A 71,040-nucleotide genomic window follows, 5' to 3' on the forward strand; every position below is an offset into this window, starting at 1 on the left:
ATTAGATTCTGATTGAGCCAAGAGGGACCAGGAAGGCCAGTGACTGAGGTCAGAGAATCTCAGAGCATGGAGGGTGGGCTGGGTGTAGGGAGGGAACTGGCTTTCTCTCCTGGGTTTGCAAACCTCAGTCTGTCCCTCCATGGTTGTCAGTCAGTCAGTAAACCCACCACCCAGCCACCCAGACCCTCAGTGTCCCAGGCAGCCTGCCAGCCAGATAGGCTCTGGTGCTGACAGGTGGCCCATCCTGCTTCCAGGAGTGCAGAGAGCCAGCCCTAGGGCTCAGGTGGGTGCTGGATGGATGGATGTCCATCCCTCCACCTCCACCCCCTAGGTGGCAGGGATGTAGCTGGCTCCTGAAGTATCTGGTGGCTATGAGGGCATCTGGTTTCTAGCCCGTGGCTTTGCTCTCTCTAGTTGAGGGGAAGTCTGGAGAGTTTTCAGTGGTGCTTTTCCAGGAAGGGAGTTCATCATCCCAGCTTTGAGGAAAGGGCGGTCAGGGCCAAGGATATTATAGGTGCCACAAGGAACGTGCAGCAAAGCAGTGCACTCCTCCCATACGTCAGGAGGAATGCTGTGAGGACAAGGTCTGGTTTAGGTCATGAAACTTTTAATCCATGCATCTGGTGGTCTCAGTGTCCGCATACCCCAGACCCATGGGCAGGGGGCTGCCCAACCCCTCACCCCCCAGCAGGTCTTCTCCCTATTCTCTCTGCCTTTCCACATCACTCTTGTTTGTTGTTTGAGAGCCTCAAGGATCATCTGGCTGGTGCTTCTATTTCGGGCATCTCCAGGGCATCTCCAGCCTGGGTCTGGGAGTGAAGGGACCAGGATGAGGCCGCACATCACTGAATTCTGAAGACTTGCTGTGCCGCTGACTTGCTATGATGTCATCGTGGACAAGTGGGCTTACTTCTCTGAGGTTCCCTCTTCTTTGCCCTAAGATGGGCTGCGAAAGTACTTGGTTCCCCATGAGACTCTGTATGCATCATGTCCATTTCTAGAATTATCCTCCAGGAAGGCTGGGCTCTCTAGCTTCTGAGTATGGTGGCTTCTAAGGCCCAATCCTGGCTGAAGTCCTAAATTTGCCTCCTTTAGGGATCATCTGTTCCAATGCTCAGATCTTACAAATGTGGAAATGTGGGGCCCAGAAGAAGCAGAGGTCCTGCACGGAGTGAAGGATTCCAGTTCAGTCTCTTAAGGACCACAGGGCCCTGGGCCAGAAGTGATGCTGTCAAGTGCAGGTCCTCTGTCATCTCCAGGCCCCCTACTCTGTTTGGATCACCAAGATGCTCTCTACTGACCTCGGGCCTGGACATGCAGAGCCCTCCAGCTGCAGCGACCCATCACTCATCTGCATGCCAAATCCACCCAATATCCTGCCACCACCTGGCAGGGTATAAATTTTCCTCATTTATAGAACAGTGACTCATTTTCCTCAATTGTAAAACAGGACCACATCCACATCTACTCAGTACCACATGAAAATTAAATGTGATAAAGCATGCAAAGCACATAACACTGTTTCTCCCTCAATAAATCTTTCCCAGTAAATGTTTGGGATGGTGACTGCAATTGCTCAAAGCTATAATACAGCTCTTAAGAGGTGAAGCCAGGATCAGTCCCAGGCCTGATTTCAGAGTCTGTAACATTTGCAGGAGCCCATACTCCGCTCCACATGATTCTAGTGATTTGAGGAAATGTTTTCCCAGGCTGCTTCTAGCTCCACTCCAGGTTTAAAAATTCAGTTTTTCTTTCCCTCGTGTCTTCCACAGGTAGAGTTGCTCTCAGTTACTAAATGTCCAACACCTGTTTTCTTTGTGTCTTCCCAGACCCATAAGCATTTCCTCAAAGTAAATCACTGCCTCTGATTCATCAGCCTCACAGGAAATGGTGTCTTCTCCTGCGGAGACATCAGCCTTTGAAGGAATAAATTGCAGAGCCCTGACCTATTCAGCAACCATCTCTTAGATGGGTGTACAGGAAGACACTTGAGATCTACCCTTGTTGGTTGGCTCTTTCCTCCAACGGCATCTTGGATGGATGGCCATTTTTCACCTTTGCCTGGATTCCCCTTAACCTGGGAACTCCCCACTCATTCACACTTGAGCCTAAAAGAACAGTTCATTTTCTCCAGTGTGTCAGGAATACGACGAGTGGCTGGGGAAAAGAAATTCAAACCTTGTAAAACTCAAACTTTCTTGGGTGAAGAAACGCTAAGAAGGAAGTGGCCAGGTCCTTTTTTCCTCTCTAAGGCGTGCAGAGATCTGGCTGCCACATCTGTCACCCGTGGATCTCCAGAGGTGACTGACATGCCCCGCCCTGCCCGTGTTCTAATTTCTTCTTTCTATTTCAGCTCAGTCATGTTCTTTCCTGAAATTCTCACCACCTCGTCTGGCTGCTTTTCCAGGCCCCTGGCTTCAGCCTCTCCCTTCCCGTTCAATCATTATTGCATATGGTGTATGTTTTGTTGGAGGGAGTATTTCAAGTTAAGTTATAAAGGCAACTGCAAAAGTCAGAACCAGGGCTGTGACTCCTGGGGTGTGTGTGTGTTGATGACCTAGAAGGAAGCAGGGAGGCATTGTTTCTTACAGAGTCACAGTATCAGCTTGGGACAGATGGAGATACTGAGGCCCCGAGAGAGCCAGTGACTGCCTCATCCGTACTTGAATGAGCCACGAGAAACTGGTCTCTTGACTTCTGGATTCTGAAAGGGTTTTGGTTTTGAGACTGAAAGAGATAATGACATTTAACTAAAGGCAAAGATGCTGTTTGCTGTCAGTAGGGAGCTCAGAAACATAGCTCCCTTAGACATGGGTAATGGGGCACCTGCCCTGGCCTTGCACCTCATGGGTCTGTGCTTTAGAGCACCTTCCTCAAAATTGTCTGTGTTCCTTCCACTGCCTGGGGCTAGCTGGGCTGACAGTGCCTTTGGGATGGAGCACCTCCTGCCTGGCCTGAGACCCGCATGTACTTTGCAGGTCCTTTCTCTCTTTGCTGCTCTGTCCCATTTTCTATGCCCCCTCGCTGCTGGCATCCGGGGCAGTCACCCTAGCTGACTAGGGCCCTAGAGATGCTTCTGATGGACCAGATTTTGTTGTTGTTGTTTTTTAAAGATTTTTTTATTCATGAGATAGAGAGAGAGAGAGAGAGAGAGGCAGAGACACAGAGGGAGAAGCAGGCTCCCCACAGGAAGCCTGAATCAGGACTCCATCCTAGGATCCTGGGATCACAACCTGAGCCAAAGGCAGACGCTCAACCACTGAGCTACCCCAGGCATTCCAGCTGTTGTTCTTTTTATCTCTTATTGACATGTGCTCTTCCACAGGAGCCGTGCCTCAGGATGAGGAACAGACATTTCCTGTGCAAATGGATTGTGCCTCTCACTTCCCCCATGAGCCCCTGTAGGATTGGCTATCTGAGTTGTAGGGCCAAGGGCAAAATGAAAATTGGGCCCTTTGATCAAAAGCGGAGTAGGGGAGTGCCATTAAAAGTGTTAAAACACCCCTAACCAAACAAAAAACTCCCCACTTTTCCCTTTCTTCTGTGATTGGTCATGGCATTTTTATTTGCCTCATCATATTGTTCCCCTCAGGGATATACACAGGGAGAGATTGCGGGCCCTCATGGGCGCCCTGGGTCCCTGCTGCGCCTGTCCATGGGAAGGACCCACCAGCCACAAGGCCCCCTTCTTACTAGCTGCCCTGGTGGTAACCACAAAGAACAATCTTGGAAGCAGGAGTTGGAAGCCAGTATGAAGGAGCAGCATAATGGATGGTGCAGTCTCAGGGCAATGGTGCAACTGGCATCGAAGAGATGATGTTGGGGGCACTTGGGTGGCTCAGTTTGCCTTCGGCTCAGGGTCCTGGGATTGAGCCCCCAGTTGGGCTCTCCACTCAGCAAGGAGACTGCTTCTCTCTTTCCCTCTGTCCCTTCCCACCGTTTGTGTATTCTTTTTCAGATAAATTAAAATAATCTTAAAAAAAAAAAAAAAAGGAAATGATGTTGGAAATGCAGAGGGAAGGGGCTTGTATTGGCCAGGGCTCTGTGGAGGTGCAAAAACAATATAATATATGTGTATGTTAAATATATAATATTACATAGTATATACATGATTTACATGATACTATTATATGATTGATAGATGATAGATAGATAGATAGATGTAAGAAGAGAGAAAGAAAAAAAAAAGAAGAGAGAAAGAGAGAGAATGAGACATTCATATCAAGGAATTGGCTTATGCAATCCTGAGGCCTAGCAAGTATGAAACCCTCAGGGCAGGCTAGAAATTCAAGTAAGAGCTAATGTTGCAGTCTTGCACTTGAATTCTGCAGAACAGCAGGCTGCAAAGTCAGGCACGCTTTCTAGGTTTCATTCTCAAGGAACATTCTTTTATTCAGGAAACCTGTTTTTGATCTTAAGGCCTTCAACGGATTGGATGAGGCCCACTCATACTATGGAGGGGAATCTGCTGGGCTTGAAGTCTACTGATTCAAATGTTTAATCACATCTAAAAAATGCCTTCACAGCAACACCTGAACTGGTGTTTGACCAAACAACAGGGCAAATTAATCACCACAAAGGTCTACATTGTTTTAATACAGACAATATAAAGCCTTGGCACTCTGGATCATAACAGAATTGCATCCTTCCTTGTGCTGGGAGATCTGAAACTAGTCACATTTGACTATACGGAACACAAAGAGCTGGTTTCTGGACCTGTGGAGGGAGAAACAATGCCTGGAGACTGAGGGAACTTAACATGCTCTCCTTGGACAACAAGCAAACACCCCTTTCATTATTCCAAATCCTCTTGGATATATATAAAACAGTATTTTTTCTAAGATTTTGTTTTTATTTTTAAGTAATCTCTATGCCCAAGGTAGGGGCATGGCAAAAAAAAAAACAAAACAAACAAACAAACAAAAAAACACAATCGTCACACTCTGAATCTACTGAGCCAGCCAGGCACCCCTATAATGTTTTTTAGATCAATTTGTTTCTAGAGACAGAGGGCCCTCAAGAAATACTTGCCCAGATCCTTCCCCCAACAACGCATCCTAGAAGCAGCTCTGTCCTGAAGGCTCAATTGGGCATTTAGTGGGGCAGAGCAGGCCGGGTCTGGACCCGAGGTCTGGGGCTGTAGTGCCTCCCTGTGTGCCAGTGTACATGGTGCTGACTGTAATAAGAACCATGTCTGCCATTCTGAGAGGACAAGACACTGTGCCGAGTGCTTGCCAAATACCTTTCACTCACAGCAATGTAGGAGAAGCCAATGCTACCCGGGGAAACAGGCTTAGAGAGGTTGCATGACTTTCTTCCAGCCCAAGGAACTCTGACTCTGCTTGGGTTCTTAATGACCATGTAGTATTGACTCCATGTGTCTCCTTCACTGAAGCCTCAGGGCTTAGCCTCACACCTGGATGCAGGAAGAATTCATTAAACCATTTTTTGTGTGAAGACGTTTAACGAATGAGTGAATCTGTAGTATTTAGGAGAAGGCAACAGAGGGTGTGTGAAGCAGACTTAGTGAATCCATCTCAAGTTGAGATGGGGTCAGGAAGGGAAGAGTCTGACATCGAACAGGTTCTGGGGATCAGCATGGGAGGAACCAGCTTTAGTAAATCTCGGTCTGGTGCCATGTAACTAACTCATTATGCAGCTCAGGGCTTGTACCTGCCCCTGAAGACCTCAGTCCCTTACTGCAAGCTGGAGATTTGGTCTAGATCAGGAATCAGCAAACATTTTCTGTGAAGGACTGGAGAGTAAATATTTTAGGCTTTGCAGTAAGTTTAGGTGTCTGCCGTAACTACTCAACTCTGGCATTTGTAGTGGGGAAGTAGCCCCAGAATACATAAACAAATGAATGTATGGCTGTGTTCCAATAAAACTTTATTTAGAAAAAACAAACAGCTGTCTGGATTTGCTCTGGGGCTGTCGTTGGTTGACCCCTGGGCTAGATGACCTCTGAGACAGCTTTTAATCTTAACAGTCTGTGATTTAAAGACTTAGAACCAATGGTATGAAGGACAGAAATGATCACACCATGTCATCCTCCAATGGCACCCAGAGCAGACGTTGCTAATGGATCACAGGACTCCTTTCTTACAGGAAAGGAGTTGGCTTTTATAATCAATCACAGATGGAGAATTCCATCTGGAGCATTCTCCTCTGCACCCTTCAAGATGCAAATATTTAGAAAATTCCAGACACTCTCTTGAGAGTGGCGTTGAGGAAGGTAGGAAGTATCAGAGAATGGGAAATGTGACAGTTTCTCCCACTCTCTCTCTCTCTCTCTCTCTCTCTTTTTTTTTTAAGATTATTTATTTATTTATTCATGAGAGACACAGAGACAGAGAGACAGAGACACAGGCAGAGGGAGAAGCAGGATCCATGCACGGAGCCCGATGTGGGACTTGATCCCAGGACTCCAGGATCACGCCCTGGGCTGAAGGCAGATGCTCAACCGCTGAGCCACTCAGGCATCCCTAGTTTCTCCCACTCTCATCCCTTCGTGTGAGGGAAATCAAATTCTCCCTGAGGATGGAAGTGAGAGCCCAAATCCTGAACCTAAACCAGGGTGTCTGAGCTGACAGTGTTATTACCGGTGGGTGGAATTCAGACCTTCCAAATCTCTCTTGCCCTCCTGAGCTTGAGCTAGGAGTGGACACCTGGCACTTACCAGTTACCCAGTGCACTCTAATTTTCTTCTTTTTCTTTTCCCACCAAAATGTGAACCGTTGAGGGATTTCTGCACAGCCAGATCTGTTGTCAGTTGACTGTTGGAGAATACCTTACAAATTAGTTCCTGTGTAGCCATTGTTGCATGATAATGCTTGACTCTTTCACATCTATTTGAATTTCCACAAACCTTCACTTTGAGGAATGAATGAGGAAATCCCAAACATCTGGAAGTCACACGATATAAGGGGTTGGGCTGTGCAGTTAGACAAGTTTGGGCTGAATTTGTGGCATGATGATCACTTTCTTGATAATTAGAAACACTCTCTACAGATGGGGTAACACACAGAATAAGTTTAATATATGGCAGCCATATATATATAACTTATCTCAGGAGTTCTGTAGGGGATTTTGGGGGTAGGAAGCATCCCTCTAGTATCTCCAATTGCACACTATAACTACATATTGATTCTGGTGGCCAGGGAGCTCTTTGCACCTTTGTCTCAGATTCATTTCTTTTTTTTTTTTTCTTAAAGATTTTATTTATTCATTTGACACAGAGAGAGATCACAAGCAGGGGGAGCAGCAGGCAGAGGGAGAGGGAGAAGCAGGCTCCCCATTGAGCAAGGAGCCTGATGAGGGGTTCAATCCCAGGATTCTGGGATCATGAACTGAGCTGAAGGCAGATGCTTAACTGACTGAGCCACGCAGGTGCCCCTCAGATTCATTTCAAGTGTTCTCAATTGTAAGGGATATAATTCATTTGTTCTTTTTAAAATATTTTATTTATTTATTCATGAAAGATGTACAGAGAGAGCCAGAGCATGGGTAGAAGGAGAAGCAGGCTCCCTGCAGGGAGCCTAATGCAGGACTTAATTCCAGTACCCCAGGATTATGACCTGAGCCAAGGCAGACACTCAATCACTGAGCCACCCAGGTGCCCCTCATTTGTTCTTTTTCCAGCTCTTCTACACCCATAATCTCACAATTCTCAGAGGGGCTGATTTGTTAGTATCATCCCATTGCACAGTTGGGAAGACTGAGCTCCAAAGAGATTTGCTGTGGGTAGAGTTCTTCCTTCTGCACCCTTTTGTTTGATAAGTGTTTTTAAAATTTAACTCATTAAAAAAAATTTTAAGTAACCTCTACACCCATCATGGGGCTTGAAGTCATGACCCTGAAATTAGGAATCACATGCTTCACCAACTGACCCAGCCAGGCGCCCCTATTTGACAATTGTTTAGTGAGCGCTTTCCATGTATCAGGTATGGACCAGGCACTGGAGACAGAATGGTGTCAATATTTCAGGAAACAAATGTCTGTTGGTTGAAATGTCATCTGAACTTTTGAGAAGGAAATTGCATTGAGCAATCAGTAGAGAGTTTCACAATCCCTGAGAGTCCAGGAATGTGAGAATTAGTGGGGCCTTGCACAAAGTCTTAGCGGAGAGTTCACATCTGTGGCTTTAGCTCCAGATCTAAGTATATTCTTTGCAGCTGGCCTCTTCTTGCCCTCTTCTCCCACCAGGCTTATGGGCTTGGGGTCCCCACTACATTCATGGTTCACACTGACATGAAATGGCCACATGAGATGGCCTCCTTTTTTTAAAAATTTAAATTCAATTTAATTAACTTACAGTTTTAATTTCAGAGGTAGAATTTAGTGATTCATCAGTTGCATATAACACCCAGTGCTCATTACTTCAATTCAGTGCCCTCCTTAATGCCCATCACCCAGCTACCCCATCCTCCTGACCCATATCCCCTCTAGCAACCATGTTTGTTTCCTAGAGTTAAGAGTCTCTTATGATTTATCTCCTTCTCTGTTTTTGTCTTATTTTATTTTTCCTTCCCTTCCCCTATGTACATTTGTTTTGTTTCTTAAATTCCACATATGAGTGAAATCACATGGTATTTGTCTTTCTCTGACTGACTCAGTTCATTTAGCATACTACCCTCTAGTTCCATCCATGTCATTGCAAATGGCAATATTTAATTCTCTTTGATGGCTATACACACACACACACACACATATATATATAAAGAAGATAGATATATAGATAGATAGATCCATTGATGGACATCTGGGCTCTTTCCATAGTTTGGCTATTGCAGACATTAGTGCTATAAACATGGGTGTGTATATGCCCCTTCAAATCATTATGTTTGTATCCTTTGGGTAAATACCTATTGGTGCAATTGCTGGGTCATAGGGTAGCTCTATCTTTAATGAATCTCCATAGTATTTTCCAGAGTGGCTGCACCAGCTTGCATTCCCACCAACAGTGTAAAGTGTTCTCCTTTCTCTGCATCCTGGCCAACATGTGTTGTTTCCTGACTTTCTAATTTTAACCATTCTGATCGATGTGAAGTGTTATTCCATTGTGGTTTTGATTTGTACTTGCCTGGTGCTAAATGATGGTGAGCATTTGTGTGTGTGTGTGTCTGTTGGCCATTTGTATGTCTTCTTTAGAGAAATGTCTGCTCATGTCTTCTGCCCATTTCTTGACTGGATGTTTTATTTTTTAGGTGTTGAGTTGGTACTTTCTTTATAGATTTTGGTTACTAGCCCTTTACTGAGATGGCCTCCTTAACAGCCTGGTGACATCTTCCAAGCCACTCTCTTCCATTTCTTCCCTGGCAGTTACTGTTGGCCTCACGGTCTTGGCTAGGACAGAAAAGAACTGCTGTCTCTCTGGTATTAGCATTGCTGATCTCACCTAGCTTCCTGTGTGGTGCGATCACAGCTGGGAGGGGCCAAAGAAATTCTGTTGGGGCCACACCCCCTAGTAAAAATATAAATGATGAGGCTTGGCGTTGACCTTCCGAGCCACACGACGTCTCATCATGCAGTCCAGCAGCCTCTTCCCCCTCATGCTTCTTGTCCTGGGAACCCTGGTGCCTTGGACTGTGGAAGGTGTTGGAAATGGTAAGCTGAAGCCCCTCTGGCACAATCTTGGCTATAGGGCAGAGGTGATGGGGGCTCCTGGTGGTGTGGGGATGTCTCTTTCTAGATCTCTCAGTTTAGTTTCAAGAGACCTCCCTGAGGGTGGGTTCATGTCCAGCTAGGCTCCAAAATCTGTGTCGGCTTCTGAGGATTGGGATGGGCTCTTTTACTGGTGTCCAGTCATCCCGGGCCCCACTCCCTCTGTTCTCATCACCCCGCTCTCTTCATCTTGTCTGTCCCTCTGCAGACACCAGTCTCTGGCTCTGATTCCTTGTCTCTCTGTGCCAATCCTTCAGTTTCTGTGTCTCTGCCTCTGGCTCTAGCTCTCAAACTGTCCTGTTGGCTCTATTTACCTTTGTCTCTCCATCTCCCTCCCTCCCAGACTGCTTCTTTGCCTTTGCAGAGCTTTGTTTTCCCTGGGGCAGGAAATGTTGGCTGGGAGCCCTCTGCCCTTTGCCAAGGCCCAGGAACTTTTTCTGCCCTCATGTGTGGTTTAATCAAGCCTGTCGCTGTGGAGGTCAGGCAGGCATTTCCCTCTGGACTTTGTGGACAGTTGCATGAGTGAGGGTCTCTCCTGGAGCGTGGTGTTTTGTCCAGGAATCATGATGTCTACTTAGCACCTAGCTCCTTCCTCAATTCTTGACATTCTCCTCAACAGCGTGGAAAGCTGGAGTCTGCCCTTCTGTACCACCTGATCGGTGCCTTTCTGGATTTGAGAAATTTGAGTGCCGGAGTGACTGGCAGTGTCCGGGAAGGCAGATATGTTGCTCTCATGCTTGTGGAATCAAATGCTTGGATCCCGTTAACATCTTCGACTCAAGTGAGGAGGTGGAAGGGCTGGCAGGAGGGAGGGAGCCTGAGAATGCAGCACCTAAGGGGATAGGACTGGATGCTGGTCCTGCCAGGTCTCCTCCCTCCCAGGAATTGTTGAGTCAAATTTGGCAGCTGGTCAGGGAGTCACACTGCCCCAGAAAGGAATTTACTCACCTAGCTGGTGAAGCAGATAGTCTGTCAGGAGGTGGGTTTTTTGAACAATAATCATCTGATCATTCAGGTAAGCAGGCAGGTGGTAGGCATCCATCCAGTCAGCACCAGACAGCTGGTCACCTGTGTGGACAGGGGGCCTTATGTGAGAGGAGACCTGGATCCTCCATGAAGGGATACAGAGGCCCTGGGAAGGAAGAGGTGGTCATAGGAATGGAGAAGAGATGATTCTCCCTGAGTGGGCTGGGCTGGGTCTGGGTCCAGGAAGCAGGGGTGGTGCAGAAGGCACAAGGCCCCTTACCTGTCTCTCTACTCTCACCAGTTAGAAAGAAGCCTGGCAGGTGTCCGGTGGTCTATGGCCAGTGTCTGATGCTCAATCCCCCCAATCACTGTGAGACAGACCGCCAGTGCGTGTCTAACTTGAAGTGCTGTAAGGGCATGTGTGGGAGAGCCTGTGTGGACCCTGAATAAGGTAAGGAGCGGCCTGGACCAACCCAACTGTCTTTCGCCAGTCCTCTCTGTCCCAAGCCTGTGGCAGCCCTGGCATATAAGCTGGGGGACTCCTGATCCCTACCCCGAAACAGCCTCTGCCTGGCCCTCTCATACTTCAAGGGCACTGCTCCCCAGGCCCCAGGGCCAGGATTTCTATGGGATCACTCATGACTTTGATTCTATTCCAACCCCTCTGGGTGAAGGCCCTGGGCAAGTGGTCCTCTGAGTCTTGGTTTCCTTATCTGTAAAATGGACATACTGAAATTGAAAGTGCTTTGTAAAGCACCATGTGTGCTAAGTATTTATTATTAAGATCAACTTCAGCATGTTGTTTAGTGTCAGAGACCAAAAGATCAATGGACTTTGAGAGTAATCTAGCTCAATGCTGAGTTTAGAGTCCCACAGTAAAATTGAGACTTGAACTCTGTCTCCTGATACCAAGACTTTTCAACTATACCACCACCTTGCTATTTTCTCTGTCTTGAGGGTTACTTGGGGGAAGAAGAGGGAGATAATTTGGCTGGTCCCCATACTAAAGCCCTGATCTGATTTTCTCCCATAGCCTGATACCTGCCATTTGGAAGAGTCCCTGGATTTCTACTCTGTGGTCTGGAAATTCTGTTTTCTGCTCCCAGGCTTGGATCACCGTGGTGGCATTCCGTGGTGAAGGCTTGGTTTTACTACCAATATCTCCACTGGGGAAAGGCTTGGCACACTGTAGGCTTTCAGGAAATGCCTGTTGATGGATGAATAAATAAATGAGCACATTTCTTTTGTCCACATGCTTCTTGTAGTTTGTTGGATGGGAGGTGATGAGGGAATGTGTGAATATGAGGCCTCCTTCCTATACAGAGTGGAAGAAAGAGGCTTCAGGGGCAGACAGACATGAATCTACATCATGAGTCTGAAAACACTGGCTCTGCAATTTTGGACAAACGACTTTATCTCTTACATCTTAATTTCTTACATCTTAATTTCTTACATCTTAATTAATTTTAATCTCCAAAGTGGCAACAAAAATCACGTTCTCATTGTGTTGAGCATTGGAGTATGCCACATGTATGAAATGAATAGCAATGTTTCTAGGTCACAGCAGGCTCAAAAAATGGTGGATATTTGCCTTCTGTGGTGATTTTGAGCCTCCTACATTTCTTCTCTCTCCCTTGGGAGAGATTTCTTCTATCTTAAAGTAAATATTGAGCAGAACCACATGCACTGATTATCAATCCTGAGAGGGGACTCCAAACACTTCTTCCCACTGCATCTTGGTATTGGAGTTCCCAGGGAAAGCAAAGTGCGGTCAAGCACTGGATAAAACAATGTTTTACTTACATAGGAAAGAAAGAGCAAATTCAGCTTCCACCTCGGGTCTCCATTTCCCATGGCAGGCAGATCTCTCCCAGGAACTGATGCAGGGTGACTTACCTCCACACTAACCTCTGATGCCACAATAGGAGGCCCCTTTCTCTCCTCACTGAGGACAGACACAGCAGTGGGGTTGGCCAGGTGCTATATGGCATATGCACCTACACAGAACAGAAGGGCATACGCTGAAGCTTGAAACAGAGAAAGATACTCCCACACACAGCCATAAGGCTGTCCAGGCTTGTGAGCTCTTTATTTCTTGGTAAGTAAGTATTCCAGGTCCAAGGCCGCTCTTATGCAGTTGAGTGGGGAGTGCACGCATGAGGCTGCCTTTCCCCACAATGAGAGTATTGTCACGGTGGGTCGCGTTACAACATGCTGCTGGCTAGTAACCACACAAGGATAATGGGTGTTGTTTGTTTGTTTTGTTTTTCACACAAGGATAATGTTCTTGACTCCATGGAGCAGAAAGAGTAATAAGAACTGGACTCCCAGAACTCAGAGCAAGCAGGGAACCATGTTCCCCATTTCTCTGTGCTCTTTGGACTCCAAAGGAAGCAGAGAACTTAATTAGAAAGTGACATAGAAGGACAAAACACAACTGTAATTCAATAATTTCCTGGAAAATATCAATGATCTAAAAAAACATTCCACATTCTACATTCAGTCAATGTTCCAAGAGCAGCAACAGGATGTATTAACTTAACTGTTTAAGGGAAGAGGGAAAAGAGGGAGTGCCATTTTATTTATTTTGTGAGCGGGGTAGCCGTTCTCTGAGCTGCCTCCTGGATATCCTCATCTCTTGGGACTCCAGCCCTTGTGTGGCCCCTCCCATGGTTTTTCAAGATGGGTCTATGTGACCAAGAAACTATTGCAGAGTGAGAGGTAGTTATGTCCTGATGAGATGAGTTAAGGATGGCACCTTCCATCTGGGAAGCACGTCCCCTCTCTTGGATCTTCTGCTCTGGCAGGACTCAGTTGCCCTGTCAGGAGGACACTCAGCCATCTGTGGAGAGGCCATCAGGTGAAGAGACAAGGGTCTCCCAACAGCATGTGAGGAACTGAGCCCCACTGACAAACACGTGAGGGACCTTGGAGGCAGAGTTTCAGCCCCAGTCTAATCTTGAAAAGATTGCAGTCCCAGCACACAGCTTGATTATAACCTCATGACATACCATGACCAAGAACCATCCAGTGAAGCTACTCTTGGCTTCTTGACCCTCAAACTGGGAGAAGGTGCTAAATTTGGGGGACAATTTGTTAGGCAGCAATAGACACCTATTGCAATGTGAGGCTAGCAAAAATCTGCTCCTGCCACCAAATATGGGCAGTATAAGAAAAGATAATTATAAGGCAATGTCATTGTCTCTGAACAAGGTTGGGAACATCCTAAATAAACTGTTAAAATTAGAATTCATGAAGGTTTAAAAAGTTTTCATAGAAGTTCAACATGATTTTTTTCAAGACTTTATTTATGTATTTATGTATTTATTTAAGAGAGCGAGAACACAAGCAGGGGAAGGGCAGAGGGAAAGGGAGAAGCAGACTCCTTGTTGATCAAGGAGCCCAATGTGGGGCTCGATCTCAGGACCCCAGGATCATGACCTGAGCCAAGGCAGATGCTTAACTGACTGATCCACACAGGTGCCCCTCTTTCATTCCTTTATGATGAGGAATTGGCTTGCACAGTTATGGAGGCTAAGTCCCATAATTTTCTGTCTGTAAGTTGGAACTGTGGTGTAATGCAGTTCCTGTCTGAAGGCTTAAGAACTAGGAAAGCTGATGGTGTACATTCCAATCCAAAGGCAGGAGAAAATGAGGTGAGTTGTTCCAACTCAAACAATGAAGGAGGAAAAGAGATGTGGATTCCTTCTTCCTCCACCTTTTGTTTTATTTAAGCCCTCAGGGGATTGGATGAGGACTACCCACAGAGGGGAAAGGATTCTACTTTACTGATCCACAGATTCGAATGTTATTCTCATCTGGAAACATCCTCACAGACATACCCATGTATAATTTTTAATCTGGGCATTTTGTGATCAGTCAAGTTGCCACAAGAAATTACCCACCACAGGCCCAGGCCATGTCAGCTTGGCACCCTGATGCATCCACTTAAACCATACTTAACCTCCAAAGAAAGACAATAACAAAGTCAGAATTCTGCCAAACATGATACAGTTATTCTTCATACAACCAAAAACACATTAACTCTTTTGCAAAAGAAGAGGTAAAGTCCTTGAGTGATGTTTGATCTCCTCCTTGATATCCTGTAACTTAAATCCTGTAATGTAAAATTAAGAAATACTATGATATAAAGTCTCTACAGCTTATGTTACATGGTAAGGCAGTAAAAGAGACAGAAGAAGGAAAACACAAATGCATTCAGAGCAACATAAGGAGGAAATCTCATAAGAATTACAGTCCTCATTTCTGTAACTGGTCATGTGGTTGTAGCTGGTATTTATAATTACCCTCTCCCACTACCCATTCTATATTCCTTTGCTTTCAGCAAGCACCTCAGCTGGTTGTACTTCTTGGTCACCTGATAGGCTGACCCAAACCTTCATTCTTGAGGGGTTTGGGCCGTTAAGTTGCCTTGCTTGGATTGGGTTGTTGTGCTTTTCTAAAGACCTTACTCACAGAACATGACAATATTAAGAGGTGCCCTAAGAGATCTCCTGTATTCCAGGCATACTCTTCCTTACTTCCATTTCGTAGAGTTCTCCAACTTCCCCTTGGAAGTCAGGATCAGTCATCCTGGCCAACACTGTAACTCTCTTTTTTGCCTGTTGATTTAGAGGCATGAGGAGCCCAAAGTACCCAGCTGGTAGTCTTAACTTCCAATTCAGTGGAATCATTGTTGTGTCTCCTAGTAGAAACATTTCTTCCTCTGGAACTAACACCTCTAGGCCACCAGCACACAGAATCTTGAGAACAGGAAACAAAAGTTTTGCTAATGGGTCACTAGGGGTGATCATGAGTGATCATCACCACCTCCATTTCCACTTCTTGATTCCTGAACTCATGAATCCTGGCTATGGGAGAAGCAGCATTATATATTAGGAACTGATTCAGAGCATATATAGCCTTCTGGAGAACCTTGCCCCGGCCCTGCAAAGTGCTGCCACCTAGCTGGCACTACAACTGAGTCTTCAAAAGGTCATTCTACTGTTCTATGAAGCCAGCAGCTTTAGGGTGGAGAACACTGGTAAGACCAATGAATTCCATGAGCCTGCCATGGCTATTGCAACACTTCTTTTGCTATAAAGTGAGATCCTTGATCAGAAGCAGTGTTGTGTGGAATATCATGGTGGTGGAGAAAGCACTCTGTAAGTATGTGGATGGCAGAAGCATCACATGCAGGGAAGCCAAATCCATATCCAGAGTAAGTGTCTATTCCAGTAAGAACAAAATGCTACCCTTCCCATGATGAAAGTGGTCCAATGTAATCAACCTGCTGCCAGGTAGCAAATTGATCACACCGGAGAATGGCTGTATATCAAGAATCAGTGTTGGTCTCTGCTGCTGGCTAACCGGGCACTCAGCAGTGGCCATAGCCAGGTTGGCCTTGGTGAGTGGAGTCTATGTTACTGAGCCCATGCATAATCCCCATCCCTGCCCCACAGCCACTATTCCATGAGCCCCATAGGGCAATGACAGGGGTACCTGAGGAAAGAGGCTAATTAGGATCCACAAAACAGATCATGCTATTGACTTGATTATTAAAATCTTCCTGCTGAGGTCACCCTTTGGAGAGCATCCACATAGGATACAAATATCTTCATGTTTTTTTGTCCATTCAGAGAGCTCTATCAATATAACTCTTCTCCAGATTTGTCATCGATTTTCTTTTTTTTCTTTTCTTTTCTTTTCTTTTTAAGATTTTTATTTATTTATTCATGAGAGACACAGAGACAGAGAGAGGCAGAGACACAGGGAGAGGGAGAAGCAGGCTCCATGCAGGGAGCCCGACGTGGGACTGGAGCCCAAGGTGGGACTCGATCCCAGGTCTCCAGGATCACGCCCTGGGCCGAAGGCAGCACTAAACTGCTGGGCCACCGCGGCTGCCCTGTCATCGATTTTCTAATCATGTTCTTTCCAACTCCACATTCCCCTTTCATGGTGAATTTTCTGAATTTGAAATCATTGACACTCAGAGGCTCTAGCAGCTGTCAGACAAGGTGGCTACCTGATGATTGGTGTTTCTACTCAGCCAAATGACTAGCTCTTTCAGGACTTCTGTAGTCAGAAGACAATGAAGTTCTCCCTTAGTGACCACCAGAGGCCTCTGTGGGGAAAGTCTTCCACCTGGGTTAGTCCTAGGTGCCTGGGATGGCACCTAGGGTGCCTAGGGATGGCTTAGTCCCATGCCTGGGATGGCATGGGAGTTCCACGTGGATCCGTGGAGCAGTAAGTGAGGCAAACACCAGGGTGCCTTAAGGTGTAGGCCCCAAACAGGTCTTTTCAGATGCTTAAAAGCGGAGATAAAACAAATAAAAATCCATAGCAAATGGTCAGCAAGATGCATGAATCTTCCATCCTCTCACCATCTGCTTGGACTGGAGGCAGCTGAATGTTACATGGGTCTGACCTCAGGTGGGGAATTTGTGCAGAGGCCTAAAAATTAAAACAACAAAGAGATGTCATTTGCGTCTATTATCCTGGCAAACATTGGAAAGTTACATGCTACCAAGGTTGGGTGAGACCGTGGGGAAATAGGAATGGTTATGCATGACTTGTGGGGAATATAGACTGTGGAGAAACAATCTGGCAGTCCACAGTCAAACTGTATTTTATACAGCTACATCAGATTTTTGAGAATTGAGATCATTTAGGATATGTTCTCTGAGGAGAACACAACTGTGATAGAAATAAAGAATAAAAAGATACACAAAATGCCCATATGTTTAGAAGTTTAAAAAATTTAACTTCAACACAACTTGTGAGTCAAAGAAGAAATGAAAATGAAATTGAGAAAATATTTTGAACTAAATGAGTATGACAAAACGGTCTATCAAAATGAGTGGGATCACCTAAGGCAGAACTTAAGTGGAAATGTATCATCTTACATGCATATATCAGTAAAGAAGAAAAGGTAAAATTCAGATCACAAAGCAGCCATCTCAAGCATTTCCAAAAATAACAACAAAATAAACTGTAAAATATAAGGTAGGAAATGATAAAGAGCAGAAAAAAATGAAATAAAAAACAAGGAAGATCAATTGAGAGATGATCTGAGCCAGAAGTTGGTTTCTTCCTTCCTTTCTTTCTTTCTTTCTTTTTTAAGATTTTATTTATTCGAGAGAGAGAGGGGGGAAGAAAGAGAGAGCATAAGCAGAGGGAGGGTCAGAGGGAGATGAAGAAGCTAATGCCCTCATTGTGGGGCTCGCCATGGGGCTCCAGGCAGGGTTCTGAGCCAGGCTCGATCCCAGGACTCTGAGATCATGATCTAAGCTGAAGTCAGACTTAACTGACTGAGCCACCCAGGTGCCCCAAAAAGTTTGTTCTTTTTTTATTTAAGATATTTATTTATTTATTTATTTATTTGACAGAGAGAAAGAGAGAGAGAGCAGAAGCAGGCTGAGCAGTAGGTAGAGGGAAAGGGAGAAGCAGGCTCTCTGCTGAGTAGGGAACCTGATGCGGGGCTTGACCCCAGAACCCTGGCATCATGATCTGAGCTAAAGACAGATGCTTAACTGACTGAGCCGCCCAGGTGCCCCCAGAAGTTGGTTCTTTAAAAAGATTTTCATAATAAATCAACCTCTGGCAACACCAATCAAATAAATAATAGAAAAGGTAAGGTAATCATTATCAGAAATGAAAAGTGGACATCATTAGGTACTAGAGATATCACATAAAGTACACGAATAACATCGTGTCAATAATTTAAACATTTAGATGAAATAGAAAAATTCCTAGGATTTCACACAATCAGCCCAAGACAAGCAAGAGCAAACTAATAGTCTCATAAAGGCAGGTTCATTGAAACGAGGGGACCAAGCACTGAAGGAACAACAGAGCATCTCAACAAAGGAGAAGATGGAAAGAGAGGGATCAGGTGAAATTAAAGTGAGTAAGGGATTTCTTAAAACATTTCACATTTTTCTGAATTTTGTAGTTTCCAAGGAAACAAGAAATCCCTTACTTGAAATCCCTCTGCTCTATACCCAGCCTGGGAATCATGGCTAAGTCTCCAATATCAAAGTAACTGAGGTACTTCAGGTAAGAATGGGAAGTTTTATTCTTACAGACACATTTCCAAGTATAGTTTCTGATAGTCTGTGATTTTATTTTATTTTTTTATTTTTAAAGATTTTATTTATTTATTCATGAGAGACACACAGAGAGAGAGAGAGAGGCAGAGACACAGGCAGAGGGAGGAGCAGGCTCCATGCAGGGAGCCTGACGTGGGACTCAATCCCAGGACTCCAGGATCATGCCCAGGCTGAAGGCAGTGCTAAACCACTGAGCCACTGGGGCTGCCCTAGTCTGTGATTTTAGAAAACATGTTTTCCAGGTGACTAAGAAAACAACTGTTATTCAAAGAGTGGGCCCTTCATGGCACTTGACAGCTATAGCATATTATAGGGAAAAATATCTTTTGTTAACTTTGAAGTGAGATTTACCTGTGTCACTTCTTGCAGCCTGATGAACGGCAGGGCAGATTTTACTTCTGAGTTAATTTTACTTTCTCACTAGAAAAATGCAACTTACCCAAATGAATATAACACAAAATAGAAACATGAATGTTTCTATAAATAGTAAAGACATTAAAAAAAATAATAATAATAAAAAAATAGTAAAGACATTAAATTTGTGGAAAGAAAAATTTTGACTCAACTTTGCTGGCATGTTTTACCAAGTATTATTATTTTTAAAAGACTTTATTTATTTATTCATGCAAGACGGGGCGGGGTGTGAGGCAGAGACACAGGCGAGGGAGAAGCAGGCTCCCTGCAGGGAACCCAATGTGGGATTCAATCCCAGAACTCTGGGATCACAACCTGAGCCAAAGGTGGACACTCAACCACTGAGCAACCCAGGCATCCCTTTACTGAGTATTAAAGGAAGAAATAATGTTAATTTTTATAAAAACTTGCAGGAGATTCAAAGGAAAAGTTACACTTCTCAACTCATTTAAGGAGGGTAGCTTGATCTTAGTACTAATGTACAGCAAGAACACTATAAAGGAAAGTACAGGCCACGTTCACTCATGAACATAGAAAAAAATCTTAAAATATTAGCAAACAGAATGAAACAATCTATGAAAAGGATAATGATCAAGCTGTGTTTATCCAAGAGATAGAAGGTGGTTTTTGCATCAGAAAAGGAATCGATATAACTTTTCAATTTAACATGATAGAGGAGGAAATCGTGTGATCATCTCAATAGTTGCAGAAAATGCACTGAATAAAAATTTGGTGGTCATTCATCTTGAAACTCTTAGCAGGGATCCCTGGGTGGCGCAGCGGTTTAGCGCCTGCCTTTGGACCAGGGCGCGATCCTGGAGACCCGGGATCGAATCCCACGTCGGGCTCCCAGTGCATGGGGCCTGCTTCTCCCTCTGCCTATGTCTCCGCCTCTCTCTCTCTCTCTGATGACTATCATAAATAAATAAAAATTTTTAAAAATGTTATAAAAAAAAAAGAAACTCTTAGCAAACCAGGGGCACCTGGGTGGCTCAGTTGAGCTCTGCTTGAGGGAGGGGAGCAAGGGAGGAGAGGTCTGCGCTCAGTGGGGGAGTCTGCTTGAAGATTCTCTTTCCTTCTACCCCTCCCACCTCTCTCTCTCAAAAGTAAGTCAGTCAATCTAAAACAAAAACCAAAACCATCTTAGCAAACCAGGAACAGATGGAAACTTAAGCTGATAAAGGGTATCTGTTTAAAAGCCTGACAGCAATTATACTTAGAGCCAAAATGTTGAAGACTTTTTTTTAAAAGCAAAAACACAGCAAAGATGCCTGTTATCACCATTTCTTTCAACACTGTAACCCATATTCAGCAGTGCATTAGGACAAGTAAACAAAATTAAAGTTATAAGAATTGAAAAGGAAAAAGAAATAAAACTGCCACTATCCAAAAGGATAATGAAAAAAATACCTACAGATACATTATTATAATTAACAGGAAAGTTTATCAGGGGCCCTGAGTACAAAATCAGTATTTTTTTAAAAATCAAGGATTGAAAAATTAATTATATTTCTATATTCCAGCAAGAAAAAAATTGAAGATAAAATATCTTACAGTAACAGGGAAAAAATCGAATTAATAGAGAATAAAACTAAGAAAAGATGTGCATGATCTCTATGTAGAAAACTTTATTGAGAAAAATTAAAGATCTAAGTAGAAAGAGAGATACATAGATTGGAAACCCTAATACTGTAAAGATGTACTTTCTCCCCATACGTTTATTTATAGAGTTAATGCAATCCCAGTCAAAATCCCAACAGATTGTTATTGTTTTGTTTGCTTGCATGTGTATGTACCTTGCAGAAGCTATTTTAAAAATTCATTTGGAAAAGTGAAAGGACAAGAATAGCAAAGACATATCCTTGAAGAAGAATATAAGAGTAAGGCAGAAATATTTACTTTACAAGTTATTAAGATTTTTATAAAGTTAGAACAAGTAAAATATTGTGATACTGGCCAAGGTTAGACTCATAGACCAATGGTGTATTAGCATCCAGTGAGAAGAGAGAAAGAACACAGTAATGTGAACAGAGCACATTTAATATGACTATTATTAACAGTTACAGGAAATTAACTAGAAGGAAATGAAAGAGTAGGCTAAAGAAAACCCTAGAGCTGAGGAAGGGTAGTCAAGGAAGGAATAAACTTTCAGGAGAGTAAATCCTCTCCACAGTTAGGAGACTCACTGAAGAGGGTGTGGTGGCAGCCTGTTGGTTGGCGGACAAGTTGGCTGGGTTGTCCCAAACCAGAGCTTGTGCATGGTCCCTGGGCAGAGGCTAGCTGGAGCGCTGGAGAAAGCTCTGAGAAGCTGCCTACTAGGGGTGCTGTTAAACTAACTAGGAAACCATAACCAGGAAGTCACCAGGAAGCAAGCTGGGGTACCTGCAGGACTCATGCTTGGGAAGTCTGCCGGGTTATCTTAGGAACCCTTCTAGGAGCTGCCTGTGTGGGGTTAGGAACTCTTCTAGGAGCTACCTGTGTGGGGTTCCACTGAATGCACCTGCTGGGTGGGCTCCACCGGTGGGGCTGTAACAGCACTCCAATGGGTCTGCGGGGTTAACTTGCTTCAAGCTTATGCACCTGCTGCTTGACCTAAGTCTCTCAGTCTGTTGCAGAACTAACTTTCCTTGAGATTTGCAAACCACTGGCCTTGAGAAGTGAAGGACCAAACTTTCCCAGAAGATAAGGCCTGACCACATTCAAAAGCAGCTGCTGCCCATGCCCAAAGTCTGTTCAGGGTCCTGTTCACAGCCAACTAACCACCCAGGCACCTGTTTTTCCACCCCTTTCCATGCCTTCCCCTTTACAACCCTCCGGCTTCCCCTGGACAGGAAAAATGGTCTTTGAGATGTTAGCCCACCATCTTCCTAGGTTGCCAGCTTCCTGATTAAAACAACCTCTCCCTTTGCACCAGCACTTGTCTCTCAAGTATTGATTTTTGAGTGGTGAGCAGCTGAACCTGAGTTTAGAACCTGTTCTCTGTCTGGTAACAGTCACACACCAGGGCAGCAGTGCAGGAGGGAGAAAAAGGAAAGCACGTCTGGAGCAGAAGAAAAGCCCTATCCTCCTCCAGTGCCTGTCCTGCACCCACTACTGACAAAGATTAACTACAAATCAGCTAGCAAGGGAGAAACGTTCCCATATTTCAAGCCAGCAATGAAGGATGGATTTGCAACTGAGAGTCAATAAATTGGAAAGCAGCAAAAACAGAATAGGATAAAGAACCCCTGGTGCACCTGGGTGGCTCAGTGGTTGAGCATCTGCCTTTGGCTCAGGGTGTGATCCCAGGGTCCAGGATCGAGTCCCACATTCCTAAGGGGGACCTGCTTCTCCCTCTTCCTATGTCTCTGCCTCTGTGTGTGTGTGTCTCTCATGGAAAAATAAATAAAGTCTTAAAAAAAAAAGACCCCCTCGGAGTCTCCCAAATATATACAGGAAGTTGATTGATGTCACAGGTTGTCTTGTAAGCCAGTAGGGGAAAGAGAATCTTTTCAATAAATGCCACTGGGACAAATATCCATATCCATATTTTTATTTTTTTACAGTAGGCGTGGAGCCCAACGCAGGGCTTGAACTCATGATCCTGAGCTCAAGACCTGAACTGAGATCAAGAGTTAGACACTTACATGACTGACCCCCATATCTGTATTTTTAAAAAAAGAAAAAGGGAAACTTTAAAAAAAAGATTTTATTTATTTATTCATGAGAGACACAGAGAGAGGGGCAGAGAGACAGGCAGAGAGAGAAGCAGGCTCCATGCAGGGAACCCGACACGGGACTCGATCCTGGGACTCCAGGATCACGCCCTGGGCCGAAGGGAGGCACTCAACTGCTGAGCCACCCAGGTATCCCAAGAAGAGAAACTTGATCACTACTTCTCATCTCATGTAAAATCAATTCCAACTGGTTGTAGATTTAATATAAAAAGCAAAACCAAAAAGATTTTAGAATGTCATAGAGGATATTTTCATGACTTCAGTCTAGAGAAAGTTTTCTTATTTCAAGTTTTTATTTAAATTCTAGTTAGTTAATAAATATGGCAAAATCGGTTTCAGGGATAGAATTTAGTGATTCATCACTTACATGTAACACCCAGTGCTCATCACAAGTGCCTTCCTCAATACTCGTCACTCACCTAGCCCATCCCTCCACACCTCCTACCATCAATCCTGTTTGTTCTCTGTCATTGAGAGTCTCTTATGGTTTCTTTCCCTCTCTCTCTCTCTTTTTCCCCTTCCCCTATGTTCATCTGTTCTTTTTCTTAAGTTCCACATGTAAGTGAAATCATATGGTATTTGTCTTTCTCTGACTGGTTTATTTTACTTAGCATAAAATACTCTAGTTTCAACCACGTTATTGCAAATGGGAAGATTTCACTCTTTTTGATGGCTGAGTAATATTCCATTATATATATTTCCATTATATATGTGTGTGTGTGTATATATATATATATGTATATATATATACACATATATATAGATGCCACATCATCTTTAACCATTTATCAGCTGATGGGCATTTTGGCTCTTTCCATAACTTGTTATTTTTGATAATGCTGCCATAAGCATCAGGGTTCACGTGCCCCTTCGAATCTGTATTTCTGTATCCTTTGGATAAATAATTAGTAGTGAAATAGCTGAGTGGTAGGGTAGTTCTATTTTTAACTTTTTGAGGAACCTCCACACTGTTTCCTTGAGTGGCTATACCAGTTTGCATTCCCACCAACAGTAGAAGAGGGTTCCCCTTAGAGAAAGATTATTTAAAGAGAACACAAAAATGCTAATTATAAAGAAGTTTGATAAGTTTAACGATAATAAATTTTAAATTTCTGTTTAACAGAAGATACTGTTAAGAAAATAAAAAGGCAAACCACAGATGGGGGCATATATTTGGAAGCAGGATATATAGAAATAACTCCTATAAATAAATGTCAAGAATAATTGGTCTGGTAGAAAGATCTACTAAATACACAAATAACTTCCTCACACACAAAAATGGAATGCAAATATCCAATAAACATGTTAGAAGCATGCAGCTTCATTACTACTCAGGGAAATGCAAATAAGAACCAAAAAGGAGACACTGCTATGTATCCACCAAACTGGCAAACATTGAATTGTTTGGCAACACTGAGTTGTTTCTTATAAGGATGAGGAACACCCATCTACTATTGGTGAGAGAGTGAGAGAGTGAGTTGGGGGCAATTCTTTGCAAAACAATTGGTTGTAATAGAATGAATTTGAGAAAATACATAGTTTCTGATGCAACAAGCCCCCAAATGAATACTTTTACATGTGTACAAGAGAAGGTACGGAAATGTTCATAGGCACATCATTCAAAATAGCCCAAATCTGGAAACAACCTAGTTGTCCATCAGTATACACTAGGATGACGGGAAAAGTATGATGTATTCATACAGTTGGATATAAATGTAAATGGACAGTACACAGCTACATTCAACAGTTTGGATGGACTTCAAAGCATACTGGTGAGTGAAAGCATACAAATGACTTGAAAATATTTATATAAAGTTCAGCATATAACTAAAAGCAAAGTAGTGATGACAACAAAAATCAACTTACTGGATCCCTTTTCCTAAGGGAGGGAATTATGGCTGGAAAAGGCATTTCTTGATCTGTGTGGGGCTCACATGGGGTTTGCTTTATAACAAATCATTACCTTTGCATATTTATGTTTTAGGCACTTTTATTCCTGTACTGTATTTTGCAACAGGTTATTTAAAATTAAAATTAAAATGTACCTAGGTAGGGACGCCGGGTGGTTCAGCGGTTGAGCGTCTGCCTTCAGCTCAGGGTGGGATCCCAGGGTCCAGGGATCGAGTCCTGAGTCCCTCATCGGGCCCCCTTTGGGAAACCTGCTTCTGCCTCTGCCAATGTCTCTGCCTCTCTCTCTGTGTCTCTCATGAATAAATAAATAAAATCATATATATATATATATACTTAAGTATTATGAGTATACTGGCAAATTATATGTCAAGTTTGTACATTGGAAGGATTAGAAATAAGAAGTTACATCAGACAATGAAAAAATTGAAGAAATACAGAAAAATCTCAGAAGCAGGCATACACCACCCCCCACCCCCACCCCCCTTAAAGAGAACGCAGACATTCTCTCAGGCTCCTGAATGTACTCTGTCACATGAGAAGTTGTCCCAGTGCCATAAACTGGAGCTGGAGCTGGAGCTGGCTTCTTAGACAAACTCTCCTTAGAGGAATTCACTGATTGGGGCTGCACGGTCAACTGAGAGGAAGGACATAGGTTCCAAAAATGTAGACCAGCACTTTCTCCTTTAAGGGCCTCAGTTTCCCTGTGAATATACTGTGGAGACTGGATTACATGATCCCTGGAATAGCAACTGAACGAAACACAGAGGTGCAGAGTATCTGAGTTGGGGGCGGCAGAAAGGAAGTAAGAAATGGGTAAGGGATGGTGATGGGTCACACCCTGGTGCAGAGGTGGAGAGATCGATCTTGGAAAGGGCAAGATCTTGCCCACCCGTTTACAGGACATCAAGAGTAGGACAGAACCAGAGCCACAGTGCCAGGTGCCCCTTTTTCCTGACGCCACCAGCCTATCTGACGTGGGGAAGCTGAGGAGCTTGTTGTTGTCTAAGGCATGGTCCTGAGGAGGAGGAGGCTGCCAAGTTCCCAAGAGGTCAGATCCAAGATTTCAGGAGGAATCCAAGCCCCATTTTGTGGGAGCAGCACTTACTTCAGGGAGAGGATGTCCCGACTGCCCTGTCCTTCTCTGTCCCACCCTGCCCTGGCACTATCTGACCATTGCTTTATCTGTCCCCTTCTCTCTTGGTGAGGATCTGTAGATGTTTCAGTGCAGTCCTAATGAACTCACAGAGGTTCTAGGTAGGTGCTAACAGATTGTTTCCATCAAGCGTGGATCCCTGCCCTTGGAAGTCTGACTCCTCTTTCCCACCATATGTCTGAGAAGCTATAAATTCATGCCCATGTGGGAGTTTTTACTTATGCCTATACGTGTGTTTCTATGTACCTGTTGTGTCTTTGTGGCATACCTGCTTGTCACCCCAGGGGTGGCCCCCAGGCCAGCAGCACCAGCATACCTGAGAGCTTAAGAAATATGGCAGCTCAGTCCCCATCCAAGACACACTGACTCAGAATCTGCATTTTATGGTTTTTGTGCATATTAGTATTCGACAAGCCTAGCATTCCTGTTTGCAAATGCCCAGGAGAGCATATGTTTTATGTGGGTGAGAAGGTCAGTACCTAGAGGTTGGGTGCAATTGTATTACACATCTGTACATTTACAGGCACACTTGTGGGCCTCTGTACGTAAGTGTTATGTGTCTCTTGTTCAAAGGTGGGCAGCGTTTCCTGAGGGCTGACTATGTGTCAAGCACCCTGTAAGTTCCTAACATGATCATGTATATCCTCTGCCTCTTTTGATTTTCATAAAGGCCTTGCAGGGAGCAGAGAGCGGGAATGATTTGTGTTGAAAGCCTTAAAAACATCCAAAGGCTTTGACCCAGTATATTCTACTTCTAGACATCTGTCCTAGCAGAAATATCTGAAATAAAGAAAAAATGATTTATGTACAAAGATTTACATATGCATGTAATCCACAATAGAAACCAAGAACTGGGAACAACTGGTTTGCCCAGTGGAGTTACAGAAATGATGACATAACCTTGAAATGAGCAACAACGTGGCCATTAGCTGAGTTTAGCTGAACCATACTTTCCTGTCCATGCCAAGTGCATGCTGTGCAAATGGTTCATAGAGCAAATCAACATGCTGTCACGAATATCAAGATATTTATGAAGTTTGTATAACACTGGGATATTGTAATGCAAACCAAAATGTATATCAGAGGTACCTGGCTGGTTCAGTCTGTTAAGCATACGATTCTTGATTTTGGCTCAGGTCATGATCTCAGGTTCATGAGACTGTGCTCCCCCCTCATTGGGCTCATGCGCTGGGTGTGGAACCTGCTTGAGATACTCTTTCTCTCCCTCTACCCTTCCCTCTAAAAAAATTTAAAGAAATATTTGAAATAGTGTATCAAGTGTAATCGCAATCAAGGAAAAAAACTTGCTTGAATCAGAAAGAACAAGCCATGCCTTCCCACCAGCCAGGAAGCAGAGAGGAGGCAGGTGAGCTGCCAGTCTGTACACATAGTCCTGTGAAAGCCTTGGCTTGTTTTCTGTCTTAACTATTTTCTTTTATTTTTTTTCTTTAAAGATTTTTATTCATTTATTTGACAAAAAGAGAGCACAAGCAGCGGGAGTGCCAGGCAGAGAGAGAAGCTGAGCAGAAGCCCAACAGGTTGCCCCAGGAATGGGGTGTACCCTTGGATGTAGCTGCTCACTTTGGCCAGGGAAATTCCCAGGGAGGGACTCAGCTATGAGCATCAGCAGCCAATCTTCCCAGCACCTGAAGGCATCGGCACCTCTGTCCTGTGGGAGGATCTGGACAGCACACCACAGCAACCACTATATCATCTGAAAAACAATAAACTTGAAAATAAAGAAAAAGAATGCAGGGCTTCGGGTTCCACAACCGACTTGCTGTATTGTCTTTTTGGGCCTCAGTTTCCCCATCTGTACCCTAAGAAGGTGTTACTAGACAGTCCCTGACTTTCTAGTTGTGGCTAACTGGGACGCTCATAAGTCACAATCACCAGGCAAGCAGGTGCCCTGAAAGCTGGCCACAGCCCCTGAGGAAGATGAGGCTAAGGCCAGGCCAAGAGGTTGAGGGAGTTCATGGATCTCAGGGAGTTCTTAGAACAAGATGAGGTAGCCTATCCTACTGGGGCTTTCCTTCAAAAGTAATCTATGAATCATTAGTTTGTCATTAGCAGAACAAAGTGGGACATTGAAAGTGGGCTGAACCATCCCTTCATTACACAAATGAGAGGTCATGCCCAATGTCAACACTGAGTCAACAGCCCAGCTGGGGACAACCTCTGTTCCTAAAGCCTGGCCAGGTGATTTCTCAATGCCCCTGCTGCCTGTATCTCGAGAGACTGAGTCAAGGTGTGTTTTAGCTGGAAGAAAGAGATACCCCATCAAGCTAACTTTCACAAAAGATCTATTTGAAAAGAGTCTGGATGAGAGAAGATTTTCTCCATCCTCTTGTTAAGAATGGGAAAAAAGGACCTGGAAAGAAGTGACTTGAGTACAGAGCTGTCAATCAGTGTAGGGCAAGTTCAAAATGTATCCAGAGTGCTGGAGGGCCAGATGCTCTCTTAGCACAATAGGGTCAGAATTAATAGACCGCATGTCATAAGATCAGATCTCTTCAGATGAATTTTGAGAGACTTTCGGGGAAAAATTAATCTTGTGGTCCAGATATTTGATTTTAGAGGGTCTGGTTGAGAATGAGCTTGAACCAGGGTGGAAGACTGCAACCTTTTCCCCTCATCCACCCCCAAAAGATTGGTTTCTCCCTCCCCTCTTCCAGATCATCACTGCTCCACCACACAGAGTCAAGACCCTGAAATCTGAGTCCCTCACTTCCCCACCAAACAGCAGAAGCATATATGTGAAACTTGCTTGCTATTTAGTGGACTGGGGAGTGTGGATAATGTATTGATACATGGTATTCCTGTAGTGAGGGCTGACACATTCAAGGAAAGAGGATTTAGTGACGCAGAGAAAGGAATTGCAAAAGAAAGGAAAAGGATTTGAAGAGAAGGAGGGAGATCTGAGGAGGAAGAAACAGTTGGGGAATCCTCCAGAGTTCTGAGGATCATCCAAAGGGATACTCCAAAAGGCCTGGAACCCAAAGCAGGGGCCAGGGACATCACAGTGCAGTCTCAGAGAGCAAGGAGGTGAACACTTGACTCTCCTCCAGCAGCTCTGCATGGCTGCAGATGGAAACGCCTAGGTGAGAATGTTCAGCCCTGGTCAGGGTTTATCGTGCATAAACTTGCATCGGGAACATTCTGCACCTGCAACTGACAATCTGGCCAGAGAGAGCAAAACTGAGGTTTCAGATTCTCCTCACGTCATTCCCCACCCCCAACCTCTCCCAGAGATGGACTAGAAACACCTTCATATGGGATCCATGATGAAATGAGGCATCATGAAGCCCTCAAAGGCAGAAAATGGAACAAGGCCATCCAGTGGGCTGACATTGGACTCCAAACAGTGGTCAGTAACTGTACTACGCAGGTAGTACAAATTCCAAATTTCAGTGCCTTAGTCCCTTGCACATGCATTGCTCGCTCATGTCATAGTCCCAAGCAAGTGGAGAGGAAAGGCTGTGACCCACTAAGGAATTCAGAATCCTGGACTCCTTCCTCCAGGTCCTTGACATCCTTTCCATGGCACCAGCAGGTGGTTGAGAGAGTTTTATGGGCCAGGTCCAGAATTGGAACACATCACTCCCGCTCCCATTTCACTGACCAGAGTGTACAACTAACTACATTCAGTTGAAAAGGGAGGTGAAAAACTCAGCCTAGCCCTGTGCCCAGGGAAAAGTGGACACCATCGATACTGGCGATTGTTAAGGTTAGTTATCTTTAGCGCCATCTGTCACTTGGTACGCTATCTTTCCTCTGGACTAATTCAGTTTTTCCAGATAAGGATCCTCTTGTTCTCTGCCTGATGGCTTTTCACCTCTTCCTGTCATTCGTGACAGTCGTTGGGCTACTCATTTCACATATTATACCACTCATCCTCAGCTTTATGGAATTGGCACTATTATTCTCCCATGTTACAGATGACAGAACTGAGGCTCAGTGGGACAAAGCTCCACAAATTTGCCCCAAATTACAGACCCAGTAATTGACAGACACAGAATTAAAAACCATATCTGCTTGGCTCTGAAATGCTCTCTTTTTTCCATTTCCTAGTTTAGGGGAGAAACCCTACACATGCAGACACGTCATTCTTCACCTCACTCCTCATATCCTAGACCAGATGCAATGAGTCAAGGATGATGGAAATGCAGGGGAAATCTTGTGTATTTATTTATTCACTAACCAGCAGTCATTTAATCTCATGTGCCAAACCTCACGCCAGGTGCCAAGCACACACAGATAAAACAGGCCCAACTTTAGCCCCCTGGAAGTGTCAGTCATGAAGACACACCTTCATCAAGACACTTTCATTTTTCCCAGGCTTGGGAAAAAAAGGAATACTCAAACCACACGGACCAACAAGTCTTAATCTTACTGAACTGGCAAGAATACATCTGTGAAGAGAAAATAAAACAGAGCTTTAGCACAAGAACAATCCCAGTGACTCTTACATTCCTCCCACCCAAAAGGTCCTCTTGTCAGTGGGCCCTGCATCCCTTGGGATAAGAGTTTTCAATTCGTAATAATCGCGCCTCGGATAAACCTCATTGGCTAGGATACTGCCACTGCGCAAAGCTCCCTTGGGATAAGAGAGAGAATATGGTGCTGGAATAGTCAAAACAGCACTGGTCTTCGATCTAGGAATCAAGAACAAATCCAGGTTGTTCATTGACAGCTTCTGTCTTCATTCTGGTAAAATCTGGGCATTGGGCCTCTCCATCGGGGCATCACACTGGGGTTTCTTGTGGTTCCAGGAAACCCAGCCAATTGAGGTCATGACCATAGCAATACTCTCTCAACACACACAGACCTCTGAGTTCTAAAAGTGTACTTTTACATTTAGTATCTCAGAGGATATGCTTGTGTCCATTTTACAGCTGGGAGCACTGAGGCTAAAAAGATACAGTCAGTTGGTCATAGTCACACAGCCAGTCAGAGGCAGAGGTGGTGTGAAAAGATATAATTCTCACCTCTTGTATCATGGCTCCTTTCTCCTGGCTCATTTTGAGAAGCCTTCCTTCCCAGGACCCAGCACTACCAGTCACAGGTGACCCTGGGGATTGCTTGCTTAGAAAACTGGGGGTACAAGGTGTTGAGGGGCAGCGGATCTACTTGGGGGGGGTAGTGAATGCATAGGGAGATACCAAGTACCCTCCTTCACATGGTATCAGAGGGTTAAGGCTGTAGTAGGATCCTGGGGATGTGGATCTGAGCCAGATCTTACCTTTCACTGGCTTAACACAGGAATTCCCACACACTCCCTTGCAGCACTTGAGACTGTTCAGGCAGTGGCTGTCATTCAGGCATTTGTCTGTGGGGTTGGGCCTCTTGCACTGGTCAGTGACCAGGGGACACTTCCCAGGATTGACCTTAACTGGTGAGAACAGGGTCACAACTCAGAGGCTTGCCCTCCTAGACATCACCCCAGCTCCTACCCCATCTCTACCCCGGTGTGCAATCACTTCCTCTCTACCTCGGCACCCAAACTGAGGCCAGTGCATTTCCTGTTGGAGTCCCCTTTCCACCGAGGGGGCTGCAACTAGGGTTGCAAGTGTCTGACAGAGTGACTCATTAGCTGAATGAGTGGCTAACTCCTGGACTGACTCGCTGAGCATAGCAGTGAGCCCTGGCTCTGCCTCACCTTCCAGCTCAGTTCCCAGGAGCCCCCATCACTTCTCCCAGATGTGTGTCCTTAAGCTGAAATCTCCCTGGTCCCCTCTTCTAGGGCTTTGTTTCCTCACCAGGCTTTGACGGGTCTACAGGATCCACACATTTGATGCCACAATATTCACGACAGCATTTCTGCTCCTTCGGACAATCCCAGTCACTCTGGCATTGAGGGGGTTCAAACACAAGGCACATGACACGAGGTGTGAAGGGGCAGGCTCCGTGCTTAGCTTTCTCTAAAGAGTAAGAACAAAGGAGGAAGAGGGAGCTGATTCTGAGTCATGACCACAATCCCAGACAAGGAACTGGCTTGGGGGTAGGGGTGGAGAAACCTAACCCGGGAAACCGACCCCAAAGGAAAAGAGAGTGTTACTAGGATTCCTGTTTAAAGGCAGGTGTGGGGTTGTGCCAGGCTCAGCCAACCACTCAACCAAGAGGGAGTTGATGGCACAGAAAAGAAGGTATAGAGATGGTGGTGTGCAGGTAAATGTTTTAAAAGAGGCCTTTTTGGCATTTGCCAATTTCCATGGTGTAAAGAAGGCCACCATGGCTGATTTCAAGCTACCACATGATGTCAACTAGCTTGCAAAAGTCTTAAAAGTGTAGCCTCCCGCTGTTGTGAGCCAGTATAAGCCAGCTCCAGCACACAGCTGGACAGAGCTCATGGTCAGGTGCCCCTTCCCCGGGAGGGGAAGCCAAGAAGGACCCCGGATAGTAGGAGAGGCAGCTCATCAGAGCCTGAAGGAAAGATTGCAGATCCACTGAGAGTAAATTGACCATTAAAAAGGAAACAGTAAGAGAAGAGAACATTTTGGAAAATTAAACAGAGAGCAAAATAATGCGACAGAGCAAAAGAGCAAACAGTAGAGAAGTTGCTGTAGAGAGGGAACAATAAGCAATACAGGGGCTGGGGTCACCGGGTCCATCTGGTGGAAGATGGGTCTCTGGATGCTTCAGAACCTCTTAGCTGAAATCCTCAGAGGGACACATGAAATTAGGGTCCTTGAGCCAGACCACTGGAGAGGTGGCTTCAAGGTCAGCTGCTGGACTAAGAGGAAGAAGCTACTGCCAAGGTGTACTTTCACGGACCCTGGCACCTGGATACCACCTGAGAGACTCCAACTCACCTTTGCTAGCACCTTCCACAGTCCAGGTCATGAGGATTTCCAGGGCAAGGAGCATCATGAGGGGGATGAGGCTGCCGGGTTTCATAGTGACGGTCCTGGGGCTGTGGTGGCCAGGGCCAGGCTCTCCCTTTATGCCTCCCCCAGAGGGTGTGGTCACCCCAGAAGTGCTCAGGCCCTCCTATCTGCTCTGTCCTAAGCCGGAAATTGGTGGCAGAATATTGGTGGCAGGAGCCCAAGGCCTAGCAAGGGACATGTAGAAATCAGAGGAGCAGGAGGTGTCAGCAGGCTGGTTGGGAAGCCATATGGAAGCACCTACCTTGGGCCTTTGGCCTGGAGCAGGGGAGGGGTTCAGAGGGGAGGGTACAGGGCAGAACAGGAGGACATTTCAAAGGAATCTCTCTGCTTGCCTTGACTTTCCCTCACATGGTCTTGCTACCGATTCCCTGGGGTCACTCCCTTTCCCAGACTTCACGTGACGCCTCTGCCTGCGCCCTCTAGACTTGTTTCCACCTAATACCTGCAGTTCCAGGCACTCTGCCAATTTGGGGCTTCTCAAAGAGCCCATTGTCATGACCGGTGAAGAGGGGACAGCAACCCAAACCACGGCTTTGGGCCCCAGTCTTCCCAGCTGTGAGGTGGGGTAGTCATACCTACTTGGGCCACCCAGCAGGATTGGAGGTAAAGAGTGGGGGGGGGGTAGAAGGGCATTGCAGGGAGTGAGCACTCTGCCCCTGAGCACCAGGTGGAAGTGAAGTTGATGGGAAGCCCATTTTGAGTCCCTTTCCCTGAGATGAACCCATAGAACTCTTCCCAGCAGTCAACTGGGCAGGTGAGCAAGGAGTGCCGCTTGATGTGCTCAAAAAATCTTCCCACACCCCAAATTATCCCCACTGCGCTCTCATAACTATAATGAAGATTCTCATTTACTGAGCATTGGCTATGTGGCAAGCAGTTCATGGGGAACATTTCTAAATATCAAAAGGAAGCCTATTACAGCGTAACCAAGAAATAAAATGCAAGGGATAGAGAAGCCAGAATGTAGGGGAGGAAAGAAGGGAGCCCCCACGATGGTGTGACAAAAGATCCCGGTGACAGCTGAGTGTGGGAAATACAGGGCCACCAGTCCAGACTGGAAAGAGTCAGAGGCCTCCAGGAAATTCATCTTTGGGAGGTGAAGTGAATAGCATTTGGCGCATATGAACACAGAGAGGAGATTTTGGCAACCAGTGAAGAGTTTGTGGTTGAAAAGTGTTATGTGCCTACAAAACCAAGCAAACACAAACTTGACAATTTTTCATGTCAAAGAAAATAAGAAGTTGTGCCAGAAAGGAAAAGTGGTTGGTTTACTATCTACTTCAGCTGTGACGAGTGTTCACATAGTCACAGTAATGTAAACAACAGTGCTGAGCTCATCAGATTGTCACATAACTCTCTCTCTCTCTCTCTCTCTCAAATAAATAAACACATTTTTTTAAAAAAAATGGGGTGCCTGGGTGACTCAGTCTCTTGATTTTGGCTCAGGTCATGATCTCAGGGTCCTGGGACTGAGCCCCACATTGGGCTCCCTGGTCAGTTGGGAGTCTGCTTCTCCCTCTCTCTCTGCCCTTCCCCCTACTTGCTCTCTCTCTCTCAAATAAATAAATAAATCTTAAAAAAAAAAAAAAAAAAAAAAGCCCTGTCATGTAACTAATGGAAGGAAGGGGATGGAAGGGTGAGTCTGTATATTTTGCATAGGCAGCAGAGCAGTGGTCAAAAATCTCATTTCCAGTCATGGGAAGTCAATAGATTATATCTAAGACTTTGAAGTCATGTGTAATAAAACATGAACATTACTTAGGGACAGGGGAATAAGTGACAATGCCTTATCTAAACTAAAAGTGATTTCCTCTGGGGGCAGGGGGTTGTGGTCAGCACCTGCTGTTTGTCACAACAACCTTTGTGAGATTATGTGACTCTCGAATCTCTCCACATGTATAACTTTGATAAAAATACAGAAAAATATGTAAAAAGAAAGCCCATTTTCTCACTTAGCTTACCACAAAGAGCTACAATCATCCAGGTAAAGCACGAAGTGTTATTCTTCTTTCAGTAGGGCTCCTTTGGACATAAGACTCTCTCTCTGAGTTGGGAGACCCTCCTCTGCTCCCCATCTTGCCCTGTACTTAGTGGTCTCTTGATGAGATCTCATGGTCAGTGCCAGTTTACAAGGATGCTTTTCTGTGAGAAGATAAGGTCCTAAAGAGGAGAGACTGTGTGTCTGTTGTTTGTAAAATTCATCCGATTTAGTGTGTGGTTCTGAGTCATGACAAAGGCCTGCAAGTCCTGTAACCACCACCACAAAACCAAGGGAGAGAACGGTTCCTTTGCCCTTTTGAAATTCTCGTGCACCCTTTGGAGTCAATCTTGTATTCCAGCATCTTCAACTCTTGGCAACAATTGATGTGTCTTCTGTCCCTATAGTTTTGCCTTTTTTGAGGGTATCATATGAGTGGACTTGAACAGGCCTTAACCGGTTGAATCTGCTGCCTTTTTAAAACGATTTTATTTGAGAGAGAGAGAGCGAAAGCATGAATAAAGGAAGGGGCAGAGGAAAAAGCAGGCTCTCTGCTGAGCCAGGAGTCTGATGCTGGGTCTATCCCAGGACCCTGGGATCATGACCTGAGCCAAAGACAGATGCTTAGCCAACTAAGCCACCCAGGTGCCCCTTGAATCTGCCTTATTATGTTTAGCAGAATGTCTATATTCCCAGTTTGTTACTTTCTACACCTAAGTAATATTGTGTTGGATGTAGGTTGTGGTGTCTACGTGGGGGTGTCTCTCAATCAGATGCAGCCCCCAAATGTGGGGCAAAAATCAGGTGGAAGCCAATGGAGCGGGCAACAAAATTCACCCATGGTGGAACAAAGAAGATAAAAGCGTATTGAATACACTACAAGGGAGCAGCGGGTAGGATAACAGAGGAGAGGCTGTCTGCCATGGGGTAACGGGTGGGGGCTGCTTTTAAAGGAGGGGAAGATGGGATGCCTGGGTGGCTCAGCAGTTGAGCACCTGCCCCTGGCTCAGGGCATGATCCGCAGTCTCAGGATCGAGTCCCACATCAGGCTCCCTGCCTGGAGCCTGCTTCTCCATCTGCCTATATCTCTGTCTTTCTCTTTCTGTGTCTTTCATGAATCAATAAATAAAATCTTTTTAAAAAATAAAGGAGGGGAAGATGAAGAGATATGGCCACATATGGAATCTTCTCTTTTTTAGTAATCGTGCCTGGTTGTAAGTAAGCCCATTGGTTGGTTATGGCCCGCGGATATTTTGAGGTGGGTCGCCTAAGGGGTCTGTCTGGATTCTGTTGCTCAAGCCTGTTTGCCCAAAAGGGGCCTCTGAAGAAATGTCCAATTTGTTTATGCATTCCCCAGTTGAAGGATTCGGCGGTTGCTCTGAGGTTGTGGAAACTTTATTATCAATAAAACTGTTCTAAGTATTGGTATACAGGTTTTTGTGTGCATATGGTTTACACATCTCTTGGGTAGTATCTAAAAGTAGGATAGATAGGTAGTGTGGTAATTATGTTAACTCTAATAAACTGCCAAATTATTTCCAGAGTGGCTGTACCATTTTGCATTTCCACTAGCAGGGGATTCCCACCAGAGCTTTCATTTCTTTGCCTCAGTGGCAGCACTTGGTATTGATGTGTGTGTGTGTGAGGGGGGGGGGGGGGTTGTTTGCTTGCTTTTGGGCATCCTAATAAATATGTAGTGTATTTCATTGAACTTTTATCTTATATTTTCCTAAAGACTAATGACAAAGTGACTATTTTCATATGCTTATTTGTCATCTGTGTGTGTTCCTTGGTGAAGTGTCTGTTCAAATCTTTTACCCATTTTTATTGGGTGGTTTGTTTTCTCATTATTGAATCTTAAAGTTCCTTATATATTCTATATACCAATACTTTAACAGATATACATTTGGCCAATAGTTTTCCCCAATTGGTGGCCTGTTCTTATTTTCTTAACTGTTTTTCAAAGAGCAGAAGTTTTTAATTTCTATGAGATACCACTTACCATTTTTCCTTCATCATGTTTTTAGCATTCTATCTGAGAAATCTTTGCATAATTTAAAGTCATGAAAATTTCCTCCTTCTGTTTTTTTTCCTCAAAGTTTTATGGTTTTGATTTTTCCAATTATGTTTGTGATCAATTTTGAGTTAGTTTTTGTAAATGATGTGAAGTATGGATCAAAGTTCCTATTTTTATGTACAGATGTTTAATTGTTCTGGTATCATTTGCTGAAAAGACTTTCTCTGGTGAATTCTCTTTGTGCTTTTGTCAATGGTCAATTGACTGTATGTGCATGAATCTCTTTATGCACTCCCCACTGATCTATGTGTCTGTCTTTTGGCCAATACCACAATGACTTTATTACTGTAGTGTTATGGGCTGAATGTTTGCATTTCCTCAAAATCCATATGTTGAAGCCCTAATCCACATTGTGGTGGTATTAAGAAGTGGGTCCTTTGGGAGATGTTTAGGTCACGAGGGTGAAGACCTCATGAATGGGATTAGTGCTAATATAAGAAGAGATATGAGAGAGATGATCTCTCTCTCTCTCTCTCTCTCTCTCTCCCTCTCTGCCATGTGAGGACACAGTAAGAAGGTGTCCATCTGCAAACTGGGAAGAGGGCTCTCACCAGACACCAAATCTGCCAGTGCCATGATTTTGGACTTCCCCGGCTCCAGAACTGAACTGTACAAAATAAATTTCTGTTGTTTAAGCCACCCTGTCTGTGATATTTTCTTATAGCAGGCTGAGCAGATTAAGACCTGAAGATTTTTAGTACATCTTGATTCCAGCCCAAATTGTTTTGGCTGTGGTTTACCATCAGGTTTTATAGCTGACCCTGGCTGTGCTCTGTCTATAATCTCAGGGCACTCACTATCTCAGTACCTGCCGGTGGCATCTAATATAAGCACCTGGGCTACCCTGCCTGAGGATTTTCTCTCAGCCCAAGTCAGGGGAGCCAGGTGCCTCAAGGAGCAGAACCAAGTCAGAGACAGACAGGAGGTGGAGGATAAATACCGCATCTTTTCACCCTTGGATGGAAATTCCAAGGCAGGTTCTATACTACATTCCAGAGTTTCCAATAGTTTTGAGCCCCAGTTGCAAGAGACCAGCAATCTTCTAAATTCTGCACCCTTTTTGGCTTCCTTCGGCCCTGTCTCACAAACCTCTTCTCTGAATAGTGTTCCTTTGATCAACTCTCCAAATAAATTACTGGTCCTCAAGTTATTGCCCCAAGGTCTTACTTCCAGGAGCACTCAACCAAAAAAAATATATATATCCCAGCACCTAGTTCAATGGGGCAATTGTCGTCAGAGCAAAGACAATACCTCTCTATTTAGTCCAGGAACCTGACATGGTACATGTTGAATGAATGAAACAATGAATTATTCATTGAACAAACTAACAAAGAAAGCCAGAAAGAGCCATTAGCCAAGCTTGAATCCTGCCTTCCCAATTCATGGTAGTCCTTGGAGACACAATCCATGTCCAGATTTGTAATGTTCCTTTTCTTATATTTGGAAAAGTTTCTCTGAAATATGCCAGCAATCTCCAAGGGGAAGGGCGTATCCCTCCACCACTTGAGACTGTGACCTGGTGCCAACAAGATGGTGATGGGTATCAGGACAGAAACGTGATGGATGGAGCCAGAAGATAGAGATTGAGAAATGGGGTAGAAATAAGGGAGGGTCACATCAACATGCCCTTCCCTACCGATAATTCAAATTGATAGCAATAACTGTCAGATCTCCTCTCACTGGAAATGTGATTTGATTTGAGAAATCAAATCACAGGAAATGAGCCTCACAGCTGATTTCTTCCTGCTGGGGTTTTCCCTACGTGGCTCTTCCTAGATGGGTCTTTTGAAACTTACAGAAGGTTAGAATGCCCTCTCAACATCCCCACTAATCCACTGAATCTGTGGAAATAAACTTGCACAATGCTATGCCATTGAGATTGTGCAATTGCTTTCTCATGCAGCACTAAGTACATAGATATTAATTATATTATGATTAGCTGAGTGCTTGAATATGTGTATATATAGCCTCATAAATAATCATGTATGCAAATCAAAAGAGAACATGTTTTCATACAGAAAATACATGTGTTCTGTAATAGATATTTTTTCAAGTAATAGATATTTTTTAAATTTCAATCTGAGATGGATATAGATACAAATATGGATAGAGGTATTTGAAGCCCTTCATAGCCTTTTTCAACCTGGTTCCTCTGTGAGAGAATGATGCCCCAGTGTCTAACAGTTACAAGTGTTATTGGACAGAGGACTGGTTCTCAACTCAGGTCCGACTGCTTGCCACTTGAAAATTGATACTCGAGAGACAAATGATGCTGGGAAAGCAGAGGCTGATTTATAGACGAAGCTGGAAACCTGGGAAGATGGTAGACTAATGTCTCAAAGACCATCTTCCCAGCCCAGGGGAAATTGGAGGGTTTTAAAGTGGAAGGCATGGGAAAAATAAAATAATACCAAATCAGAGAAGGAGACAACTATAAGAGACTCTTAACTCTAGGAAACAAACTGAGAGTCCCTGAGGGGAGGTGGGTAGGGGGATGGGACAATTGAGTGATAGGCATTAAGGAGGGCACATGATGTGATGAGCACTGGGTGTTATATGCAACTGATGAATCATTGAACTCTACCTTGAAACTAATACTACACTATATGTTATTTAATTGAATTTAAATTTAAAAAAGTAAAGAAGTCATCCAAAAAAGGAAGGGGGCTATATGCAGGAGAAGCAGGTGCCCGGGCTGCTTAGTTGTATGTCACCATGACCCTGAACAGATTTGCTGGCATCAGTGAAAGTTGTTTTCAAATATAATCAGGCCTCCTTATCTTCTGGGAAAATCTGGTCTTTCACTCCTCAAAGCCAGTGGTCTGCAAATCTCAAGCAATACTCTGTTAGTTCTGCTACAAAATTACAGAGAGACTTAAAGTCTGACCGTATATTATTGATTAAGTTACAGGCAAGCAGAAACTAATATACCACTGGAAGGAGTACAAATTGACCCATTCAGTTGGCAGAGTTACTTGTTTTCTATAAGAACACCTAGCCTTGCCAAAAGGTAAAATCTAGAAGCAATTTGAATTCTAGGTATATAGTTTAGGGGGAAAACCTGCCCAGGGGTATGAGGAGTCATGGTGTCAGAGGGAGTCTTTTTGCTCCCAGCAACTCCCAGGCTCCAGGCCAGACTCTGAATCACAGATCCTGGGTTATGCAGAGAGAAGCATGAGCTTTTATTCATTCTCAAATCAAATCACATTTTCTGTGTCCAGCCTTTTTCTGGGTTCCAGGGATACACTAAGGAGCAGGCATAAAGAAGTATCCATGGTAGGACCAAGGCTTCAGCTTAGAATGCCCAATATTTGGGATTGTGTGGAGAATAGACTCCCTGAACCACTCACAGTGACAATCCTCAGCTTCACCACACTGGCCATCATCTATCTAGAACATTAAGTCAAAGCTTCTACCCAAACTGGGCAGCCCAGGTAGCTCAGACACACTCCCAGGGGAAGCCCCCATAAAGAACCCCCTCCCTCCCCTCATGTCCCTGGGATGCCCACCGAGGTGGAGCTTGCAGGTCAGCCTCCACCCTCAACTGTGGGCAGAGGCTTGAATCCAGGGACTCAAACTCAGCAGGGAAGCATGACCGCCTTCCACAGCCCAGAACCAGGACATCAAAGTCCCAGGTATGAGAAGGAGCACAGGGCAAAGGAAGTCACAGGACTTCACGGTGAAGTCTATGTGACTCTGAGGGCACTGGGGGCCCCGCCACTCACACCTTGGCATGGGGCTGTGGCCCCACTGGAGCTGTCTCAGCACCCCCAGCTGCCCAGGCAAACCAGGGGGCTGAGGTAGGGACCCCCAGCGCTGAGGGGATCTCCCCCTCCCGCTGACAGCCTGAGGCCCCTGGGAGCAGAGCCTATGGGTGTGACTACTCCTTACAGACATGTTCAAACACTGTTCTAAATGCTGTTGCCAGATAAAATATGCCAGACTCAATTAAATTTGGGGCGCCCAGGTGGCTCAGTTGGTTAAATGTCTGCCTTTGGCTCCAAACATGACCCTGGGGTCCTGGGATAGAGCCCTTGCATGGGGAATCCCTGCTCAGTGGGGAGTCTGCTTCTCCCTCTCCCTCTGTCTCTTCCCCGCTCGTGCTCTATCTCTCTTTCTCTCCCTCTCTCTCAAATAAGATTTTTTTAAAATCTTTATTTATTTATGATAGTCACACAGAGAGAGAGAGAGAGGCAGAGGGAAAAGCAGGCTCCATGCACCAGGAGCCCGACGTGGGATTCGATCCCGGGTCTCCAGGATCACGCCCTGGGCCAAAGGCAGGCGCCAAACCGCTGCGCCACCCAGGGATCCCTCTCTCAAATAAGTAAATAAAATATAAGACTCAGTTAAATTTGAATTTCAGATAAATACCAAATAATTTTTTTAGTATATGTATATCCCAAATATGAGAAAAAATTCATTTTTTAATCAAAATACTGGTTATCTGATGAACTGAAGCTCAAATTTTGCTGGTCAGCCTATATTTTATTTGCTAACTGTAGCAATCCTAGCCCTAAAACCATCCTTCCTGAGTTCCTCAGTCCCCCAATTCTGAGCATTTCTGTGATTCTATAGGGCACACTGTTTATTTTTTATCAGTGTATCACATCATTATTTTTTTATTTTTTCCCCTTTGTGAGTTTTCTACCATTCCTTTCCTTCTTCATGTGTTGTTAGAAGTGTTAACAACCTGGATAGCTCAGTGGTTAAGCATCTGCCTTCAAAACAGGTCATGATCCCGGGGTCCCCAGATGGAGCCTTGTGTTGGGTTTCCTGCTCAGCGGGGAGTCTGCTTCTCCCTCTCCCTCTGCCCCTCTTCCCCACTCATGCTCTCTCTCTCTAATTCGCTTTTTCTCAAATGTATAAACAAAATTGTAAAAAAAAAAAAAAAAAAGAAAAGTGTTAACAACAATAGTATTAGAAGTTAAAAGAAACCCTCCAGGGTGGGCATCTGTCTTTTGTCCTCTATGTGAATGTAAGTGATTTCAGAAAGAAGAGGACAGAATGGTTTCATTTGCAATTCTGAGATCAGAAACTTATTTTAAAAACAACAAGCCACTAAAAGCAAAATATAGGTCTCCTTGGACAAGACCACATTCATTTTTGTCTTCCCCTCCCAGAGGAATCGCCAACTACAGAATACCAGCAGGGCTGAGGGATTTGAGAAATTCAAAACCTATAAAGAAGTAATCAAGGGATCCCTGGGTGGCGCAGCGGTTTGGCGCCTGCCTTTGGCCCAGGGCTCGATCCTGGAGACCCAGGATCGAATCCCACGTCGGGCTCCTGGTGCATGGAGCCTGCTTCTCCCTCTGCCTGTGTCTCTGCCTCTCTCTCTCTCTGTGACTATCATAAATAAATAAAAAAAATTTAAAAAAAAAAAGAAGTAATCAATTTTCTATTTGCCTCCAGTGAATTCTATTATAAAATTTCCATAATTTGAGCACCTGGCTGGCTCAGTCTATAGAGCATGAGACTCTTGATTTGGGGGTCATGAGTTCAAGCCCCATGAGTTGGGTGTAGAGCTTCCTTTAAAAAAAAAAAAGAGGCAAACCAAGAAACAGACTCTTAACTATAGAGAACAAACTAATGGTTACCAGAGGGGAGGTGGGTGGGGGATGGGTGAAAGAGGGAGTGGGGATTAAGGAGTGCACTTGTGATGAGAACTGAGCATTGTTTGGAAGTGTTGAATCACTATACTGTGCACCTGAAACTAATATTACACTGTACATTAACTAACTGGAATTTAAATAAAAACTTTAAAAAAAAGTTTCCATAATCAACTAGGAGACTTTGGGCAGATCCTCTGGGCATAAGACATACACATCAGGTTTGGTCTGGAGGGAAGAAGGAAAATGCAGAAAACTAGTATTACTGAAGGCCTCTCGGAGCCAATTACATAATTTGTGGGGCTCAGGGCAAAACATAAATGCAAGATCCTCTGTGCAAAAACCATTAAGGGGCAGCCCAGGTGGCTCAGCAGTTTAGTGCCTCCTTCAGCCCAGGGCGTGATCCTGGAGCTGCGGGATCAAGTTCCACATCAGGCTCCCTGCATGGAGCCTGCTTCTCCCTCTGCCTGTGTCTCTGCCTCTCTCTCTCTCTCTCTCTCATGAATAAATAAAATCTTAAAAAAAAAGAAAATATTAAGGATTTTAAGATGGCGGCAGCAGAGTATTATTCCAGTGTGACTGTTCAGGTTCCCAACCCATGAAGCTGGCCCACCTTCTGGAAAATCCCAGTTCTACAACTAATGATCTCCATGATGCTGGAAAAATCACTTAGCCTTTTAAAATAGTCTCCTCTTGTCTGAAAGGAGGGGTTTACCTTCATCACTTGGTAGAGTTGTCCTGACATAAAAAGTTGTCAGTGGATAGCGGGTGTTATTTTTATTGCCATTGGGGTCCTGCATACGTCACCCCAGCAGGTGCTGCTGGACTGCATTTGGAGCCTCAGGCCATTGGATCTGCACTGCACCTGTTCTGGCCCTTTCACTACCTGCCTGGTCTTGGATCTGTTTGTCTCTGCTCCAATTGGCACATGCCCTCTTTGCCTTGGATAAAAGTCCCCTCCTCACCCAGGCCCATCAACCAACTTATGGCTGTCCCCAGGGCCACCTGACCTTGCCCAGGTGTTATTATTTTATATCATGCTATTTAAAAAGACTATTTGTTTTTTAAAAGGCAATTATGTCTATTCAGAGATAGGACAAGTAGAAAATTCTTCCTTTGGCTCAAGATCTGAGCAGACATGGAGGTTCCAGGAAAGAAATCTAGACCAGTGTCACAGAGAGATTTGGAAAGAGTGGAAAAAACAGGGGGTCTGATAGATAAAATTCTTCCAACAACACTATATGTTAACTACACTGGAATTATGATTAAATTAAATTAAAAATATAAATAAATAAATAAATAAATAAATAAATAAATAAATAAATAAAATTATTCCCGTAATCGGAGGGAGACAGCTGTGCCCCCAAGAACTCCTCCCATCCTCACAGCCTAATTCCCATCACCACAAGAGCTTCTCAGCCAGCTTCTTCCTTGCTTGAGTTTTAGAGGTTTTGACAATGCTGAATTCCGTCCCTGGCAGTGTCAAAATTCTCTGCTGAAATGAGAACTACAATCTGTCCCCAGGGGAGTGGCCCTGGAATGTGGGAAGGGTAGCAGAAAGCATGAACATCTGGAGAAGAGGTAGGGGAGGAAGGGGAGCACAGCCAGCTCCCAAGGGCCCTACAACCCTAAATGTGGACACCCTGTGAAGGTGCCTGCAGCGACACTGGGAGGTTGTAACCGGTGAGAAAGTATGAGAGAAAATAAAACTTGCCAACTGTTTCATTACAGATACTTGATATTAATATTCTAATGTATTTATCCCAGCTTTTGTCCTGTGGTTATTTTACAAAATTGGAACTATACTGTCTAGAATACCTCAAATTAGTTCATTTTTATTAACATAGCAATACATGCGCACAGCTTGAAGATTAAAATAGTACTTGTTTCTTAAAAAAATATCAGTGGAAAAAAAAAGTATCAGTGGGTCACCTGGGTGGCTCAGTTGGTTAAGAGTCCAACTCTTGATCTCAGCTTGAGTCTTGATCTCAGGGTCATAAGTTCAAGCCCGAAGTTGGGCTCCATGCTGGGCGTGGAGTCTGCATAGAAACAAAACAAAACAAAACAAAACAACCAGCAGTACATTTAGGCCTCCCTCTAGAGTGTGCCAGTTCCCAACCTCTACCTCACTGCCTTTCTGCTCCCCCACAAGTAACTGCTGTCAACTCTTCTAGCTATTCTTTTTGTGAAATTTACTTTCATATTTTATAATTGTATGCATATCCTGCCAATTTTTACTTCTTCAGATGTAGATCTTATCTGCTCACTTCCTGTTATGGATTTTCACTCTTCTAAAGATCTCTATACCCTCCCAAAATAAATATATCACAATTTTGGTAAAATCCATATTCAAGGATAACACTATTACAACTCAGTTTAATGTCACTGCTGAGTCGAGTTATATGCCATGATTACATTGCATTTATAGTTTTTGTTTTTTCCTGAGATGAATTGCCTTATTTCATTTTTCTTCCCCTTAAAGAAAAACATGCTAAGTCTGTCACTCTCCAATAATTCTGTAAAATGCTTCTGACCAAGACAGTGAAAATGTAGAAGAACTAAACAAAATAATTAATACAGTACTTATGGATACATGTTGAATTTTGGACACCATTAAAAGAAACTATAGTGTTTCTCAAGCAGTGGAACATTAATAAGTATTCATGATATATCAGATCTCAGGGAAATCCCCAATATGTTCTCACAGAGTAGAGACAACAGAAACGATATTCTCTAGTAGCCATGCAATGTGATGAGGGATCAAAAATAATTTTTAAACTGTCTTTCTTCCCAGAAATTTAGAAACTCTTTGTAAAACAACTATCAGGTCAAAGAGGAAATAAAAACTAGAATCACAGAATTTCTAAAAAATTACCGATAGTGATATGTTGCATGTAAGACTCTAAATGGGGCAGCCCGGGTGGCTCAGCAGTTTAGCGCTGCTTTCAGCCCAGGGTGTGACCCTGGAGACCCAGGATCAAGTCCTACGTCAGGCTTCCTGCATGGAACCTGCTTTTCCCTCTGCCTGTGTCTCTGCCTCTCTCTCTGTATGTCTCTCATGAACAAATAAATAAAATCTTTTAAAAAAAAAAGACTATATGGGGGCACCTGAGTGATTCAGTGGTTGAGCTTCTGTCTTTGGCTCAGGGCATGCTCCTGAGGTCTGAGGATCGAGCCCCACATCAGGCTCCCTGCCTCTCCCTCTGCCTGTGTCTCTCATGAATAAATAAAATATTTAAAAGAGAGAGAGAGAGAGAGACTCTAAATGATGTGAATTAAGCAGTAATCAGGAGAAAAATCCATAGTTTTAAATATAAATAGCAAAAAAAAAAAAATTCAAAGGGTGTAAATAAACACAGAGCTCAAAAAGCACAGAAGAAACACAAAGGTAAACCAAAGTAAAACAAGTAAAAAACATTAATAAAGATAAAAGCAGAAAATAACAAGTTAGGAACCTCAAAAGTAGAGTTGAACTAATAAATAAAATGATGTCTTCAGAAAAAGACCTATAAAAAATAAACAAATGGCTTGCTAATCTAATCAATAAAAGTAAGAAAGCACAAATATGCAATATAGGACATAGGAAGGAGAAATAGCTTTCCAACAGGGGAAATTTCTAATATCACAAGAAATTTATTTGCACAGAACTATGCAAATAGATATAAAATTTTGGGTTAAATAATTTTCTAAGAAAGTGCCATTTACCAAATCTTCCTCCAATAGAGATAGAAAGTGAAAGTAGATAGATTTCCCTAGAAGAAATAGAGACCATTGAAAAAACCACCCCCCTCTGGTTCCTCAGAGACTGCTCTCAAGCCTTCAAAGATATGACACATTAAATCCAGTATCACTTAAACTACCATTCCAAAGTACAGAAAAAAGAATTTTCCCAGGTCTTTTTATAAAGTAAGCATAAAATTGACACCCAAGCCTGGCAAAAGTTACATAAAAGGAGAAAACCGCACATCAACTTCACTAATAAATACCAATTCAAAAATCCAAAAAAAAAAAAAAATCCAAAATAAAATATGAGTAAACAGAATAGAATTGCATATTTAAAAAGACAGCATGACCAAATGAGGGTTTTTTCCCTGAGGAATACAAGATGACAAAACATTAGGAAATCCTTAATATAATGTATATATAAGTATATTTAAGGAGGAAAAAAATGATAGGATTCATTTCATAGATGCTGAAAAGATCTTCCAAAAAGTAAACTCACTCTCATTTATTACTTTTTAAAAATGTACACACATTCGATAAACTAAAAAATTGACCAATACCTTCTTCATGGAGAAACACAAAGCCTCTTCCGTTAAGGTTAAGAAAAAAGATATCCACTAACTTCTCTACTACTTCATATTAAATTGGAAGAAGCAGCCAAAAAGGAGAAAACAAATTTTTTTGAAAAAAGGGGATCCCTGGGTGGCGCAGCGGTTTAGAGCCTGCCTTTGGCCCAGGGCGCGATCCTGGAGACCCAGGATCGAATCCCACGTCGGGCTCCTGGTGCATGGAGCCTGCTTCTCCCTCTGCCTGTGTCTCTGCCTCTCTCTCTCTGTGTGTGACTATCATAAATTTTTTAAAAAAAGAGAAGAAGCAGCCAATGTATTATACAAGATTTTAAAAATTAGACACATAAAAATTCAAAATAAATAATTGAAATTATCATTGCAGATGACATGGTAGTGTATCTATCAAAGCTGAAAGATTCCATGCTACACCTAACATAGAGAGGATTTTGTATTAAAATAAAAAAATCATTGCTCTTCTTACATGTAAACAAGAAGTTAGGAGATTTAACATGAGGGAACATTTCGTTTACGTTACAACAAACAATTTAAACACTAGAAATAAGCACCATAAGAAATTACCAAGATTTTAGAACATTTCTGAAATACTCAAAAGTATACTTAAGTTGGAAGACATCCCTTGTCTTTGGATGGAATGATCGCAGCAAAATAAAAATGTCAAATTTCTTCATGTTAATTTAACATGACTGCAATAAAAGTACCAGTAAGGTATTTTTTCTCCCCCAGGCTTAGAAGAGTTGATTCTAAACTTCATATGAAAAGAAAATGAGTAAGAATAGCAACAAAATCTCTGAAAAAGAAAAGCATCAAAAAGGACTAGCTTTACATTAAAAGATACCACCATGCTTCTAGAGTTAAAGTAGTGTGGTATTGGTATGTGAATAGACAAATTGAAGGAACAAAATAGAAAGTTCAAGAATAGAGTCAACTACAAACAGAAATATAATGTATGATAAATGTGGCATTTCAAGTCATTGGAGAAATACATACTTTGTAACAAATGATATTAGGAAAGCCATAATAACTTCTTAATGCATAGCAAAAAAGAAAAGAAATTATAGTCAATATCAAGAGACAGGAAAAGTTAGCTAATATCATAGAAAAACAGCTAATCTCCCTCATATGTAAAGAGCTTATTTTTATTTTTTAAAAATATTTTATTTATTTATTTGTGAGAGAGAGTGAGAGAGCACCAGAAGAGGGAGCTGCAGAGGGAAAAGAAGGGGCAGGCTCCCTACTGAGCAGGGAGCCCAATGTGGGGCTTGATTCCAGGACTCCGGGATCATGACCTGAGCCAAAGGCAGATGCCCAAATGACTGAGCCACCCAGGCTCCCTGTAAAGAGCTTTTTAAAATAAAGAAGAAAACTATAAAAAACTCATAGGAATGTGAGTAAAACACAGGAATAGAAAATTTACAGGAAAAAATTAAAATGGCTCCTGAAATAAGGAAAAAGTAAATATCAATATCTCATATAAGAAAACTACACATTGAAATTATATTCTGATACATTTTCTACCAGACTGACAAAAATCTAAAAATTTAACAACAAACTTCATAGGCACAGTTGTGAAGAAAGAGACCTTCTCAGACATAGCTGGTAGGAATCCAAAACAGTGCTGTCTCTGGGGATGGGAATTTAGCAGTATTTACCCAAATTAGGTATCTACCCTGTCAGGATTCACATTCTAGGAATTTACCCTGAGGACATATGTCAACAGTCATACTAACATAATTTATGACATTTGTAATAGCAAACGATTGCTTATTAATGCAAGACTAGGAAGTGGGATAAATAAACTTATGACATATCCACACAATATGATATTATAACATCATTTTAAAAAAATCAAGTGAAGGTCACTATGAGCTGAGATGAAGTAATCGTCAGTTACATCATTACGTGAAAACAGTGTATGTAGTAAGTTATCCTTCACATAAGAAACAAATGCAAAGAAGAATGTATATACATAATGAAAATGTAAGAAGGATAAAAAAAAAAAAAAAGAATTATTACCTAGGGGCAACCCAGGTGGCTCAGCGGTTCAGCGCTTGCCTTTGGCCCAGGGCGTGATCCTGGAGACCTGGGATCGAGTCCCATGTCGGGCTCCCTGCATGGAGCCTGCTTCTCCCTCTGCCTGTGTCTCTGCCTCTCTCTCTCTCTCTCTCTCTCATGAATGAATAAATAAAATCTTAAAAAAAAAAAAAAAAGAATTCTTACCTATAAGGGTTGGGTGAAAGTAGAGTAAAGAGCATAAGTATGGGAAAAAACTGCTAAAAATATTAGCCTTTTATATAAATTTTGATTGTTCACCCCCAGCTTTATTGAGATGTAATTGACACATAACCTTGTGTAAGTTAAGGTGTACAATGTGATGATTGAATACACGTATATATTGTAAAATGTTTCCCACAATAGGGTTTGTTAACACATCCTTTATCTCAAATAGTTACCATTTTTGTTGGCATTGTTGTAGTGAGAACATTAAAACTCTCCTCTGGTAGCAACCTTCAAGTATATGATACAGTTTTGTGAACTATAGTCACCATGCTGTATAGTGATCCTGAGAAGTTAACTCATCTTTTATTTCCAAACTTAGTTATCTTATGACTGAAAGTTTGTACTCTTTGGCTATCTCCCATTTCCACCACCCCTCTGTCTTGGCAACAACCGTTCTAATCTCTGTTTCTATGAATTTGATGTTTTCAGATTCCATACATGAGTGAGATTGGACAGTATTTGTCTTCATCTGATTTATTCCACTTAGCTTAATGCCCTCAAGGGCCATCCATGTTATCACAAATGGCAAGATTTCCTTCTCTTTTTTTAACGGCTGAGTAATATTCCATTGTATATGTGTACCACGTTTTCTTCATCTGTTCATCTCTCAATGGACATTCAAGTGGTTTCCATGCCTTGGCTACAGTGAATAATGCTGCAGTGAACACGGGAAGGCAGATATCTTTTTGAGATAGTGGTTCAATCCCCTTTCGATATATACCCAGAAGTGAGATTGCTGGATCATGTGGTAGGGCTCCCTTTGCTCTACATCTTGCCAGCATTTGTTATCTCTCATTTGTTTTTTGTTTTTGATGATAGCCACTCTATCAGGCATGAGGTGGTAGGTATCTCATTGTGTCTTTGATTTGCATTTCCATGATGGTTAGTGACGTTGAGTACCTTTTCATGTACCTGTTAGCCATTTCTATGTCTTCTTTGGAAAAATGTCTATTCAAGTAGTCCAGATTATTATTACTTTAAAGATTTAATTTATTTATTCATGAGAGACACACAGAGAGAGAGAGGGAGAGAGAAAGGCAGAGACACAGGCAGAGGGAGAAGCAGGCTCCCTGCAGGGAGCCTGATGCAGTACTCGATCCCAGGACCCCGGGATCATGACCAGAGCCAAAGGCAGAGGCTCAACCACTGAACTACCCAGGTGCCCCCAGATGATGATGATGATGATGATGATGATTTTGCTACTGAGTTACAGGAATTCTTTATATATTTTGGATGTCAACCACTTTATCAGATATATGGTTTACAAAGATTTCCTCCCATCCTGTAGGTTACTTTTTCATTTTATTGACTGTTGATTCTGCTGTGCAGAAGTGTTTTAGTTTGATGTAGTCCCAATTGCTGATTTTTGCTTTCATGCTGTTGGCGTTGTATCCAAAAAATCATGGCCAAGACTGACTGAAGGTTTTTCCCTATATTTTGTTCTAGTAGTTTTATGGTTTCAGGTCCTATATTTAAGGTCCATTTCAAGATAAGTTTTGAGTGGTGCAGATAGGGGTTCAATTTCATTCTTTTTGCATCTGGATATCCAATTTTCCTAACATCATTTATTGAAAAGATTATCCTCTCCCCATTGAGTATTCTCAGTTGCCCTGTTAAACATTAGTCAACCATATATGCAACCATCCATTTCTGGGCTGTCTTTCCATTGGTTCATGTGTCCACCTTCATGCCAGTAATATGTTGGTTTTTTTCTATGCTCAGTGTGAGGCTCAAACTCATGACCCTGAGATCAAGAGTCGCTTATTACACCGACTGAGCCAGTCAGGCACCCCAGCAATATGCTGTTTTTATCCCTGTGGCCTTAAAGAATAGTCTGAAATCAGGAGGGGTGATGCCCCTAGCTTTGTACTTTCTCAAGATTGTTTTGATTCTTCAGGGTCTTTTGTGCTTCCATAGGAATCTTAGGATTGTTTTTTCCATCTCTGTGAAAAATACCATTGGAATTTTGATACACATTGTACTGAATCTGTAGATGGCCTCAGAGAGTATTTTCTTTTAACTATATTAACTATATTAACAATATTTTAACATTTTAACAATATTAACTCTTCCAACTCATGAACACAAGATATCCTTCCGTTTGTGTCTTTCTCAATCTCTTCCATCAGTGTCTTGTAGTTTGCAGTGTACAGATCTTTCCCTTCCCTGGCCAAATTTATTTCTAAGGTATCTGCTCCTTATCTTTTACATTCCCCATGCTTTTGCAGGGAGGCCGCACATGCAGATGTCTTGCCACTCACTTCCTCCACCCAACCACTAGATCAATGAAACTGGATATGAAGAAGAAACACATTTACTTATTCATTTTCTAACCAATAGGCATTTCCAGAGTGTCTACTGTATGCAAGTCCTGTCTTGGCTGCTAAGGATACTCAGATGAATCAGGCCAAATCTGAACCCAGAGAAGGTACTGGTGATAAAACCATGTCTCCATCAAGGAGCTTTGGAAGTTTTGGGGCTTAGTGGGGAAAAAGAATTCAGAGACCACTTACACCAGAGATTAGTCTGCAGAGAGAAAAGCAGGTCAGAGCTATAGTGATAGAACTAGCCAGGTGACCTCCAAGTCCATAGGCACCTCTAGCCACCAGTCCCCAGAATTGCCTTAGGTCAGGCAGAGATAGAGAATGATGGTGGCATAAATGAGCACTGTTCATGAGGTCAGGACACTGAGTTCAAATCCTGGCTTTTCACTGCATCAGGGCCTTAGTTTTCCCATCTGTAAAATCTGGCCATTGGACTAATCCAAGTTGCTCTTTATATTCTGGTGGTCCTATTGGGTTTGTCCTTTGGTATCAAACTAGAATCCATTCAACCTGGGGAATAACCATACCAACAGCCCTCCATGTACAAGTGCTTTATAGCATACAAATTCCCTGCACCACTGTTACCTTGAAGGACATGGTTATGTCCATTTTAATAGTGAAGAAACCGAGTGTCACTGAGTCTCAGAGAGGTAGGCCACCTGCCTGAGGCAATAGCAAGTCAGAGGCAAAGCTGACATTTAAACCTAGGTCTTCACCCAGCTTCTTCCTCCCAGGGCCCAGGTCAGAGAGATTCACACAGAAAAGCACTGGGGCAGGAGATGCTGTAGGTTCTGTGCCTGGAGGACAGCAGAAGGTGGTGTTGAAAGGCAGAGGTGCTGCCAGCTGTTATATGTGAGGCAGGCCCCTCACCCCCACCCTGCAGAGTGCCAGTGGATTTAGGCCACGCTGGGGGAGGGTGATGTCCAGTAGGTCCTGCATCTGAGCCTAGTTCATCTTACCTTCCTCGGGGACAATATACCGCTTTCTGCTCTTGCCCTTGTACTACTTTAGGCTGTGCCAACCCAGAGCACCATTTTTGCATAAGTTTGGAGGGTTGTGCATCCTACAGGTGCCTTTCACCACTGAAGACTTCCCAGGCTTCACCTGAACTGAACAGATCAGGTCCAGAACTCAAGACTCTCCTGCTGTCGGGGACCCCAGCCTCACCTCGCCCTTCTCCCTAGAAGCCAATCCCTCTCCCCTGCCCCCAGGACCCAAACTGAGGCTGAAAAGTCTCATAAAGGAAGGCCTGATGCCTTTAATCCAGTGGCCCCCCTGATGGACTGAATGGTAGGTGACCCTCAGTCCACAAGCCATCAAGAAGATTTACTAAGTTGGCAGCAGTAGAGGCAGAGCCAGGCCTTGTCCCCAGCCAGCTTCAGAAGGAGTCCTGTAGCACCCCAAGACTCTCTGTCCTCAGTCTCAGCCTTTGGCCCCTTGTAGAAAGAACCTTCTCACTCAGGTTTGGAACATTTGCAGGATTTCTGTACCTTATACAATAAGCAGTAGGCCAGCCTTGCTGCTTCTCTGGGCATGGCTGGTCACCCTAGCACAAACCCGAGGGCTGACAGACCTGGCACCAGTCGGGGTGTTATAGAGGTGCAGGCTCTAGCTTTCTCTTTCTGTGATGAGAGACAACATGGACAAGGAAGGCACATCTCTGACAAGTGCACAAGAGCCCATCTTCTCAGGAAGTGAGACGAGTCCCCAGAAGCCAAAAGGAAGGTGGTGGGGATGGGAGGCAGTCATGACCCAGACAAGGGCCAGGGGACAGTGCCAGAGACAGCCTCATAGCTAGGCAATGAGAGTCACTGGCTCAGGAGGGAACTATGCATAGGGCTCACATTCGAGTGTTCCTGGCCCCCAGGAAAGACAGACACACAGAACAAGGAATGACAGAAAGAGAGAGGGAGAAAATAAAGATAAACATCTGGAAACCTTATGATGAAAACAGAGTTAGAGACAAAGGGTAGGGAGACAGAGAGAGAGAGAGAGAGAGAGAGAGAGGAAGATAGTAAGATACAGTAATAAAGATTAAAATGAGCCAGAACCTAAAAGAAATGCAGGTAGCCATCAAAAGGGAACAAGGTAAGGAATAAGAGCACAAGGAGATGTAGAGCATGAGGGTGAGCAGGGGTTCACAGACAGACGGACGGAATATGGCAGACAGAGCTGTTTAGTCAAGGGATGACTTCAGGTAGTTTGGACAGGCTCCCAGACGGAGCCCTCAGTGTTTGCCTCAATTCCCTTTCTTGCTTTGCCCAATGGAAGGACTTGATTGAACTCCTGACTTAGGAGAAAAAGAAGAGGTCACCCCCAAGCTAGCCAGGAGCCCCGCCATTTCTGACCTATTATTCAGAGAGACACAGGACTCGGGTGGCAGGTGACGTTCATTCAGCCACTCTGTGTGGGCATGGCTGACCTTCTATATTGCCCTGTCTTCTGGAACTTCCTCCACCTCGCCCACCTCCTGCGAGGCAGACAGCCTACCTCATGGCCTGATGGCTCTCCCACTGACTCCTCCCTTGGCATTTCCCCCATAGACTCTTGATGATCTAATCTCATCTTGACACCTGCTTTTCAGAGGCTCCAAAGAACATGCGCATCTATTTGCTGGGGCTTGAATTATTCAGGCAGTGAAGGGAAAAAAGGCGGGGAGGCACAAGAGTGTCAGAAAAGAAAGAACAAGTTTTTTCTCTGATACATATGACTATTGAATGAAGATAGTAATTAAATTCCCTTAGACACTTTAAAAATTAGAGTGAGGAAAAAGAAAAAAAATTAGAGTGAGGTCCCATATTTAAATGACAATTTTCATCACATACCTAAAATTTTAGCACTTGCGGTCATATAAACAATGACAAAATGTCAACTGAAAACCTTCTAGGCAATAGTGCCTTTACAAAAATTTGTTTCAGGTGTACGTGTCAAAGAAAAATAAATTTTTTAAAGATCACTCTCCCAGACCTGAAACCCTTGGGTGACCCCTAATTAAGGCTGAATCACATAGCAAGAGGTGAGAAGATGCCAGGCTAAATAACATTTCATTATTAGGAAGACTAGGGGCTCAACCCCCAAACTAAGACTCAACTAAGGTAGCTAACCTGGGTCAGAGCTTTTCCTTTTCCTGATTGATGATGGGCCTAAATTTTAGACCCTAATGTCATAACTTAGAACTAAGGCATGGCCTGCTCCACTTCCAGCCCTAAATTCCGGACCTGGCCTTAGACCATCCTACTCCAAGTGTTAAGGCAGCCACAGCAGTACCACAGACAATGTAGCAGAAAAGCTTCCTCCTCCATCTCCAGGTAATGGAGCTACCGTTCACAGGATCCACACACAGAAGATATGACTCAAACATGCCCCTGGAACCTGACCAACAGAAAATCTGAGGGTCAGGAGACATTGAGAGTGAGAAACATATCAGAAAACGAGAAGTCAAGAACCAGCCAAAATTAAATATAAAAGGGTAGCCTGCTCCCTTCTTACAAACTCTAACTCTGGGAAACCAACTAGGGGTGGTGGAAGGGGAGGAGGGTGGGGTGTGGGGGTGACTGGGTGGCAGGCACTGAGGGGGGCACTTGACAGGATGAGCACTGGGTGTTATTCTGTATGTTGGCAAATTGAACACCAAAAAAAAAAAAAAAAAAAAAAAAAGACAAAGGAATAAAAAAAAAAAAAAAAACTCTAAAGGATCCCTCCAAAAGGCAGAAGATAGAGAAAGGGCAGGGTGGCGGGTGGATATCCAACAGTCTTAGATTTTCATGTAGTTTTAAATAGGTCACACTTTATTTCTTTGCATTCTTTCATGTTAATAAGCATTTAACTCTCAATAAAAGGAAGTTTGGTGAATGAGGAGAGCCTGGAGGAAGAACTGGGGATCAGTTATCCAGGTCTGAGCCTGTCGGATGGGTCTTCTCAGGTCTGGTTAAGAAGGGGTTTCTACCTGGGGAGAGAGGAGGGACTCAGATGTGAGAAGGTGCAAAGGGGTGGGGGTCGTGGGGATATTCACTGGGTCCCAAGACCACCCTGATCTGCATCCTGCTGGGTACCCTCGTCCCAGGAGCGCCCAGATGTGCTGCCCAGGAATCAGGAACAGGGGACAGGGAATTCTAAGAAGAGCCATCCTAAGGAATTAGAATCTTACAATCCCCTTACCTGGAAGTTGAAATGTGGAGATGAAAGTGATTCATTATCATAAGCTGTAAGAAAAACCAATGGCAGTTGAACACAATAAAAATTCAGTAACAGTCGAGGGATAATCTTGTGGATCATCTTGTCCGAATGGCCCCATCATTCTGGTGCCCCTCACACGAAGTGGACTGTGTGCCCCTTTGAGGAAGGGGCCCTGGGCAGGCCGACCTGGGCAGGCCCACCCCAGCTGGGAAGAGCTCTGATCTCAAAGACTTCTAAGAGCAGTGTCAGTGCCAGGACACCTTGTTCTTCGGGGACATTCCCGGCGCAGCCCGAGGGCGGCTGTTGGGGGGCGTGGGGGGCTCTCACCTCAGTCCAGGCTGAGCCAGGGCTCCATACACTGCCGCCTGCAGTTGTAGAAGCAACACTTGCGCTCCGCCTTGCAACCTCTGTCACGGTAGCACAGAGGTAAGAGGACGAAAGGGCAATCATGTAAAAACTCCGGGCAATAGCCAGGCTTCTGCACAGCTGAGGAGAGAGGCCACAGGGTGAGTTGGGGGCGCCGGGGCGTCGTGGCCGGGCACGAAGGGAGCCCCCCCTCCCGCCGCCCGCGGGCCCCCTGCGCCCGGGGACACGCACCCTTCCGCCGCCCCCGGCCCCAGGGCTGCGCCGAGGGGAGGCGGAGGAGGAGGAGGAGGAGGAGGACCGCGGGGAGCGCCGCCGGGCGGAGCAGCTTCATCGCGCCGAGCCTGTGCGCAAGGTGCGCGGGGATTCTTGGCTTATATCGCCTCTGGCGGGGGCCCGCCGGCAGGGGGCGCTGTGACCCCCGGGGTCCGAGGTCACCTGGAAAAGGCGGGGGCTTCCTTCCCGCCCCAGCCCCGCTGCAGGGGAGGCCTTGCAGTACCCCGGGCGCATAGGAGGGTCGGGGCTGGCCTGGCCCTTAATAATTCTTGCTTTACGGAGAGGATTTTGAAGCCTTATAAGATAGAACCGATTTTCCCAGGGCAGATCCTTAGGTCAGATAAACTCCGCTAAGTGTCCGGAACAATTTAAAGCCCAGCCCTCTGGAGCCCCTGCCTTGGGCTCAGGTCAGGATCACCGGGTCCAAGTCATGATCGCCGGGTCCTGGGGTCCAACCCCATGTAGTCTCCTGTTCAGGGGGCATCTGCTTCTCCCTCTGCCCCTCCTCCCCCTGCTCCTGTACACAGTCTCTCTCTCTCCCCCCAAAATAAATAAAATCTTTTAAAAAATAAATAAATAAAGCCCACCCCCTCCCAGCAGATTTCAGCAATGGGTACATTTGAAGAGCTTACTTTGAAAAGATGAACCTATGAAACGCACACAGGCACAAAGACAAGGCAAGAAAATGAGCTGTTAGCAAGATGCTATCTAGACCTACAGAGACCATCAATGCGTCGGGCACCAGAGGCAGAGCTGGAAGTCGTATGATGTTTTGTGCCTTAACTCCTGTCTTTATGCCTCCATGATTTTGTATAAACTTCATTTGCTGATACAATCTAACTGGAGGTCCCTTTGGAACGTGAAGTCCAGGCCCCAAGACCCTGCTAGCTCTCCCTGCCCTCCCATAAAAGTGTATGTTATTTCTGCTTGCTTGGTGGCAAAGAACATACCCATCTTAAGCAATGGGAAGAAACAGGTATCTGGATGGTCACAGGAGAATCGGCACCAGCTGCGGGAGACAGAGCTGCTGAAAAGGGTCAGTCCCTGGAGCCACAACTCTTTACACCTGTTCCTTTCTTTGCAGTGCTATCTCATAGCTACCTCCTGGCATTTTTCCACTGTGCATCTTCCTTTCTAGCTCTAGCTTGGCCTATCCTCTGTGAAGTTTTTGTCCTCATTTAGAAAAAAAAAAAAGATTCTTTCCAATGGGTTTAGCAGGCAAATAACATAAAAGTGTCTGCATTTTTATTCTCAAGATTTTTGTTTGCAGTCCCACATGCCCACTCATGACCTTTCTTTTTTTTTTTTTTTTACCTTTTTATTTTTAAGGAAACTTGATATTCACTGAAGTTTTATGATACCAAAACATGACAAAAGTATGACATGCAAAGGAAACTATATGTCAATCTTATTATAGATGTAAGGCAAAAACCCTAAGGAAAATATTAGCCAGTGAATTTTGTCATATATAAAAATGGTGATGCATCATAAACAAGTGGGGACTTATTTCAATCATATGTGGTTGGTTTAACATTCAAAAGTCAGCCAGTGGAATACTCCTTACTAATAAATAAAGGGGAAATCCTATGATCATCTCCACATCAGCAGAATATGTAAAAAATCATGTATCTATTAATGATAGAAGACTATAATGGGGGATCCCTGGGTGGCGCAGCGGTTTGGCGCCTGCCTTTGGCCCGGGGCGCGATCCTGGAGACCCGGGATCGAATCCCACGTCAGGCTCCTGGTGCATGGAGCCTGCTTCTCCCTCTGCCTATGTCTCTGCCTCTCTCTCTCTCTCTCTCTGTATGACTATCAGAAATAAATAATAATTAAAAAAAGAAAAACAAGAGTCTTTCCTTTAAAAAAAAAAAAAGAAGACTATAATGGTACAGGATTAGAAGTTCACTGAGTTCCTTTGATAGCAAGCCTCTATAAAATCCCTGCTACAGAATGATAAAGAGCTACTCCTCCATAAAAGCTGTTAGAATACTAACAAATATTGTCAAAAATCAACCTTTTCAGAACTTTAGAACTTACCCAAGGCTTCCAACAATCCATGAAGTGTTTATTCAAGAGAACAGGTGCATCTCAGCAAGAAGAAAGAGCTTTGTGGCAATTTGACGTGCCCCACTCACATCCCTTTCTTCCTGGCTGGGAGGTAGCCTTGAGGGCAGCAGGCTCGCATTGCAGGAGGTGTGAAAACGGGCAGCATAGCTGTCACCAAAGTACAGAGTGCTTTTGATGCTACTCAAAAACTCTATCACCAAGAAATTGTCATGATTTGACCAGGCAATTTCATAAAAAGAGCCTTTTTTATTTCACCCAACTCAGAGCTTTTCTTTGTGGTCAATCCTCTCCCTGAGTCAATTTTGTTTGGCATTATGGCATCTTCAGACAGTGAGACCAACTGGAGCTAGTGAAAGGCTAACCAAAAAACATAAAAAGAAGTGGGGAATGAGATGTCTAGGAGGTTTTAAAGCTTTCTATCCTGTTCATGGGAATTCGTGGGAATTCTTGGGAATCTAGAAGGCCACACACACATGTGGGATTGTGTCTATGCCTAAGTGCTGTGTACATGTGATTTATATATTGGCCCCATCCTTCAACTTGATTAAGATTGTATGACTTATTATGATTGTCATGTACTTGCTGTTGGGTTGGATACAGTCACTATCTTGGGATCTATCTTGGTGTTTGCCTTGTGGTATATGATTGAGTGATTCTCTACCTTGGTATTAGTCTGGCATGTCACTGCCCTTAGACTATGCCCTTGTTCTTGATTAGGATTTTCTGTCTGATAATGATCATTGCCATATACTTGCTTTATTTTATTTTATTTTTTTTAAGATTTTATTTATTTATTCATGAGAGACAGAGAGAGAGAGGCAGAGACACAGGCGGAGGGAGAAGCAGGCTCCATGCAGGAAGCCCGACATGGGACTCGATCCCGGGTCTCCAGGATCACACCCTGGGCTGAACATATACCTGCTTTAAAGTTGGGATATAATAACTGCCTTTGGAGCCAACCTCGTGTCTGCCTTTTTTGTCCAGAATAGTGTGGACTCTGTTCTGTTTGGAAATCTGTATAATCCATCTGGTAATTAATAATAAGAATGTCTGGGCTCAATAATCTCCAAAGTTCCCTTCCATCTCTTACCCCTCCCACCTGCTCCCTGCCAACTCATGATGTTCCCCCAAAGGGTTGTGGCTTGGGTTGCAGCAGCAGAATTCATTCCCATCGGGGAGAAGAATATGTGCCTGAATAGGTTCTCTGCTAGCACCCAGAATATCCTTAAAAGCCATTCTCCTTGACTAGCTTTTCCTCAAGCCCACCTCCTACACTTACCACTGAGGCCCATCATAGCTACTTGGTTCTCAAAAATGAGCAGAGAAAGGAAAAAGATAGTATACTTCGTTTTGCCAGAAGAGCCTTGGCTGAGAGCTGAATTGAGTTTCTCATATATGCCTTCCTTGATTGTATGTGCCAGGGGTTAGCTGAAGTCACAAAAGGCATTGCCCTTTCTTAGCTTATCAATAAATGCTACCTTCCTCAGTCCTGCTCAATAGGGGACATTGTCAGAGTTCCCAGGGACTTTGTGCATGGACATGATGTCAGAGGCCTTTGTCTTCCCCTATAAGCTCCAGCAAATCTTTATCAATACTCATAGGTCATCAGGCTAAGCCTTCTGTATTTATAGAAAAAATTCAGTCCAGAGAAGAGAACTTACTTCAGGTTACAAAACTAATCCTTCCATGATGCCATCATTTAAATACTCCATCACAAATATAAGCCTGTACTTCTCCTTGTTTCAAAATGGGCTTGAGATAATATTCTATTTTACCTGAGAAGGAATAGTCATAGGTATAGGAGGTATAAAGACACTGAAGACAGTGAAACTTTATGGAAGCCAAATAAAGAAGGTTTCAAGAAGCAAACAGTATGTGCCAAATACAAAACTGGCTGTGAGGGTCATCAGACAAAGACTGATATGTGCCCAAAGTTTTACTGTCTTTGGCAGCTGCTAGTAACTTTAATTACAGAAGATTAATACTGTTGCTATGTTGAGTTGTCAGTTGGAAGATAGAGAATAGAAGTAGCATTTTCAAGAAGTCTGAATTTGCAATGGAGTGGGGGTCTGGGCCATACCTGTAGATAAGGTGAGCTCCAGAGATATTTGCAAAGGTTGGGAGGAACTTAACATGTTTTAGTGGTGATGGGAATGAGTGTTGGATAAAGAAGTAAGAGTGTTGGTTTTCTTATTGGATTCTTTTCAGTCTTTCCATTTTTTTTTAACCAAACAACAAAATTAATTTTTTAAAAGATTTTATTTGTTTATTAGAGAGAGACAGAGACAGAGAGACAGAGAGCATGAGTGGGGAGTGGGGCAGAGGGAGATAGAGAAGCAGACTCCCCGCTGAGCAGGGAGCAGGGACCCCGATGCAGGGCTTGATCCCAGGATCCTGAGATTATGGCCTGAGCTAAAGGCAGATGCTTAACTGACTGAACCACCCAGGTGCCCCCCAAATTAATTTTCTAACAAAAAATTTCCTACATAAATAGTAAACAGCTACAGCCCAATAGTCTGTGAGGAATATTTGCTACCATCAATGAATTCATTAATATATTGAGAGAGGATACAAAGAGAATATTCCCAACTTATCTAGAGAAGTATAGTTTTCTGCAAATGTGAGAAGATCTTTAATAGTCTAAGAGCATTCCTTTACTTTGTTTTTTTTTTTAAATAGCTTTATTTATTTTTTTTTAATCTTTATTTATTTATGATAGTCACAGAGAGAGAGAAAGAGGCAGAGACACAGGCAGAGGGAGAAGCAGGCTCCACGCACCGGGAGCCCGACGTGGGACTCGATCCCGGGTCTCCAGGATCGCGCCCCCGGCCAAAGGCAGGCGCCAAACCGCTGCGCCACCCAGGGATCCCCATTCCTTTACTTTGACCCATGAAAATTGGTTTGTGGGCAGACCACAGGACCAGTGAAGCATCCCAAGAGTGACCTTGTATGCATTCAGAACACATGGAGGGTGGTTCTGGAGGAAGGATGGCTTGAAAACATATTTCCAATCATTCTATATTAAAATCCTAATCTCCCTGTAAGAAATGCCATATGTGAGAGAAAAAGGGAAAGACCAACTGAGTTCTTATGTGAGAAACATAGATTAAAAATTACTAAGTTGTCAGACATAAGGCATGTGAGCTACACGGTTCCACTTAGCCATTCCGAGCTCCTACCAAGGTTATGTGTGTGCCCCAAGGGTAGTAGTATCAAGAGCTGAGGGGCAATATTTTCCTGGGGCAGAGACCTGAGCAGATAAGGTTGAAATGTTCCTGAACTATAATTGCCTACAGTACCTACTGTGCCCTAATTACCTATGCACTCCTTCCCACTATTCCTTCAAGAAATGCCAGAAACCACTCTATTCCAAGCTGACTAGTAGAAGAAAAGATCTGATAATATTAATCCTATTTATGGGCCAAAGAACAAAACCTCTGTCTAATCCTGTGTGCAGAAGATACAGATAAAACAGAGGGACTGAAGATTTGCAAAACAAACCAGACAATTGCAAACCAAAAATAGCATAAGATAATGATACTCATATTAGAATAGGGTTCAATGAAATTTGGGGGGAAAAGTATTTCAAAATTAAAAAGGAATATATTGGTAAAAATGAAAGAGTCAGTGCTTTCAAAAGCAGAAAAATGGATAATTCACCTATGAAAATAAATAAAACTTGACCCATAATTAAAGAAGTTCAAGTTAAAACAAACATGATTCATTTTTTTATTGGGGCCTATGAGACTGGTTTCCCACCACTGATTTTGGGCAATTCTATCTACCATTGGCCTCTGTCTCGGGTACTATGAAATGAGTGGCTTGGTCTCTTAGGACCTTTCTTGTTTGAGAAAGACTCCAAGTGTCTGAGCAAAGATCTCTGCTTGGTGAGGAGCGAGTTGGCAAGAGAAGAGCAGGAAGGTCATTGGAAGGACAATGAAATGATACAGAACGCCTCATGATAATGGCTGACTTGGCATTTTGTGAAGCGGACTTATCTTCTTTCCTAACCTACATTGTATTTGACTCTGTGCTTTGGCTTGAGTCATCCCATCACCGTGGAGTGCCTGCTATGAACTTGATTTCTGGTTCAGGTAAAATGAATAGACCAGCAAGTCTTTTTTTTTTTTTTTTTTTTTTTTTTAAAGGCTAACCGTCTTTGAGGGTTTGTGAACATCCAATGGAAAAAGAAAAAAAAAAAAATAGTGCCAAGATAGGTAGCTCCCAGCCCAGTTGTGCTCTTGACTCCTAGTGTGAACTTTGATGGCTCCACAGTTTTCCCACCTGCAGGATGAGGGTGCATATCTGGACTATGTCAAAGGGGACTTCCAACTCCACATGCAGTGGAAGGTTGTGGTCCAGGGCATCTGTGACAAGCTGAGAAGCACATGGTGTCTATACATGATCCTTGTCATTCATGAACTCCTCGGGGCAGACACACATGGCTGGCTAGAACAAAGTGTCCTCATCTGAGGAACTTCTGGACAAGGAGAGCCTAGGAAGTGGCCAAAGGATGTGCAAAAATGATCAGTGACTCTGGATGCTCAACCCCCAAAGTGCACACAAGGCCTGCCGATATGATATCAGGATTTTCTCTCAGCCCAAACCTCCTCAGCTGCAGAATGCTGTGTCTCTGGGAGAAGCATGTGAGCTGCTCCCAGTTAATCGCATGCCTTCTGACTAGGCCTCCCATTTGGGGCACAGCCACCAGCATCTCTGGGTAATTTCACTAGTATCATGTGGCCTCCCACATCATGCTTGCTCCCTCTCCTCGCCACTACACTTAAAGCTGAAAGTGTCTTTATGAGGCAGTAGGTGGTTTAGAGAATGCCAGCCCAGAGGCCTCGGAGGCCCTATTGCTTCAACCCCCTTCCTTTTTACATTGGGTTAAACTATAGGCTGGAAGCTGAGGCCAGACCCAGAGCAAAGGGGATGGTGCTCACAGTGGGAATGGGAGTGGTTTAGACAATGTTCATTTCCTGACAGCTAAGCATACAAACACCATTCCTATAATTAGGAAGTCTCCTGCTGGGCTAGTGATGGCAGTGGGAGGCTGAGCTCAGGTCCCCCACAGATGAAGGAAAGTCCGGATGCCTGCTCTCTCTGTCTTCTCTGCAACCACCACATGTGCACCAGTACTGGTTCAAACAATGCAGGCACGGACTGTCATGTGAGGCCTAGTGGTTGTAAGCAACAGACACAGAGATAGGAAGATGCAAGAATTTATTGCTGCAGCTGATAGCCTCAGCATCTCACCTTTCAGGAAGGAGAGTGAATGGGTTGGTGGCCAAGGCTTTGGCAGTGTCGGCTGACAAGATGTGACATCAGCTTGCCTGGAGGCCGCAGTGCTGTGCTTTATTGTGACTCGGGAGTAAAAGGCCTTGCATGTTTTAAAAGTAAAAGGCAGATGTTACTGAAGAATTAGTGTCCCCATAAAAACACTAGGCTACAGACTGGGGAAGACCAAACATCACACAGCGTGGAAAAATTGAGAATGTAACCGGAGTTAGAATAGGGTCAGAAAAGTGATTCAGGTTTATTTTAAGTGACTTTGTGAAATAAATTACAACGGAAGGAAATACTGGTAACAGAGCTGTCTTGCTGTCTAGCTTAGTATGAGAAGGCATTTTCCCAGGACGTTCCCTTGGGGACTAGGGAGTGTGGTCTCTGTCGCCGAGGCTGTAACATTTATGGCGTTCCCTTTGTGGGTGTCAGCTTAAAAAGTTGCATGGGGGAGTTTTGAACCTTATGGAAATCCACAGAGGAGAGGCGACTTAGTGTTTGTTGACTGCCCACTCTGTGGAATTCCCTTCTTCTACGTTTGGCACCTTTCTTTTTGAGTCTGTTTTGAGTCTGGTTGAGAGCCAGAGACGGCCTCCCATGGTAGATACTGAACAAACAGGCTCATTTTCATTCACCCCAGACACCTAGGGCTGCTCAGCAAATCTGATCCTCCCTCTGGCACTTCAGATCTCCCCGAGTGACTCCAAGCAGCAAGGATGAAGGGGGGTTCTTTCCCAGGGCCACATCGTCGCATCATCCACAGCAGCACCCGAGTCAGGGGCACTGGTGGCCATAGCGAGTGTGCAACTGCCACGTGTCCACATCACACAGTCGTGGAGCTGTGCTTCTGGCTGTGGTCATGCTGCTGAATTCTCTTTCTTACGATACCCCCAAGCCTAAATTTTCATAATCCCTGGAGCCACGTTTTGCAGTTGGGTTCTTGGGGAAGCAGGAGCTGAGACAGAGCGAGGGGCTCAAGTTCCTTTGCAAAATGCCACCAGGTGAAAAGTACCAGAGAGAAGCAGGGCTGGGCACAGACAGAGCCATCGCTATGCCGCCAGCCTCCCCGGGAGCTCTGGAGCAAGTGTTTTCCATTAAAGGAGTCATCACTTGGGCAGAAAGCACCAGGGCGTTACCCCATCCCTGGCTGGGGGTCCCCCGCTGGAGCACCAGGCCTGTGCCTGAGAAGTGCTCCCTGTGCATGCTCGCTGCAGCTGGGAGGCCAGGGGCTCCTGGAGGGGAATCTGAGCTGCACCTGTCGCAGTCAGACCCAGTCTGTGGGGTGCGTGTCTCTGCACACACGGGGGCACAGCTCCTTCGGGGGGCCGGTGCTCTTCCAGCAGGGAAGTGGGGCGAATTTGAGCACCAGCCCCTGCAGCTGGCGCCAGGCCCATAGCAGCTCCTCCTGGTTGCCCTGCTGGTCACTCCATTCCGCGGCTTCCTTGTCCTCAGCTGCCATCAGTGTTACACTCTGTGGCTTACGTCCAGGTGGTATGACCCAAACCCTCCTGAGGGGTCACCACACCCAGCTCGGGCCAGGGCAGCTGCACTTGTCCGTTCGCGGTGGCACAGGAAAGACGCCACCGAGAAACTCTGTTCTGTGCCTTTCCTCTGGGCAGCTTCCCTGCCGTTCGCTGGCTCTGCCTGGCCTGTCCTCACTGAGCTCCTGTCTAAGTTTAGGAAAAATCTTTTTGGATTGGTTTTGCAGATCAGCTCCTTAAGAGCCTACACTGGAATTCTGATGTTGGTGCCTTGCCCCACTCTCTAAAGCTGACACATCACCAGCCTTGAAAATAACAGCCCGGCCCTGCATCAAGGAAGATAGTGGCTGGTCCCCTCTGTCCTCACCCTAACAACCACACACGCCACACCCAGCAGCGTCCTCTCTCCCTTCCTCCACCTCCTCACCCTCAGGACAGCAGCCAGAAAGGGGTGAGGAAAGAAGCTGGTCTGCCAAATGGTCTCAGGATGATTGTGTCTCTCTCACTACTGGTCTCTACTGTGGTGCTTCATTTTATTTATTTCTGCGTCCTTTCTTTTTATCTAGGATAAGTAGGTAGAGGTTTGTCTATTTGGTAAATATTTTTTAAAATAAGATTTTGGTTTTTTTTTTTGTGTTTTTATTTATTTATTTATTTATGATAGTCACACACACAGAGAGAGAGAGGCAGAGACATAGGCAGAGGGAGAAGCAGGCTCCATGCACCGGGAGCGCGACGTGGGATTCGATCCCGGGTCTCCAGGATCGCGCCCTGGGCCAAAGGCAGGTGCTAAACCGCTGCGCCACCCAGGGATCCCTAAAATAAGATTTTGATTTATTAATTCTAGCTACTGTTTTCTTATTCTCAACCTTATAAATTTATTATTTTACCTTTACTATTATTACTTTTTTAGGTGTCCTTTGGTTTACTCTTTTTTATTTAAGATTTTATTTATTTATTCATGAGAGACACAGAGAGAGAGAGAGAGAGAGAGAGAGAGAGGCAGAGGGAGAAAGAAGCAGGCTTCATGCAGGGAGCCCAACGTGGGGCGCGACCTGGGACTCAAGGATCACACCCTGGGCTGAAGGTGGCACTAAACCACTGAGCCAGAAAAGTCAGCCCTTTTCTCGGCTTTTTTTTTTTTTAAATTATTTATTTATTTATGATAGTCATACAGAGAGGGAGAGAGAGGCAGAGACACAGGCAAAGGGAGAAGCAGGCTCCATGCGCCGGGAGCCCGATGTGGGAATCGATTCCGGGTCTCCAGGATGGCGCCCTGGGCCAAAGGCAGGCGCTAAACCACTGCACCACCCAGGGATCCCTTTTCTCAGCTTTTTTGATGTAAATTTTGATGTACTTATTTTCATCATTTTGTTTTATTGATTGAAGTATTTCAGAATACTCTCCTCTGATCTTCTGCATCCCTGTTTTTTTGTTGTTCATGCAAATAGTTTTACAGAGATAGTGTGTTAAATTCTAGTGTTAGTGAGCTGTAATCTATATCTCCTTGTATATCCTAGTTACTTCTTTAAAAAAAACTGAAGTGTGGTTGACATACAATATAATATTAGTTTCAGGTGCACAATGTAGTGCATTCACGACTCTGTACATTATGCAATGCTCACCACCATAGGAATAGTCACCACCTGTCGTACAGTGTTACAAAAATGTTATTGACTATATTCCCTATGTTGTGCTTTTCATCCCCGTGACTTATTTATTTTACACCTGGAAGTTTGCACCTCTTAATCTCCTTCCCCTGTTTTGCCCATCTCCCACCTGGCAACACCAGTTTGTTTTCTGTATTTATAAGTCTGTTTCTGTTTTTTTGTTTGTCCATTTGTTTTGCTGTAGTTACTTCTTTGTAAAGGAGAAGAGTATATGTGTCATGTGGTGCTTATATGCTTAAAATGCACATCTTTACCATGAATTGTGGTTGTTAACATTAAAAGTATCCTTCTGACAACATGAGTAACAAAATAAAATGCAACCAACATATAAAATGTCTGTAAGTCCACATTGATATAGTTAAGTGAAAAAACAAGAATAAACAAATCTCCCATAAAGAATAATTCCAAGTAATGTCTTGAGCTTCCTCCTCCTCAAGGAGTATATTAAGTGTGGGATATGCATATTAACTTTCTCCCTGAGAGAATAATATGGAAAGAGGGAGGAAAAAGAGTGACTTTACAGTGTAGAAGCTGGCAAACCAGACAGCCCAATGATCAACGATAAGTCAAGCTGCTAGTATCTATCCTACACATGATGTGATGAGAAAGGCACTTGCCCTTAGTGGCCTTCCTTCAAAAACCCATAACCCCAGTCTAATCGTGAGAAAAAACATCAGACCTACCCAACTGCCTAATCAGAGCCTCTCTAAACTGTCAAGCTCATCAAAACAGGGAATCTGGTCACAGCCAAGAAGAGTCTAAAGACCCCCAATGGCTAAAGGTTACATGGTATCTTGGGTGGGATTCTGAAAAATATAAAGAACATAAGGCAATATAAATAAAGTATGGACTTTAGTTTTCAGTAAAGCATCAATAATGCTTCATTAATCATCACACCTGTACAAGAAGTGTTTTGGTAATACTAGGAGGAACGGTGGGCTAATCCACAGGACGCTATGCTCTACTCAGACTCTCTTCTGGTATTTTCACACTTAATGGAGACATCTTCTCTGGGAATGATTTTAGTTCAGTCCTAGGCCCTCCATTTCTCTCCTCTACTTGACACAGATATTTCTGGACCTCACTTTGCTCTCTGAAATGGGTAGAGGTAAGAGTTCAAGAGATACCTCTTTGAAAATCAAGAGTCTTTTCAGCAAAGGCAATAGGAAAGTTTTGCAATTCCCTGACCTCTGACTATATTGATGCCAAGGGGATTCTGTGGTTTTCTTTTTGTCGTTGAATTCTGTAGTTATGAAAGAATGTACTTGAGGGATGCCTGGGTGGGTCAGTGGTTAAGCATCTGCCTTTGGCTCAGGTCATGATCTCGGGGTCCTGGGATCGAGTTCCGTATCGGGCTTCACGTGAGGAGCCTGCTTCTCCCTCTGCCTATGTCTCTGTCTCTTTCTCTGTGTCTCTCATGAATAAATAAATAAAATCTTTAAAAAACAAAAAAAGAATGTACTTAATGATTTAAATTTATAGGGATACCAGCTACCCTGGAAGTCTGGCAAATTTTTCCCCCCAGTTTTAATGAGATGTGAGTGCCCATTGACAGATGAGTGGATGATGGAATATCATTATATATATATTTATATATGATGGAATATTATCCAGCCATATAAGAACAGGAATTCCTGGATTTTTGACAGCATGGATGGAACTTGAGGGCATTATGCTAAATGAAATCAGTCAGAGAAAGGCAAATACTGTATGATTTCACTTAGGTGGAATCTAAAAATATCAACTCAAAGAGAAACCCAGAGTAAAATGGTGGTAGCTGGGGCTGGGAGGGTAGGGGAAATGGTCTGGTCAAAGGGCATAAACTTTCAGTTAATGTGGAGCATGGTGAATACAGTCAACAATGTTGTGCTGTACCCTTGACAGTCCCGATCAGAGAAGAGCCTTAATGTTCTCACCACCACAACAAAAAAATGGTAATTATGTGACCTGAAGGATTTGTTAGCTACCCTCATCGTGGTAAATATTTTGCAATATATACACGAATCACATAATCACGTGAACACCTTAAATTCCACCATTTGTTGATTTTGTCACAATAAAGCTGGGGAAAAAAATAAATTGTAGAGATAAATGTTACTATCTTCACCATGTGGCATCTTCCTATTCAGGAGCATAGCATTTATCCAAGCTCTTTTATGTACCTCTCAAAAAGTTGCAAGGTTTCTTTTTTAAAGTTTCTGCCTGCCTCTTGTTATATTTATTTCAAGAAATGGTATGACTTTTGTTGGTATTTTAAGTGGGATTTTACTTTTTTTAATTCAAATTTTAGTTAGTTAACATATAGTGCAATACTGGTTTCTGGAGTGGAATTCAGTGATTTATCACTTACGTACAACACCCAGTGCTCCTCACAACAAGTGCCCTCCCTAATGCCCATCGCCCATCTAGCCCATCCCCTACCATCAACTCTCAGTTTGTTCTCTATTGTTAAGTGTCTTATGTTTTGTTTCCCCCTCTCCTTCCACTCTTTCCCTCATGTTCATCTGTTTTTTAAATTCCACTTATGAGTGAGATCATATGGTATTTGTCTCTGACTGATAGAAGCGGGATTTTAAATTTTGTATTTTGATTATTGCTTGTTTTGCTAAAAATTGGATTTATCATGTACAAACTATGTGATTTTGGATGGGGACTGCACCTCTTGTGGCTTCAATCTTCTAACAAAATTAAAGACATGAGATAATACCCATGTGAGAGGGTTCTTATCCAAAATAGATAAGTCGGTACATATAACACAGTTAGCATAGGATCTGGAATAGAGAAATTGTCAATACATGAACTAATCTGACCGCCAGTGGTTTATTTTGTACTTGTCAGGCCAGAAGCTTAGGCACTGTTCTTGGTTACTTTCCAGAATGTCCTAGTATCACAGCTCCAGGGCAGTGCAGCCAGTCCCCTGGAGAATGAGAGGGAGCCTTGGCTTGCTTGCTTCTGGAAGGGGCAAAGGACACAGAGCTCCCTGCTCTCTCACCCCAAGTCTCTGCCCTCCACCTCCACTCACATCAGGAACCCAACACAAAAAGAAGAGTTGTCTCAGGGCCAGGATGTCAGGGCTAGACTGTACTTCCCAAATAATTACACCCTACCCCCTCAAATTGAATAGACAACTGAGGCTCAGAGAGGGAAAGACATTTGTCTGAGGTCATCCAGCAAGTGAAGAGGCTGGGCTGGAACGAGAACACAGGTCACCTGACTCCCAAGCCTGTGCTCTTTCAATTCCATCCCAAGTTCTCCTCCTTTTGTGAGAGCGTTCTTGTTCTAGATTAGTGGAGCAGGTGGGTCAACAGCAGAGCCACGAGGTCACTCGGGTTTGCCTAACACACACGCTCCACGATCTGCACCATTCATGTCTGCCTGCCCCCACCCTGTACGTCTCTAGAGGACAATATTCACCACCCACACTAAAGGATCAAGGACTTAGTGCATCCTGTCTCCTCACTCACACTTAAAATAGAAAGCTGGGAGCTTAACCCAAAGGAATTGTATCGATGGAGGCATCTCAAGCATGAACAAGTGAAATGCTTCCCAGGTAGGCATTTTCCAGCCTCTCTCTATGGCATCTTGAGAGGATGTGGGTCCCTGGGGAACACGAAAGGAAAGGAGGGAGCTTTATCCATAGGGTTGGTTGGTCATCCTGGCAGGGCTGGCCAGAACCAGATCAGGACTCAGTGGTGGACTGGAGGGGGAAGGAACGGCCTGCAGTTTGCGCCACGTTTTGTTTTTCATTTCCCTGGTCTCAGGCCAAAGGCAAAATCCCCTAGTGAATGCAGACTCTGGTTCTGGGATCCATTAGTGGACTTCTAGTGTTAAGGCCTAGGAATGGGCCTCTTGTCTCCACCCCTGCTCTCTTTTCCATTCCACTGGGAGAGGGAGTCCCAGCTCCTCACCATCTTCCCAGGGCTCCGCAGAGCACAGAAGTCATGGAAGCCACAAGCAAATGGAGACAAAAGTGGTCTTTTATTGCCAAGTCAATGAGGGAGACAGCAAGCCCGGGCTTGGGCCTCCTGAGCGAAAGAGAGACAGAATGGCCAGGGAGAGGACCATGCGACAGGAGTGGGGCCAGCAGCCCTGGGGACTTCACAGGTGCAGTGAGGATGGGCTCCACCTGGCTGGAAGAGAAGAGAACCAGAGAGGTGACACAACAGGTCAGAGGGCTCAGAGGCAGGGGAGGCAGCCCTCTCAGGACTCAGTCATGGGCTCGGAGATGCTGGGTCTCTGGGTCACCTCCCCACAGCCTCTCTGTTACCCACGGGGTCATTCCCCATCGCTCAGCCTTCTCTGTGCCTTCCGGGTCCCCATCCCTC

General features: G+C 44.1%; 3 protein-coding genes, 1 long non-coding RNA gene and 1 pseudogene across 4 annotated transcripts in view; 1 reads left to right on the forward strand and 4 right to left on the reverse strand.

The window, feature by feature from the left end:
- The first annotated feature begins 9,494 nt into the window (after nucleotides 1-9,494).
- SLPI (secretory leukocyte peptidase inhibitor) lies at nucleotides 9,495-11,867 on the forward strand. Its single transcript, XM_025998331.2, has 4 exons — nucleotides 9,495-9,606; nucleotides 10,283-10,444; nucleotides 10,931-11,080; nucleotides 11,663-11,867. The coding sequence occupies exons 1-3, from the start codon at nucleotides 9,525-9,527 to the stop codon at nucleotides 11,077-11,079; spliced, it is 393 nt and encodes a 130-aa protein (XP_025854116.2). The 5' UTR covers nucleotides 9,495-9,524; the 3' UTR covers nucleotide 11,080; nucleotides 11,663-11,867.
- A 17,084-nt stretch (nucleotides 11,868-28,951) lies between these two features.
- Nucleotides 28,952-32,831, reverse strand: LOC140595256 (antileukoproteinase-like). The gene is made up of 4 exons (XM_072735147.1): nucleotides 32,747-32,831; nucleotides 31,694-31,855; nucleotides 31,177-31,326; nucleotides 28,952-29,031 (listed from the first exon to the last, which is right to left on the reverse strand). Exons 1-4 carry the CDS (start codon nucleotides 32,829-32,831, stop codon nucleotides 28,952-28,954), a joined length of 477 nt encoding a protein of 158 aa, XP_072591248.1.
- Nucleotides 30,449-30,529, reverse strand: LOC112920097 (U4 spliceosomal RNA; annotated as a pseudogene).
- A 22,332-nt stretch (nucleotides 32,832-55,163) lies between the features above and the next one.
- On the reverse strand, nucleotides 55,164-55,600 carry LOC112919821 (uncharacterized). Its single transcript, XR_003234980.2, has 2 exons — nucleotides 55,555-55,600; nucleotides 55,164-55,342 (listed from the first exon to the last, which is right to left on the reverse strand). It is a non-coding gene; the product is annotated as an uncharacterized lncRNA (long non-coding RNA).
- Nucleotides 55,601-70,674: 15,074 nt separating this feature from the next.
- Nucleotides 70,675-71,040, reverse strand: part of PI3 (peptidase inhibitor 3) — a 1,537-nt gene continuing 1,171 nt past the window's right edge. Inside the window, exon 3 of the mRNA XM_025998332.2 lies at nucleotides 70,675-70,845. The gene's annotated coding sequence lies outside the window, so the exon portion shown is untranslated. The remainder of the gene's footprint in view (nucleotides 70,846-71,040) is intronic.

The sequence above is a fragment of the Vulpes vulpes genome, chromosome 14 (assembly GCF_048418805.1).
Source record: "Vulpes vulpes isolate BD-2025 chromosome 14, VulVul3, whole genome shotgun sequence".
Taxonomy (NCBI): domain Eukaryota; kingdom Metazoa; phylum Chordata; class Mammalia; order Carnivora; family Canidae; genus Vulpes; species Vulpes vulpes.

Coding starts and splice junctions, on each gene's coding strand:
- SLPI (XM_025998331.2), top strand. CDS start 9,525: ATGCAGTCCAGCAGCCTCTTCCCCCTCATGCTTCTTGTCCTGGGAACC. Junction 9,607..10,282: donor TGTGGAAGGTGTTGGAAATG/GTAAGCTGAAGC, acceptor TCTCCTCAACAG/CGTGGAAAGCTGGAGTCTGC. Junction 10,445..10,930: donor CGTTAACATCTTCGACTCAA/GTGAGGAGGTGG, acceptor TACTCTCACCAG/TTAGAAAGAAGCCTGGCAGG.
- LOC140595256 (XM_072735147.1), bottom strand. CDS start 32,831: ATGAAACCCGGCAGCCTCATCCCCCTCATGATGCTCCTTGCCCTGGAA. Junction 31,327..31,693: donor TGTAGACCCGTCAAAGCCTG/GTGAGGAAACAA, acceptor TGTTCTCACCAG/TTAAGGTCAATCCTGGGAAG. Junction 29,032..31,176: donor CTGTGTTAAGCCAGTGAAAG/GTAAGATCTGGC, acceptor ATTCTCACCTAG/GCGTTTCCATCTGCAGCCAT.